At 30.4% G+C, this 72,089-nt stretch overlaps 2 protein-coding genes across 3 annotated transcripts; one reads left to right on the forward strand and one right to left on the reverse strand.

Annotated features, from left to right (window-relative positions):
* Nucleotides 1-26,386: 26,386 nt before the first annotated feature.
* LOC129957125 (cholesterol 7-desaturase nvd-like) lies at nt 26,387-56,916 on the forward strand. 2 transcript variants are annotated; one of them, XM_056069285.1, is made up of 9 exons: nt 26,387-26,461; nt 32,101-32,317; nt 35,364-35,540; nt 39,584-39,767; nt 44,999-45,187; nt 46,414-46,607; nt 49,494-49,733; nt 51,979-52,152; nt 56,665-56,916. In XM_056069285.1, the coding sequence occupies exons 1-9, from the start codon at nt 26,457-26,459 to the stop codon at nt 56,830-56,832; spliced, it is 1,548 nt and encodes a 515-aa protein (XP_055925260.1). In that variant the 5' UTR covers nt 26,387-26,456; the 3' UTR covers nt 56,833-56,916. The 2 variants fall into 2 exon arrangements, with proteins under 2 accessions (XP_055925260.1, XP_055925261.1); XM_056069286.1 differs by lacking the exon at nt 56,665-56,916 and adding an exon at nt 55,405-55,606.
* A 3,133-nt stretch (nt 56,917-60,049) lies between these two features.
* LOC129956590 (flavin-containing monooxygenase 5-like) lies at nt 60,050-66,755 on the reverse strand. The gene is made up of 3 exons (XM_056068519.1): nt 66,132-66,755; nt 62,706-63,496; nt 60,050-60,098 (listed from the first exon to the last, which is right to left on the reverse strand). The coding sequence occupies exons 1-3, from the start codon at nt 66,753-66,755 to the stop codon at nt 60,050-60,052; spliced, it is 1,464 nt and encodes a 487-aa protein (XP_055924494.1).
* Between the last annotated feature and the right edge of the window lie 5,334 nt (nt 66,756-72,089).

The following is a 72,089-nucleotide window of genomic DNA, read 5'->3' on the forward strand; positions in this document are numbered from 1 at the left end:
TAGTTAATCCCTAAGAAACATTTGCACTTTAAACTTACCTAAGAAAAATTGACACCACAAAATAGACACACTTTTCAAGGAAAAAATGATTTAACCTCTTGTCGAGTTGTCGAAATTGTGAAAGCGTTTACAATTTCCCGATTTTTTCTCTCTCTTTTATCTAAAATTTCAAAGATTCAATGTGTTTTAATATAAATTGAGTGTGATAAATTGAAATTAATCTTATTCAATAATTTATTACAGAAGCATGTGTAATAATTGAGAACTAATGGGAATGACCCACCCGAAACATTCTCGCATATTCTCTAATAAAGATATTAAAACACTTTTCGCCCGCATAAAATTGTGAACCTTGGATAAGGGCCGTGTCAGAAAACTTGTGTATTAATTGCTTGCCATTGGCGAACAATAGTTATGAAATATCAATATTTGGCGAGAATTTAGCAATTTACTGAATTGATAGTACGATCTATAGCAATTCTTTTTGCCCACAAACCACTGGCATGAGGTTAATACACAAGAACCAGAAAACTGAAAACTTACTTCAGACGCATTTTTTCTGATCGACTGAAATCAAAATTTTCGATCACATATCAAATCTTCATTTATTTAAGTCACTGCGTTTTTGAATTATTGCTTTTACATTCGTATAAAAGTACAAACTGACAGACAACCATCTCATCAACGGATTTACTTCTTAGATACTAAATCAGAATGCTAATTTTTATGTATTTAGCTCTTATTGTTTTGTAGTTAGTTGCCTTGTTATCTTGTATTCCTATAGCCGGACAGATAGACTTCCTTCTAATGGATTTCGTTCAAAAAATTGTTAGAAATCTACATAGTGAGTCCAATGACCATATACCAAATTTCATCCATCAAGCTCAAAGATTTCTTGAATTATTATATTCATAGACAGACAGACATAATTCCAAAAATTTGTTTTTTGAATTGAGGAAGGTTTGAAAATTGCAAATTCGTCAGTTTAGATATTCGTGGAATTAATAACAAATACATTAGACAAATATTAACATCAGATCTTGGCGTATCATGCTTACGCAAAGTTACCGACTTTTGTACAGCACAGAGCGAGATTTACCATGCCTTTTAAATTTTGTACTGAATGAATAATAATAATAAAAAAGGGTTTACCAGCATAAAAGCAAAGTATTTTCCGATCAATGCATTTTCTAAATAGAGTGCTTATAATCAAAGAATAAAACCATTGATTTTTACATTATTCATTTATATTCGCAAATGAAAATTTTAACAACATAATGAAATATAAATTTTTAGTTCAATTAACAGCATATAACTATCATACTAGTAATTAATAATATTTATTATTGATGAGGATAAATGCGGTGACTGAGTCTCTTTCATTGCAATCAATTTCGATATGTCGGGCTTTATATTTCCTGTCTGAAATTACATACGTTATCATTTTTCAACTCAATCCTGTGAATTCTATCAGATAAAATATCAAATTGAAGTGCATGACTATTATGTTTATGATCAGAATTGTTTCAGCCATAGATGTTAATTGTATTATATGACTACGTTCAGGATTAATTTTTTGACTTTATTTTTGGATATTTGCATAAAAAAGACTAAACAAATTCTAAGAAACTAAAATATAACAATTAAGTGAGAAATTTTTTTAGAAATTAGAAAAAATGGCCTTTTTTTGGCTAAAAAAGGATATAAGTTTCTTTTTCTAGTTTAGAGGTTTATCAAATGATTTGATTACAATTTTGTATATTGCTTAAGAAATATATTATTTATTTCCTGAACTAAAAAACTAAGCTGTATTTCTATCCATGTTTTAAATAATACGAAGTTTTCATTTTTTTAAAAACTTTTTGAAGCACTAAAACAATTATAAAACATATCTAAACGAATACATTACTTATTCTCTAGTTCAGGAAACGCAGAACATATGTAGAAATTAGTTTCCCAAATTTAAACAAAAATATGCATTATAATAAAATTTATCAGATTTTTTATAAGATTCTATAAAATATTAAAATTTAAGAAAATACCGTTTAAAGATGTAAAATTGCATTAAAGCATATGAAATGCAAATATAAAAATTAGTGTAACTTCCCAAAAAAATAGAACGGTTTATAGAACAAAATTCTAACGGTTTTATAAAGAGCAAATATTTAGAATATTAAATTAATAAAATTCATAATTTCGCAAAATCTCGATTTTTCTACGTAGTCACCTACCTTAAGGTGGTAGGAAGGGATTAAATATGGAATACGTATATATATATATATATATATATATATATATATATATATGAATATGAGTGCGATAAATTTTTAAACAAAATATAAGGAGGTGAGCTATTTTAAATTCATTAAAATTTTTTATTAAAAAATATACTACTGAAATTAATGCAATGTATATTAGTCGTATATGTACCATAAATTGAAAGTCCCGCATTGTAAAACCATGATCTGCACTCAGAAGCGCTCCCTTTGCAGATTATGGTTACAAAGCATGTCTCAAAAAGCATTACCATCTTATAAAGTGCGACAAATATTTGAAGTTAACCTAGAAACATTCCCCAGGAAACGTATTGGGTGGCATGCGTCAATGTGATTTATTAAATTATTGTATAAAAAACTATTTGATGTATTTTTGAAGATCTTTCTGGAACGAAATTCTTTCCAAAATGACCTTCATAAACCTACCTTTGCGCCAAGCCTTAATTTACAAGAAAATCCTGCGTCCATTTCGACCAACATTCATCTCGGCACTCGATAAAGCACCCTTGATAAGTTGTTCCCCTCCCCATGAGATCTTACCTGTGTCGCGAATCACCATTCATCAATTCCATGGCTTTGCACCAAATGGTGTTTTTATCTTTATAACCGATGCGCACCTGAGAAAACACTTTTTTTTTGTCAATCTTAATCATCGTTCCTTGGAGCAAGATGTTCAGTGGATGGATCCAATAAGTGGGTATTTTTTTTATTTCCTTTTATTGCTGTCACGGGATGGGACCGATGGTAATGACACCGATAAATATCCCCCAGTTATTCGGTAGCATTTTGGGGCGGGAAGGTAGTAATTAAAAGTAAGTTACGACACCTTCGGATATGGATAGGATAGTGCTTCTTTTTTACTACAGTCTCACTCTTTTAATGAAAAAAAGAAAAGAAAAGAATTGATAACAGATGAAGTTCCGAAGGTCTCACGACTGATTGGTATGCGCGGAGGTGCGCCCTAAATGGGTGTCGGAAAAGTGGATTCCCCGACCGATTTCGAAACTTTGACAAGTTGGATGCTTCACTCTGGGAAAAAGCATCTGATATCTGATTCATAAGTAGTTCTACTCAAAAGCTTGTAGATCCCTTTTTTTTCAGATTAGATCTTGAAATTTTTAATAGAACTTGCTGTAAACATTATTTTGAATCGATGATCTTCAAGCTCTGAGGCGAAACTTTTCGAGGTTATTACTTAATTTTGTATTTCATCTACTGTGCGATGTTTAATTCAACTACAGTTGTTATTTTGCTTCAATGCAAGATTGATTTTATTTCTTTTGAGTTCAGTTTTGTTTAAATGTTTCGATTTCATCCATAATACTAGTTTTTGTCTCTGTTATACTTCTGTACCTACAACATAGCTCAATAGTTTGGATACATTTGCGCATACATATTCCGGGAAACGTTTTCTTTCAGTTTTATAATATTTATTTCATAGATAAATGGATATTTTACCTCTAAGCATCTTCCGAAATTCTTCAAATTTGCATATTTGCATTTCATGTACATTACAGATTTTAAGCCATAGCTTATATATATATATATATATATATATATATATATATATATATATATATATATATATATATATATATATATATATATATATTATAAATAAGTATAAAGTCTATTGACATGCCACAAAGCAAATTATATGACTTATAGCGAATAAATTTGGTAGAAATGATCTTTGAAGGCATTGCCAGAAAATAGATTTTTTTTAATTTTAATTGATTGAAATTAACTGAGATTTCGACATCTTTTAGTGATAATTTCTGAAATTATAATTGTATAGAGATTCTTTTTACTCTGCATTAAAATTTAAGAATGTTTTTTAAACTATACTAATTTAATTTCTGTTGAATTTTTTTTTCTCAATTTTTACAACTTTTAAAATTGTTTTTATTATAATTTTCAATTATACTTTTCCTTTTTACAGTGACATTTAAATCTTTCATTATTTCAGATTATATGAAATATTTATAATAAAAATTCAATTATAAATATCAAGGTAAAAAACATATTATACATTTTTTTCACCTTTGTATTTCGCTTATAAATCAAATTTTTTGCATCAATATTTTTGTTCTTTGTATAAAGAACAATGTTCTTCAGTGCATTTTCGTAGCATATTTCTGTTTTTATTCTTTTTGTGTTTGATGTGCTAGAAACAGATTGCATTTTTGCATTTGCAGATTGCATGCATATATATATTTATATCTTTTAGCTTATTATTGTTGTATTATTATAAAAGATAAGGAATGCTAGATAAAAGAGAAAATAATGAGCCGACGACTAAAATTAAGTAACTCCTATATGGGTTGTTAAAATTCTTTCAATAAACCGGGGAATTTTTATTTTTGTTTATGTCATCTAGTGCAATTTTTTTTTTAGAATAAATTTAGCGCAAAGTTTATTAAAACATCTATGCCAAACTGGTTCATTTCCTATCATTTAACCATGGAAGAAAGCGCAAGTTAAAAAAATCTGAAATAATGAAATGTTTGAATATTATTTTAAGAAATAAAAAGTATAGTTGGAAATTAAAATAAAAATATTTTTAAAAATGGAAAAAATTCGGAAAAAAAAATTCAACGGAAATTAGATTATTATAGTTTAAAAAACATTCTTAAATTTTAATACAGAGTAAAAATAATCTATATACAATTATAATTACAGAAGTTATCTAGAAAAAAATATCGAAATCTCGGTTAACTTTCAACTAACTAAAATTAGAAAAAAAAAATCAATTCTAGGGTCAAATTTCTAGCTTTGAAAGCTCATTTCTACCACAGCTTAAAGTTATAGCATGCAAAATGAGTTGTTTAAAACAATGCCGGTATAAAGGTTTTTCCGAGGAAGTAAAAATATATTCAATGTTACTACTTGGTAGATCCCCATCATAAGTTGATTCGCCAGGAATACTGATAAATACTTATCTAAATCAATTATGCATTAATTTTATTTCATTAAATTCCATTATTTTTACGATGCATAATTTATTCAGAATTCCTCCAAAAGGAATATTTTTAAGCATCATTAGTGATAGACAAAATGCCATATTATTTTAATGACTTTGCAACTGTTATGTGAATTGTTCACATGAATTTTAATAGCGGAGTCAAGTTCATTGACATGACAATGGCTGCCAATTAAAATATAACTGTGTGAGTATTTTATTTTGTAATCATCATATTATCTTCCGTTTGAATTCTTCATTTTTCACTCTTTATACTTTATGCTTATCATCTGCGCGAATATAAGCGGAATCTTTTTTCTTTAGTTTTCAACATTGGAAAAAATAGCAAGCCATTAAATATTTGATAAATAATGAAAACGGTTTGAATTTCAATGCAAAAATATAATACATTGTTGAAAGTTATACAAAAAGAATATTTTTTGTATTTTAAAACGATATCAAGATTATTTTCGTATAATAATATTTTGGCCAATTACTGCTGGGAATTTTAAATTTCTAATTTATCAAAGTTTCAGAGAATCAATTCTAGATACAAATTTTCACCGCCAAATGTATAACTGGGACAAATGTAGGTATAACAATTTGCCTACACATTCATATAACCATATATACATTCATTTATTAATACTTGAGAAAGCGATTAAAGTATGACGAGCTTTTATTTATCAAAGAAATTACTCTAAAAGATTGTAGATTATCCTAAATAAATTCTATAAAAAAACACCGCAATTTTTTTAAAATTATTAATAGTTTTTATAGAATGATGTACGGTTTAGTTAAATAGCGCGAATGGCAACTTAAATATATGTTGGCAACATGGAGTATGAAAACAACCATTTCCAAAAGCATATTTTAAGCTTCATCCACATCAAAAGGAAGTAATTAAATTTTAAACCATTTTTTAAGCAGCAGCAATTATCAAAACAATTTTCAAGAAACATTTTTCAGTATCATTAAGATAGAATAAAGCCTACTCCCTGCGCTTTGGCTTTTTTAAATTTCGTTTACTGAATCAAGAGAACTTGAGTACCGCCATGTTGTTTGCTAACACGATACTACATATTTACAATTGAAATATAATTTTTAATGAAAAAATAACTACTTAATTCATTGTCACGAAACTTACACTAAAAACTTCCTCATGCTTTATAATACTAAAGAATAACATTTGTAAAAATTTTACGGTAATTTAATAATATTATTTTAAATTACTCTGACGATCTGACGTGATAATCTTCAGAGTAATTTAGATTCCGAGCTGCAAAATGATAGTTGTCCTTTCAGTTGTATTTATATTTCATTTATTTATTTATACTTACATTTATAATATTCTTTTCATATTGTATTATTACATTATCCTTTTATTTATCTCTTGTTTATTTTCCACTTTTTTTTTCATTTATATTTATGTTTCTAAATATATTTTTCCTCTGTTAACATGACGGTAACAGGAATAATATAAAATTAGAAAGTAAATATATATGAATGTCATTTATGTAAGAAAATGTCAATTGAAGTTATATAATTTGTCTTGTGTAAGCGGACTCTGTTATCCACTCGTCCACAGTGGCTTTACCGGATTTTTTTCTTCATACTTGCCACCTAAAATCTAGCTACCTGTTATCCTACTTTTACTTGCGACATCGAGCCCTTTTTTCTCGAGCAAGATGTGTAATGGATTCCAAAATATAAAATTCAGGTGTGATATTTATCACGTGACCGAGTGAGATTATCACGTGAGTTGTTTCCGTTAAATTATCAGCCAGGAGCCAAACTACGCATGCTGCTTTTACTCTCTCGTATACGAAGTAAGGAGAAAACATCGTAATCGTTCAAAAATTCAAACTCGAGTTTTTGATGAATCTACCCGTTTCAGATCTCCTTACTTCCGAAAAACACATTATTGAAGTTATGACCGTCTATCTATGACAAAGATAACTCAAAAACGTTTTGAGCCGGATGGATGAAATTTAGTACTTGGTTTTTTATACCAAATTTCCAGATTTCTATCCAGTAAAATTACGGCTTTTCGAATATAAGTTAGCGATATAGTTACAAAACGAAGAGAGCTAGATAGAGAAGATTCAGTGCACAGAATTAACATCTACAGTGTAGACATTTGTCAAATTTTGAGAAACGAAATGACTTAAATATATCCAATATGGTATGTGATTTTGCATCTAAAAGCGCAATTTGGTGTCAAATCTTTATTCCAATAGCTTAGTAAAAACGTGCTTATAACACAAATTTGATTTTCAAATACTATTAACCGCATTACAAGGATTAATCGCCAAAAAAAAAATCACGACGGATCACATGATAGATTAATTAAAAATGCATTTTTTTATTTACATTTTTCGTAGTTTTTTTTGCGATGGGTAGTTTATAATACATTTATGAGAGGATATGCGAGAAAGTTTTAGGGTTACCACTCCTACTGTTTTTTTTTTTTCATGCAGCATATGCTCTAACACGTCAGGAATTTGCACTAATATTCAGCTAATATTTAAATTATATTTCTACGTTATTATTTGCCGGCGTCCTGGCATAGGGGTAGCTCGTCTTCCCCGTGATCTAGGCGTCCTGGGTTCGAGTCCCGGTTCGGGTATAGTTGTTCTTCATCTGTTTTATCTGTGAGATGTATGAATGTGCCCCCCCCCCCGTGTAAAAAGGGGTTGTGCAAGTGAATATGATGCGTGAGTAGCTAAGACGTACTCTTGGCCCTAGTTGGCGCTACTAAAACAAGAGACGCTCCCTTGGCTTAAAATCGATTACTTCGTCAGCGAGCTTGTCCATTGCAAGTGCCATTAGAAACAACAACAACGTTATTATTCGATAGTGAGTGCGAATGTGTATTCATTTCTAATGAGTCTCTTAGGCATAAATTGATTTTCATGGTTTCTTTAACAACATCTGATTTTTATTTAGTTACTTAATAGCTTAATGAACTTTGTTTACAGGTTTCGTATATAAAAAAACATCATACGAAACAAACGAAAAATGTAAAATTCATTAAAATTTCACCAAAGAATATAAATATAAACAAAATCTTATATTAGCTTTATACTGAACAAGAAAAACACGAAATGAAGGTTTGATAAAACGATGAAAACTCTAGGAATTTCATTGCAATAATAAAATGCATTGTTGAAAATTATGAATCAAGATACTTTCAAAAATTTATCAAAATTAATAAAAAAATTGATCTTTTCGCCGACTAAAATATGTATGCACCAAATTTAGTAACTTTAGATTCAACGAGTTGCCTTATCGAGCGCGTCCATTTTGATGCAAATTCACTTTTATTAATAGTAAAGATAGAAAAAAAAAGTTGAAATTGAATGATGATGATGCCTTTGGTAAAAACAAGCATAGGAAGCTGTTTAGAGCAGTATATCAATTCGGCACGAGTTTCTAAGGAGAAGAAAAGATCAAGAAAGAAAATTTTCATATTTTCAAACTTTGAAGTATTGAGATTTTATCTATGACTTGTAGGCTTCTAAGAAGAAGCAAATACAAACTTGCTCCCATACTTAGATTAGAGATTAAATTAGAGATTAGAAGCTATTGAAAAGTGTTGAATATTTGGTAGCAGTGAACGTGATATTTCAAGTACAAACCTTCGTATCTCTTTGAACGAAGAGAACCATTGGGGGGGGGGAGCTGCATTTTTTAGAATCAAGCCAGATATTACTATTAATAGTGAAAATATTTGTTTGTTCCAAATTTTATATCTTTAAAATCGCTTTTTCTCCCGAATCGAATATATTAAGCAAATACCTTTACATAGTATTACACCTATAGTAGCTATGAAATAATATTTAAGACTTAGAAGTAAAAAATCATAGTATGTGGCCTATTCTTTATTATCAGTATTTTTCCATATAACACACTCCCGAGTATCCGGTTCGCGACCATCCGGCATAGTTTTACAAAAACTAAAAACTGTAAGTTTTGACTTTTACTTAGGGTTACCTTTTCATATCTGTGTATCATTTACCAGTGAAAAGAAAAATCAGTTTTAGTCAATTTTCTTAAGAATCACGCCCACGATTTAAGTTAATGTTTTGTTTGTTTCCTACATTTAAGTTAGGCATTACAGAATCTATGTTAAAATGCGAAAAGTTTATATCCTTTAACTTGCTATTTATTTTTAAAAAGATCTTGCAAAGCGCAGTGCAGTATATGAACAAATATAAGCTATCAGTACAGAGCCCTCTGTTTTAACTCGACACGTTACTCGCAATTGCTGCTATGATTCATCGGGCCGAGGCCACGCTCACATTTTACGTAGCTTGAAATAAAGGGAGGGCTTAGTATTCAATAAGAAGCGAGAAAATACATATTATAACAATGAGTTGTGATATAAAAACTTTGTCTTCTGGTATTGGTGGGCAAAGAAATGAGTTCACAGAACTCCGGTGTTTCTCTCTTTAGACTTGTTGTACTTTAAGGTGCTACCTGGCAACAGTCAGATAATGGTTTGGAGAGAAAGTGGAACTTGAGATAACTCATCCGGTTTTCGCGAAGGAAAGAGATAAGACGCGAAGGAACGGGCAACGAGCAGCGTCGTGATGTTTCGGAGTTCCGCGATGTGACAAAGTGGTCACGAGCACCTCCACATCATAATTTGGAATAGATACTTTAATTTGTTAGTTTAGGGAAATTTAAATTTAATTGAACTAGTTTAGACGAGCGCAGTAAAGCTCTAACGTCATGAAATTTGGTAATTAATTTTATTTATACATATTTTTACAATATTTGATCTAATTTATTTAATTAAAATAATAAAAAGATTATTTATGGGGTAAATAGATAATTTTAATGGATTTACGTTGCACGTGCCTTTTTCTATGGGGACTGATTTTAACTGGGCTGAATAAAATTACAGAAAATTTCTACGCGTGTAGCACATCGTAGCTATCTAGGGCCTAAACAGTAATAATTTTGAGAATTTTAAGCCACAAGGAAAGAGATAAGAAATGGTTTAGTCTAGTATATATCTGAATGGCCATGCAGTTGTATACATCAAAGATACCAAACTCGTATCCAAGCTAGGACAAAGTAAACAAGAGCTGAATAAAAAAAAAATTATTTCATTTTGCAAGAAACGTTTGGTTGATTTCGATCGCAATGATTTATTTCAAGAAGAATATTACTAATTGCTGACCTGTCAGGCGATTTGTTTCTTTTCGTGTATGAATAATTTCGGTAATTTCGTTTAACAAGCAGCATCATTATTCTCGAATTTCTAAATTTTACAAAAAGAAATAAAAAACTTCGTTGCATTGCAAACAGTGAAAAGTTCTCCCATGTTTTTCAGATCAAGTGTGAATATGCGATATCTTATACTCACTGGTATGAGAAAAAAAATCAGAAATATTCGTTATTGTTTGCGAAAAATTATTTTCTTCTTTTTAAGGTATTTTGAAAATCGAGGTTGGTGATGCTGGTTATTAAACGACGAAATTGTTGTCTGCATCGAAAAGTGCATTCAAACATGAAAATAACTCCACAATACAGTCTTTGAGCATTTTCAAGTCAGGCAGGTGAATATTCAGAAAGTCTCTGCCCTATCTAAAATTCACCTAATAGTTAATCTTGACTCTCTGTTGTTCACCCTAAATGAGTGAACAACAGAGAGTCAAGATTAACTTGAGTTTGTTTGCGTACGGACAGTTATAAATCTCTACACCGATGTTCAAAATCGAGGCAAATGAAGAACACTTTTCTTCTAAGGATTTAAAATTGTCAGATTCCTATTTTTAATGACAAATAAATTTATTTAAGTTTTTTTGTTGTTGGAAATACTATAATTTGGAATAAATAACATATAATTACGAATTAATTGACGGAATTTTTATTGAAAATTTTATTACGTATTATTATTTTTGTGGTTCATAAATATTTGACAACGTTGCTCTGAACCATCAGAAACGGACTGCAGCCGGCTCAGTAAAATAGAAATGAGCTTTTCACTCATTTAATGGTATCTTTCGATACGGCTATCGAGATTATTTTATTCTCATGGTCAATAAATCCATGTTTGGTGAGTTTTTGTCTTTTTTTGCAGTGAAAAAAATCCTATGAATGAATTGAGAAGTAAATTCCGCGAATATGAACTCCATCGATACATATTATGGATTAGGAAATACCGTGGCTTATTTTCTTTAGAAGGAAGTTCAGCATCTAGAATCTCGGAGAGGATGCCAGTTACTCATTGATTTAATATTTCTAAGTTTCCGGCATTGCTTTCTGTCGTGGAAATCGCATCCTGTTTTTGCTTCCATCTTCACTGTGAGAGATTTGACTTATCCTCAAGATTTTTGATGAAATTGAAGGAAATGATTCCTCTGAAACTTTCTTGAATACTCCTTAATAAAAGAGTCACCCCCCACCCTCATAACGAAATTTTCGATTTTGGTCAAGATCATGAGTATGTAGATTTCTATTGCATTTAGGATCGGAGACCGAAGCTAGGTGAAAAGTTGACAGTATTAGAGAACATATGCAGTATCTCTCTTTCGATTTTGTGTGTAACGCCATGATATGGATTGTTTTGTGCTGCAAGTTATAATGCAGAAATCTGAGTATGCCTTTTGACATCTTTTACCAACCTAAAATTTCATATGAATCTACAGTTTTGGTAACAAGGCAACATAAAAATTTATCTTATCTTAGTTTATGAATGATCGCGTTCACATAATGTAAATATATAATCTAATAAATCCAACCTGTTGATGGATTTGATTCAAACTTTGATATTTATTTTCAAATCTGATGATAAAACTATGTAGAATTTTCTTTTCAGTTATCATGTTAATAACCGCATGGACAGACAAACTTCATCAAATGGATTTCTTCCAAATTTGTTTAAAATCTATAAATTCGTTGAAAGGCGAAATTTCATCAGTCTATCTCAAAATGCTTTTAAGTTATCTTTCCTACAAAATCTCATCATTCTAAAAATGCATATTTCGGATTCGTGGAGATCTGAAACCTAAAGATTCGTCACCATTTCGAGATCGAATATTTACACCTGTTATTTTTATGTAGTTCGTAAAGAGAAAGTTTTAAAAAAAACATTACTGCAAGTCGAAAATATCGATAGATTTCTTTTTTATTCTGATTAATGACAATGCAATGCTCGTATTTACAGTAGATCTTCCGTAGAATCTGGTCTTTTATTCAGGCTCCGACTTCGATAAAGAAACGACAAATTTACGCGCATATTGTGATGTTTTTATTTTCGAATAGGCTTATAGAATTTGCGTTTTTTTTGTTGTTGTAATGTAATGCGAAAGTTGTTGAATTATGATGATACTATTATTCGCATAATTAGAAAGCTCTTCCGATTTTCAATAGTTAAGGAGATAAAGTAAAGCGAAAATTCATCAATTCCTTCTCCCACCATTCACCCTCCTTTTAGCAGGAAAACCAATCAACGAACTCATCAAAGACATTCACCACGTATTCCCAGTGGAGTAAATCTATCTATCCGCCCCCTTCTCTCTCTTTACACACACACACGCACACGCACACACACACACACACACACACACACACACACACACACACACACACACACACACACACACACACACACACACACACACACGTTCTCTTATTTCTTGATCCAATTCCACCTATTTTATTTAATTAATGGGACACGAGCTCTGTAAAAATGCTTAAATCGGCTATTCTCACGTTCAAAGTGAAGGGATAAAAATCTGTCATTCTAAGCAAATTCTTCTAAGAGTTACCTTAATTCCTTTTCCTAAATCGACAGGTGTAAAGAAATCCCTATCAGAATGTCATAGTATATAATCGCTCCTCTGTCGCTTCTTTCTTGTACATATTGTGCCTCTCGGAATGGAATAAAGCGAAGTTTAAAATTTCGAAGGGTCTTCTGTCTTCGGCCACGAAACTGCTTAAAAAATATTAGTGTATATATATATATATATATATATATATAGAGAGAGAGAGAGGGAGAGATCGGTGAAAAACTGCAGAAATTTTCCCGAAGTTTTGTCATAAGAACGCTTTCCGCCCGTTATCTTGTTAATAAGTTTTTTTTGTTTGGATTTAAAAGACTTGGAATGTGTAGTCAGAAATGTAAAAATCTTGGATGAGTTCGCAAACGGCACATCTCACTCGAAGGGGGGGGGGAAATGGTGGGGGTTGAAATGTTCATTTCACTATAACTTTTTTAATATTAGAGATAGAAAAATGAATCAAATTAATCGAATTAATGCCTCATTAAGGTAAACAATTTTTGTATTTAAAGTCTTTCGATAGCCATAATTGTTTAGAACTGAGGACTATTTAGTGTAAAATCAAAGGTTAAAAAGTGAAACGTGATTTTTAATCCCTTTTTGATTGTTTTTAACATCCATAATTTATATTGTCAGTTTTGAAAAAAAAATGAAATAAAAATTTTGCCTCTATTTTAATTTTGTACGTTAAAATTATTTAAATGCACGTGGAGTAAAAATTAAAAGCTGGAATGAAACTAATTAAATAAAAATAAAGCAGGAGAAAGATTTTATGGCAACATTATGTAAAAATGTTCAGCATAAAAATATTCAGAAGTTACGTGTATTTTTGTTCTTTTGAATATAGTTAGTCATGATTTTCTTGGAAGCGTGAGTCTGAGTTGGATGAGTATTTTTTTTTTCTCCTCTAAAATAGGAGAATCGTGTACCGTTTACCAGTCAGAGCGGAAAAAAATTGTAGCCAAATTTATCAAAATTTGCCCAATTAACTCATATAATAAGAAATTAAGAAAAATGCTTAATTCATTTGTTAATTTATCGTATAGAAAATTACAAATTAATTATTACCATATGCCGAATTATTCTATATGGCCATTTCTTCTTTTAAAATAAATTGTATTTTCTTTGTGAAAATATTCATAAAAGTAAAATATCACGCATGCACTCACTAATTATTTGTTCTCATTAAAAATTGGGGATTCGTTTGAAATTTGTCAGGTCTTTATTTCTTGGGCAGTAGTTAAATGTGATTAAGTATTGTCGTAAAAGTTTAATGCATACTTTTCTATAAAAAAAACTTATCAGGAAAATGAGTATTATAGTGATCAATCGGATGTCAATTATCTCGTCAAAACATAAATATTATGCAATATTCATAATATGAAGGGTAATTTCTTTATATAAATATCTGCATGTTTTGTACAATAAATTTGCATTTTGTAACTTGAATGCAATTTTTAAACTAACGTTGTTGTTCCGGAGCTTTTGTTCATTTTTCAGTCTTTAACGCAAGTATGGTTAGTTGTGTTAACCGCATAACTGCGATTAATCGCCAAAAAGTTTCCGAATGTGTCATGTTAGTATATTGATTACCAATGATATGCTATTGAACAGCCTAAATTTCGCCATTGATATGCAGTGAAATAGCAAGTACTGAAGCACATTTAAAAAATACTGATGATATCCTTTTATCCTTTGCTAACAAAGTTAATAATTATAATAAAAATATTCAAAAGAGCAACAGTTAAGATCTTAATTCCATCGTTAATTAAGACAAGCAGGTAATTTTTCAATACAATATAATTGAAAAATTAAAAGATAAATTTGTACTTTCTATTATAAAACGATATTCCTTGCATTTAATTGAAAGAAGAAAAATTGAAAACGATAGTTAATTTCTCCTGATATGTTTAAAATGCAAAGATAAACTCTTAATTCTTGCCAAACGATAAAACCTTTAAAATCTTTAAAGCAGAGTATAACAACATAAACTTTGTAACAAGTCCCAATTTGTGTATTACTTTTATAATATTTGTTATCGTTATCTATATACTTATAATAAAGCTCAATGTGTATATGTGCGTGTGTGTGTGTGTTGGTGCTCTACAGGCCAGGTCATTTGACATACAGTTACCAAATTTGGTACATGCATACCTTAGAGGTCGGGAATGTGCACCTGGGGTCCCTTTTTTTGAAATTTTAATTATTAATTAAAAACTAACTTTCCCGCCAAAAAAATCTTCCATTTTTCCCACCGCCAAATGAGTAAGGCTTCAGGTTTTTTTTCTCCCAACAGTATTGAGGCTAGGGTTAACATTTTTCGGCGGATTATTTCAAACGATTCTGTTTATTTTCTTAATGTTTTATGCATTTAAAATTAAACATTGTTAATTAATCCATGTTTCAGATTCATTCTGAAGTACTTTTGAATTAAAATAGCGCAGAATAAAGGAAATTAAAAATGTATAATCTGCATAGCGTTACCCCAACTGGCGTAGAAAAATTCATGCATTTGCGTTACTGTAACTGGCGAAGAAAATTCACGCATGCGCATTGTGTTCTGATTGTTGCCATGACAACCATTATCAACGGATGATTTAAATTATCTTTAGGTTAGTTGCATGCTTTTGTAAGTAAATTGTATTTATGTTAGTTGAATATTTTTTGTATATGCTTATAGTTTTAAGTACATCGTTTTTTAAGTAGTTTTTTAAACCTGTTTTCGACCGATTATTTTAAACAATTCATTTTATTTTCTTAGTGTTTGATGCATTTAAAATTAAACATTGTTAATGAATCGATCTGTTCATGATGAATCTGAGAAAATTTTGTTGACAAATTCTTAAGATATTACATAAATTAAGAAAGATATTCTTTAGTGCCCATAAAGTTTAAACGCTCAGTGACTCTATTATTAGTAATCATATTATCAAAAAAAAAGGCTTTGTTTCAGTAAAAAATATTATTATATTAATTGCAGATTAATCATTTACACTTTAATTTAAACCATAAATTTTACGAGGGGTAACAGAAAATTAGAGAGATACATATCACTTTATGACTGAAGGCCTTTATAATATTATGAGTAAATTATATGACTATCAAAATTTGAAGTTTTAAAACATTTTGCTGAAGAATCTATTAAAGTTGGAATTGCGTAAAATATTTAATGGTACGACCGGAGTTTAACTCTCTGCTTGGCGCAATTTTTAAAAATCGAAAACAACGGCCTTGCGAAATGTTCAAAAGTAAAGGAGCAGATGTTCAATTATAGTGCATAATAAAGATTGCCAGCTTTGGCGCGTTATCGCAACTTGGCGAAGAAGGGGGTTAAACTCCGGTTCAACCTATTTAATTATTAAAATTTGAACGAACATTAAGATTGGCGAACCGGCTGGTCGCCAAAGGCGGCTAGTTTTGTAATAAATACTGAATTGTACTATAGCAATAAAATCATTATTTGCGGTTACTTCAAAATGTGATATTTCATTGTTTATGTCTAAGGCAAATTCATTGTTTTTGTCTGTTGAAAAAAATATGAAAATAATAACTTAAATTATAAGGAATTTACCTTTACCTTCCAGCTTGCCGAATAGAATTTTTTTAAATTCAGCCTGTAGTTCCTCTAAATCTTATTAATTTAAAGCAATGAAATTGCCTATTTATTTAATCCTAAAATAGGATATCGAAAGCTTTATAAGTCTGTCGGATTTGATCGCAGAAGATTAAAACGTTATTATTATTATTTTTTAAAAAAATTAGAGTTTCCAGAATATTTTACTGATTATGGTTCATAGCACCAATGAATTGTTTCATAATATTTTATCTTCATAATTTTATCAAGTATCAAATCCCTTTGAAAGTAAAATTGAAACCTGAACTGTACCATGATCCAGAGAAACTTATGACTCATCGTACAGAAATCGCATACCTTCGAGGAATTGCATACATTAAAAAAAATATTCTGTTGCCCAAATGCATCGGCGAACGATTTTATTTTCTCCATAATTAAAAAAGACAACCGTTAAAGCATTAATCCAAGTATGGATATTTGCATTAATTTATCTTTACGTGATTAAGTGACTTGATCGTCAAAGAGTTCATGTTAGTCTATTGTGATGACCATGATATTAAATGCTTCGAATATTGCGATTTATATACAAGTACCGAAATATATATATATATATTAAAAAAACCACCGATAATATATTTTCTGTTACTCCAATCAATAGTTATAATTGACATTTTCGAGAGTGCAACATATAAGATCTTAATTCCTCTATTATTTAAGAAAAGCAATCCTCCAATATAAGTGAAAAGACAACAAATAAATAAGCAATTTCTATCGTAAAAAATTAAACTTTGTATTTAATTAAAAGAAGAACAATTGAAAATGACAGCTAATTTTTTTATATTTAAATGCTTTAAATACGTTTAAGCTTTTAATTTTTGTTCGACTGATACAAACTTTCGGCATTTGCTTAAAAGCCAAAGCTTTTTAATTCATTTAACCTTTGTAACAAGTCAACATATTATTTTTATAATATTTGTCACTTTAAGATTATTTGCTTTGCAATAAATACTAAATTATGCATTAGCAATAAAAACGTTATCATGACTTTTTCAATATGTTAGTATTTTATTGTTTTAATCTAAGGATCGGCAATAATTTGGAAACATTAACTTGGATAATAAGAAATCTACATTTGCTCCTAAATTGCCGAGATGCATTTTTTTTAGCCATTACCCGACTGAATTTTAATATTCAATAACCAGCTAATAGTATCTTAATATGTTTCCTTATTTCAGTAAAAATATTTTTAATACCTTAAAATTTTTCTTTACAAAAAATTGCTATTTTAGAATTAAATTTCGTATTTTAACAAAGATAGCAGTTTTTGATATTTGCATCTACTATATACAGTACTGTGTAAATTAATTGGGACAAACATGAAAATTTTCACAAATGTTGTTTAATCAGTATAGGTTAACTTACATGCACAGTATAGCAATCTCATACAAAATATGTCCTCCTCTAGCTTAAATGAGATCTTATACGCGGTTTGGTATGGATTCCACTAAATTAGAACATAAATTTTTGATCTCTTCATCATGAAACCAAACTTTTATAGCATTCTCAATCATTGTTTTCTTTCTTGAGCAATCCATTTTACTCACACGTCTCTTTACAATGCTCCACAAATTTTTGATGGGATTTACATCAGGAGAATTACCAGGGCAATCCCAATCCATTATTTTCTGTTTTTGAAAAAAAATTGTTGTTAGTTTAAAAGTATGGCATGAAACAAGATCTTGTTGAAAGATACCAACAATACCAGCAAACGTTTGCATCATAGGCACAATTTTACTTTCTATTATAGAAATGTATTGTTTACAGTTTATCATCCCTTCAACTGGTACTAAGCTGCCAGGTCCTTTAGAAGTAAAATAACCGCAAAACATCTGTTTCTGAGGGTGCTTAACTGTTTGAATAAGATGTTGTTCCCTGATGGGTTCTACACTACTTCGCCTAACAAATCTTGGTCGAAACCCTAGCACAAGAAAATGCGTTTCGTCGCTGAATACAACCTTCTTCCAATCTTCTGCAGTCCAGGATTGATATTTCCTGTCCCAATCCAAATGTTTTTTCTTCATTGCAGGTGTAAATAATTGTTTTTCGATTGGTTTTCTTCCAACTCTACCAGCTTCACTAAACCTTCGTCGAACTGTCGTTGAATCCACGCTCACACCAGTAGCTAATTATTCTCTCTGAAGATCTCTACTTGTTTTGTAAGGATGCATTGTACTATTTCGTACAAGAAATTTGTCTGTTCGAAGTGTGGTCTTGCGTTTGCGTCCACATTTACTCTTTTATTTTGGAGGCACTTTCTTTTTGGAGACAAAATTCTTTTGTTGATTAATAATCCTAGAAGCACTGGATTTTCCCACTCCACTGCTACAGCAATATCCCTCACAGTCATAGAAGTATGCTGACTAAGAGTAACATTTCTAGTCCTTTTCCTGAGAGTTATATCCATTTTTTTAATACATGTCAGAAGGAGACAATTCGCACAAGCGATCACTTCTTACAACAACTGAAGGGAAAAATTTTCGGCATGGCATGATCACGTGGTCAAAGTGGTTTAGACTAGTCAAGGGCAGCCGCACGTTGTAAAAAAATGCTGTTAAAATCGGTTTGATACAGAAAATCCCCGAAAAAGGAACAATTTTCTTAAAAAATATGTTTGTCCCAATTAATTCGCACAGTACTGTATATCATTGGGAAATTAGGCAATTTAATTGTAAAATAACATGCATTCATTTCCAAATTTTTACTGCTATTTTATGATGCGAAGCCCTATTTTATGATGTCCTATTTTATGATGAATCAAGTCACTTCTGCTGTGTGCGTGACTTTCATTTCATTTTGCATTTAAATATACAGCTGTATAACCGAAATCATATTTGACTTAGAAAATCTGATAGCACAGCTGATATGTAAATTTGCAAGATCAAGCAGAATATATCTATCTTATATGAAATCAGTTATAAGTCATCAGTCATACCGGTAAGTCTCAACTGTCGTAGATCTTTATCCATAGCTATTTAATCTTTCCTATATAGCTATTTAATCCATAGCTATTTAATCATAGGCATTTAATCTTTCCTTATTCTGATACTTTTCATATGAAATCGACTAGACCGTGTGTTCTAACATCCAATTTAATGAACACTACTGTTTTTATTGTGCCGAAAATTTTAATTGAAATAAGATTTATTGGAATAGTTAATAAGAAATTAATGGTATTTATTTGAGTTTCTGGGTGTGATGTTAAACTCTACAATACAACGTTCAATCATTTGGTTACATGTTTTCATTTTTATTTATAAGCTTCACATGACTGTTTCAAAGGGCAATCCTTTTTTAAATGCATTTTGATAAGCATTTGTGAAAAAGGCCGATATATGGCAAGAGCGGTACTAGAATTAGATTTAAACTGGGAACAGAAAATATCGCGATGACTGAATGTTGTATGAATAGTTCTACCATTAAAAATACTATCAATATATGTATTGCTGTAAAAACATATATTTGTAAAAAATGTCTTTTCTTTTTGTTGTGGAATCGTTATAATGTGATTTGCATCACTAGGATATTATTTAATTCCTAATTTAACTATTTGGAACATTTTATTTTTATTTAAATTTAACAAAAAAGAATTTTAAATAATTATCCTGAATTATATGCGGCAATTCATTTTTTTTTGGTAAAACATAAAAAGTAATGTATTCTAGGGCTAAAATTAACCTACTGTTTTACACATTATTTTTTTATGAAAGGGAAAGTGTTATTATTATTATTATTGCTTGAAAGCTTGAAAATCGTTTATAATATTATGATTCTTTGTCTAAGGCATTTAAACTATGGAGCCCAATCCTCATGAGGGTTCCATAACGTTCACTAAATTTCGTGATAACTAACTGATAGAATTCAGACAACTACGAGTCTCTGCATCATTATTCAGCAGCGTTTTATTTCTTGGTAGGAAATTTTAAAAAATAGTAAAAAAAAAAAAAAAATGCGTTCGAACTGAAAATATTTCTTTTCAAACATAAAGTCTAATTATATATAACACCTAATGCTGATTTTAAAACTTAATTCTATTCAAATACATAAATTCATCAAACAAACAAGGTTACTTTGCTCCGCTTAATAAAGGCATTCGGACTAAATTTGAACGATCGGACCACGCGACAGCATTGGCGGGGACTGAGGTTGAATATTAAGGGTCATCACCGACCACGGTACAGCCCTTTTCGTAGGAAGTACTTCCCGTCATCGATAGGAGGTAGCCGACCCCCACCATTTCTATACCCACTCCAGTGGTTAGAACCAACTTCCAAGCAGGACGCTTCTCATTCTTCTCATACTAGGTGCACCCCTTGGGGAAACATCAATTCAGTAAAGTTAAAATCATCACAATCACAGGATATTCCACTATATCATTTAGCATTACTTAACTATATAATTTATTATTTTTAGATGTCACATCGCATCCTTTTTTTCTTGAGTTAGATGAGGAATGGATACAAAAATTATATTAACAGCGTATTGCTTCTCTTTAGTTGCTAAATTCAGAATCAAATAATTCTTTCTTATTTATAAATATGCACCTTTGATGACAGTTGCTTTATCAAAGGCATCGTGATTGTGTTTAATTTCAAACGAAATGCTTAAGCATAGTTTGATATTCACAATTTCTTAAGATTTTTTTTTTTTTTACTTAGTTGCTTAATATTTTAAATGGATTTGTTTACAGATTTTGCAAAAGAATTGACGAAATTAAAGAAGAAAGTGTTAATTCATTATGATATTAGTAAAGAATATGACAATACAAATATCATTTCTTCTAACTATGGAAGAGAACCATGCGGTTACATGTCTTATGATGAATAAAATGTTTTTATTTCATTGTAAAAAAAGAAATGCATTGCTAAAGATAATGGATTAACATATCTTAATTCTTTTTAATTAATGAAAAAATTGGTAGATAAATAAATTGAAATAATTTGAAAGAAAATATTTTGAATTTTAGAGTATTATAAAATTGCTTTTTGTGCTTTGAAATATTATAATGGAAATATATTAAAATTTATTTGTGTTTCAATCGATGAATTTTGTGTTCTGACTTTGATAGTTTTCGTTTCTGTTTATTGTAAATGCAAATATTTTATTTACCCTAGAAGATTTAATGTTATGTTTAAAACAACGACTGCAAATAGTTTTGACCAGTGTATTGGTTCGACAACAAATTACTTTATCAGAAAAATGAAAGAAAAATCTAAAAAAAAAAAAAAAATGCTTTGTTTAAAAGCTTTCAAATCTGCAGAATTTGTTCATGTCTCGGATTTCATTTCGGATTTTCGGATTTTCAGAAGAGAACAACTATGTTTTGAAAGAAACCACGTGTCATTTTTCATAACAAATTATGCAGAATACCTAAAAGTTCCGAACTAATTTTTTTTTTAATTTCAGAATCCGAAATATTAATTAATTGCCTGGACAAAATCCCCCCAACAGCAATAACAACAAAAAAAATCAAGTAACATTTAAGATTTGCAGCTCCCCTCCCCCCCAAAAAAAATCTGCAATATTAGTTTTATTTTTTTATTATAAGTATTTTCTAATGGCTACTGGCATAGACATTTTTAAGGAAATTATTCGAAGTAGATGTTATTATCCTACACTACGTTCACACGCCCACATTTTTACAGATGAACAGAAGTTCTACTCTGGTCTACCCTTTGAAAGATTTGTTCTAAAACTTGATACTTGTCTACAATTCTGATGATAAAATTGTGTACCAAATTTTAATTCTTCACAGTTTTAAAAAAAATTTAAAACTTTTTTTCTTTTTTAAAAAAAAATTATTATGTCCACATGCATATGAACCGATATGCATAATTTAAATGAATTCTAACCATTTGATGAAAAAAATGATAAGTCAGCCATCTGACTCTCCTACCCGCCACGAAGGCAAAAGGATTTAAACCATAAAACTAAATGACTGGACCGCCGCAGCTGCAACAGTGACGGGAACTGTGGTTGAGTCTTAAGGGCCATCACCGGCCACGGTACAACCCTCCCCGAAGGAAGTACGTCCCGTCATCGATGGGAGGAGTCAGATCCCCCACCTATTTGTGTACTCACCAGGGCGGCGAAATCCAACCACCATGCCGGAAGCCTCTCATCCTCATTTCGAGGTGCCCCTCCCGGAGGTATAGGAAAAAATGATTTAAAAAATTTTATGAACAATTTTTGATTGAGTTATTGTATTCACAAATAAGGAGATATATTTCTGAAAATGCGTTCTTTGAATTCATCAAAAGTGTGAGACATTGTTATTCATCAAAGCCCCAAGATCTAATTCTTGGGAGATCACAATAATCGCATTAGAGGTTATATTTCCTTGACATAACTAGCAAACTAAGCTCTAGCATTTTTTGCTAAACATTCATACAAATAGAATGATAAAAGAAATGTAGGGAGATGTTAAATATGATTGATAACTGATAACATTAAAATTAAACAACAAAAAAAAACTGTTTTTTGTAATCAAGCTTCAAAGCATAAAAGAATAATTTTCATGCTTCATTCGTGGCGGCTCTTCAATTTATTTATCTAGAAATTGCAATTTCCCTAAAAAAAAAGATGCTTTACTAAGTAACCTAAGATTTTTAATTTCAAATCCACATATGAAGTTAGTTGTTGTATTTTAAGTATATTTAATCACCAGTAAATGGTATACAGCCCTCGTAGTTTTGTTAATTGAAAATTATATGATTATTGAAATGAAAATTCAATTGGTAAAAAATTTAGAGCCTTCAAACTGAGAAAGTGAAAATTCTTTTATATTGAAAGGCTATATATGGATTCGTGTATATGAACTTAAATTGACACCCCACCCCACCTTCAAATTGTTGCACCGTACCAATGGGAAGACGTTTGTACCCTGACATAAGGTTTAATGTGCATTATGTCCATATATACATCTTATTTCCTTATGGAATCAGGTTTCGAATCAAAATCTCTCCGACACCGAAAACATTCCTTTTTTACTCAGAAAAGCAAAACTCGAAAGAAAAGGAGTTGATACAGTCAAACCAATAGTAGGAATTCTCAGAGTTTTTTTTTTGGGGGGGGGAAGGAGGAGGGGATAATCAAGCACAAAAAAAGAGAGGAACTTTTCTCTCCAAAAATATTTATAAACAATTGCCCAGTCTTATAACATCAAATAAAAGCTTAAGAAAAGATGATTACAAAAGACTCAAAAGTTTTTAAAATTTAAATCTGTGGTCTGAAAGAAACATTGACTCATTTTTTACAGAAGGGCAAACGGAAATTAAAATGTTAAAACGATTTTTAATTCCAACCTAACTTTTTCCGCCCCAAATAATTTTTTACTAAAGAAAGGCATACTTAAGTGGCTGTTGTAATATAACACGTCCTTTGGAATAGATTCAAATAATTTTATACACATAAATATTAGTCAAAATCTATAAAAAGTGTTTTAAATAAAAGAAACTTAGATAAATATATGAAACTGTAAGGACAATATCTAACATTAATGAAAAATTAGGATTCATAATTATCAAATTCTATATACAGATCCAATTTATCAGATATTCCATGAATTTTCTAAAAGTATTGAGTAATTATAAATTAATGACCTAATACCTAAATAAAACCTCTTGATAATAAAAAGGCATTTATTCGAAAAAATCTTCTTGATAAAAAAAATGTTAATATCTCATAATGGATACTGTGACAAAATTGTGAATTTTAGCACTCCTTTTCTTTATAGTGACTTAGAAAGGCAAATCACCATGTTGTGTTAGCATAATAATAATAATGATAATAAAATGTGGTTCATTACCTTAAATACCATGTGAAAATTATTAATTCAATGGTATTCTGCTTATCTAATATTATTCATTAAGATATTTTGATGAATTTTCTAGTACTGAAAATTTTTCTGCTAAACGTGTAGAATATTTTAAGATTTACTCTTTACGAAATTACAGTTTGATTCGTTGTGGCATCTATAAATCTCACTTATTTACTAAAAAATTCAATATTTTAGCTTTTTCTTTAAAAAAAAATTGTATCAAAGCGTAATGATCTGCATTATCAGAAGAAAAAGAGTTATTTTATTTAATAATGCTTTATTCATTTATATATTTAACACTTTCGTACTTTGTATAGTGTCTCTCAATTCTTACTTGCAATTAAGACAAATGTAATTTTGGGTACATGTGCGCATGCGTGACTGTTTTGCCTAGAGCTATCAAACGTCCGCATATATACTTTGAAGAGTGGAAATATACCTATTAGAGCGACATTTTTTGAAAATTTTAATTTAAAATTTCGCAACATTTTGGCGTTTTTTCGCGATAACTTCCAAAAAATATTGTATGAATAGAATAATTTCTACATTATCTTAAAACTAAAAAAAATCTTTTCAATGATATTAATTTTCTTGTTGCAATATTTTTGTTACTCTTAATCGATATTTAAAAAAAAAGTATTTTAATGTATTTCCAAAAAGAATACGAATACATGTAAGAATTTTGAAGGAATATAAAACGTATCACTAACAAAAATATAAAAACATAAAAATTCTACAAGAACATCAAATTTATTGATAAAAGTCATTATTAAAGTTGCAGTTATTTTTTTATTTATTTTATAACCTGAATTATTATTGACATTAATATAAAACGTAATGAAGCGTGCAAAATAATGAAATTAAACTTCTATCCTTAATGCAAATCCTTATCGACAAATGAAATTTCAGAAAAACAAGTATTACATATACTTAATTAAAAGAAGAATCTGTAAAAAGATTTAAATTGATATTTAAATGCTATTAATATGGAGAAAATACGAAATTTTATATAGTTTTAGGTTATATTGTTAAAAAGCTAAAAAGAGCAGAATATATCTTTTTCCCGAATTTTAAAGGAACTTATAGAACATAAGAAAAATGCATAATAAAAGAATGAATGGCGTAATGCTTCTAAAATAATATGTAGTATATATCATTTAAAAATTGTAGTTTAAAGTTATTTTGCTGAAGAGGCTATTAAGACTAAGTAACATTAAAGATTTAAATAAAAAATTTCTGCGACTATTAATTCCGACGAATCAGCTGGTTACCGAAGGCGACTAGCTCAAAACAATAACACTTTTTACACGCTTGAACACTTTCCATTTCTTTTAAATTTCCCTCCAGAGACAAGAGTGACATTGCCAGCGGAGAAGACTTGAATCCTCTCCGGTTATCTGATTTATTACCTTTAAGTGCTTTTAACGACTAGAGCATTTAGAGGTCAATTGCGTATGATTCAACATAATAATTATTCTATGTAATCGGAACCAAAACCGTCTTGTATATCAAAGAGGCCGGTTCCAATGAATTTGATACCGATGGAGATTCTTGAAAAAAGTAAAGGAAAAAAGTCATTATGAAATTTCGAAACTTTAGCACTGATGTTTCAAAACTATTACAGTTTTCTTTTCTTTCGGCCCTATTGAAGGGAGTGCCATTGACCTTGTTGTTGACATGACCTTCGGCAGGGCCACATACCCAAATGTTAGAAATACTGGAGTTTGGGTTTAATAGTGTCACATTCCTTTTCTCGAGAAGATACCTTCTGATTGGTCTGAAGAGGATGATTGCGCAATGCTTTCTCATCTCCCATTCGATAGTTTTCATTACTTTTTCTAGCCAATCACAGAACTAGGTAATTGTAACTAATCTGATAGCCGCTTCTCTTTCATTTGTGCAGGCGATTATCACCTGTTCGGTCCAAAGCTTCTTCCTCCAGCAAAAGGGTCTCAGTCCTTAGTATAAAAACATGAGGTGAGTTATACTTTCTTTCTGATGTAGAAATTTTTCAATTTTTTTTGTAAGAATTCTTTTGAGTTTCGTGACTTCTAAAAGGCATATTTTCTTTGTGTTTTTCCATTCAAACTTTTCTTTTCCTTACAGCACTAACATATTTATTTTCCCATGAAAACTTTTTCAAAAATTTTTGAAATGAAATTTTGTGTTGTTAACTGATATTTTAAATTTTTATATTTCATAAATGTTTTATTGGTTTTGGAAGCGATACACGTTTCTGTTCCAGATTCCAATGGCGCATGAAACTATTTAAGAATAAGAAATATAAAAGAATAAGAAAGGTACATTTTGAAGGTACAAAGATATACAAGTTACATTTTGAAGGTACAAAGATATACAAGTTACATTTTTATAAAAGTACATTTTTATGCACTTTTTTGGCATTTTGTGTCATATAGTAAGGACTTTAAAAAAACTTTTTGCTAAATTATTGTATCTAGTAGGAAAGAACAATAACTGAAATAAAAAAATTGGAAAGACAACGAAAAATTCTTGATTTATATTTCTGAAATGCAAACTCGTTTACGCTTTTTTTCTCCTTGTCTCATCGAAGTTTGCATATCCCATCCAACACTTTTCTTGCTGTATACATTTTATTCACCTGAGTAATTTTCATTATGAATTTCTGATATCAATATACTTGATACTTGACAATACGACGATACTTGATAATGAATGTATAAAAGAGGTTTTAAAATTAATAAAAGAATATTTTAAAATGTTTGAACAAAACTTTGTAAATGAACAAAAGTTAAATTATCTATGACTTAATTTATAATTTTTTTTCACAATTACAAACAAAAAAAAAATCTAAAAAGTACAAAATGTTGATATTATAAGGAAATATTATAATGAATGACTTGTTCCGTCAACTATAACCAAAATTTACAGCTGAATTCTCTTTACTTTCAATTAAAAGTTAAGCAAATAAATAGATTAAAGCAAATAAATAGATAACAGAAAATAATATATTGATAAATGCATAATTTACAGGTAAAAGCAGAGCTTAAAACTTTATGAAGAGAGCAGGATTGTGTTTATGTTTGAAGAATGGCAGCGGCGTGTAGTTACGGAGTAGCGGATTGTGTAATTTTTAAGCATCTTCGCATCGAGACTTGGAAAACAATTTTTTTTTTCAAAAAGAAAAGATTTTTGGTTTAACTTTAGAGGAATAACTCAATTTTGTTAAAATTTTTAAACTAATTAAGATTAAGATAGTTCTAATTTTTTTAATACATAAGAAGTGTAACATGATTGCCGTTACTGGATTATTGGCCATTGGTTGTTTGATTTTAGATTTGTCTTGGATATTAGATTCTGGAGGTTTGAAGAGTTCTGGATTTTGAGATTTTTTAACTGATTAGATTGTATAGAACAGTGGCTATGAAATTAAAACAAATGAATAGGAATCAAAAGTAAATATGTAATCGAAAAAACATTTTCTAATTGAAAAAACAATGCATCCTAAACGGATAAAAAATAAGAGAATAAAATATTGTTTTATTAATAAAACGTTTAGGATGCATTGTATTTTATATTTTATATAATAAGATACAAAATACAATGAATTGTATTTTCCTATTTTTTATAATAAAAATTAATCATAAAGATTAATAAAATATGAAATATTATGGAAAAAGTAAAAAAAATATATATATTTAATTATTCAATTGCATTCATAATTTACATTTTAATAAAATGGAATGAAATAAAAATGTAAATAAAATTGAATGACTTGTTCAATCTTATGCAATCCACATCCCTTAAAGGAATTCGAACGAAATTTGATGCATATGCTTTTTAACAATTAGAAAGGTTGGTTGCACTTTTAAAAAGTTTCTATGCTCTTCTAAAGGGGTGGATGTAATAAGATTTTGTTTTTCATCAAAACATTGAAACATATCATTCCACATTTTCTTTTTTTTACATAATCGGAACATTAAAAAAATTAGCTTTTTAGTGATATCAGTTCTAATTCTTTATAATTATATGATTCTTATCAATCATAATTCTTTCTTCTATTTTTAATCAATTTATCAAAGTTAATTTAGATAAAATTCGTATCAATTTCATTTTTTTTGCTGAAATATTGAATCGATTTCACTGCTTAATCGTATTTATTATCCGCGCGCGTTTGTCAATGTTAAAATTACTTTCTTCATACTTTGGAATTTTTGTTTTTATCTCGTGGAAAAAAAGTAAAACTTTTAATAGATTCGATCAAAAATTTACCATGAAACAGTGATTTTTAAATTTGTGGCAAACTCTTTAATTGCTTTACTTAATTTTGTCTCATGCTCTAGAACATTCAAAATTTAACTGCACTCAGTTGGTCTATTTGAAGTATTCTCAGAAAATTAGAAAATAAAAAAATCAATAAAAAATTATTCGTAACGAAACACAACGAAATTATTCGTGACATTCTCACCCAGTTTCATCAGTTCATTAAAAGCCGTACCATTCCATCTCCCTTTCATCTATTCGCCTAAAAATAGAGAATTTAGTCATCGAATTAGAAATAGAAATTTAGATATAGAAATTTAGGCATGAATAGAATCCTCTATTCATGTTTACAAATTATTCACTTAGAGTTACGAAATTTTTTATGCCTATGTATTAAAATATAAATGCGTCAAAATTCTTTTAAAAAACTCTTTCAATAAAATATTATTTTTAAAAAATTAATTTTTTTTAAATTTTAAAATATTTCAGGTGACTAAATTTTTAATTTTTTCTCACTATTTTTACATTATTACCCAATAAAAATTTATTTAGAATAAAACCGTGTATAATTTTATAATTCCAATTAAATGCTAAATTTTAAAAAATATATATGCAAACTTACTGAATTTTTATAAGAATTTAATATTTTTTCGAAATTAAAATGGAATTTTAACAATTTGAAAAAACTTGAAACATAAAATGCATATCCGATTTTCTTTTAATGTTTAACCGAAATCTTTATTATCAATTCTATTTAATTTCTACAAAAAGTAAGACTCTGCAACATTTCAAAGATGTTTAAATCTAATTACAATATCATTTTGAAGAAAGTTACTAAAATGTTTTTTTTCTCTAAGCCTTTAAAATCTTAATTTTATTGAGAAATATATTTTATAATCCTACTTTAATTGTTTATAAACATATATTTTGGTAAGAAAATGGCAATAAAAATAAAATTTCATGTTTCTCTCCATTTTTGACTATTTAAAGTTCACTGTTCCTTAAACTGATGAATTTGAAAGGCGAAAGCCAAACGATTTTAAAAAATTCAAGCAAAGGATTTTTTTTTTTATCAAAATGAGGTACCAATAGAAATAGTTTTTTTTAAATCAGGCAATAAAATAATCTCTTTTTAAAAATTCATTAAAATATATTTTTTCATTATTTGAGACCACCAACTTTCAAAGGAATTTTTATTCTTTGAATAGTTATTTGATACATAATTTTAGATACTCATAAGTTTCATGTAATAAGTATATATATATTGGAGATTTATTGAGTTTATTAACCAATAAATTGCGGAATTTATTTTTTAAAGTTCCCCAAATCCTTCTTTTTAAAGACAAGCGATGGCGCGTATACAAGTCGAACGCAGAGCAAATGGTTACACAGCACATTTTGCAAAAAAATCATAATAAAGCGAATAGGATTTCATTTTATTTAGATAAAGAATTATGCATCAACTGTGCCAAAATGAGGATTTGGATTGATAAGTATCCAAGCTGAATGCACTTAACTGGTGAAGAAATATCTTAAGTGATCTTCTATCGAGACGTGCCATCATAGTGAGTGCTATCGAAGGAGAATAGTATTCACTATTAATGTTTAGTTTAAGTCGTATATGCTACCATTTAATAAAAACTGTGCATGCGTTTAGCAAGAAATATTCGAGGCAAGTTGATTATAAAAAGAATACTTTGAATTCTTTTGGATATAATATGTTGGATAGAATCTACCTTCCAGAAAGAAAGAAATTATTGTTTTTCAAATGTAAATGGATTTTTTTTGTTGTTTTAGATTCGTACAGATTTTTTCATTTAATATTTTAGCTTTTAGCGCTCTGTTATCTCTTGCTGAGCTTGTGGATTGATATTGTACACTTGCAGATGAATTTAAACCATACTCTCTCCCCAATGTTTGTACCCCAATAAGTATTTTAAACTAACTTTTTTTCAGATTTTTGAAGAAGAAAAAAATTGAACTTAATATTTTATTCTGCATTAAATTAACGGGAATAGTCACCTCGGAACTTTCTTGCAGACATCCTAATAAAATTACTAACATAAAAATAATGTACCTTGGGCAAAGCTATGAAAGCCGTTAGTTTTTTAAATTTCAGATTTTTATTTTCAGAGCCGAGCTCATGGACGTTTAGAGCTTCATAGTAGAGTGAAGAAAATACAAGTATGCATTTTGGACTAACTGAAACTAAAATTGGCTAGAGATACAATTTTAGTAACAAGATTATATGTTGAGTTTCATTTATTTAACCTTTGCGCTTTCGAGTTGTTGCGTTTACATGCATATGATATGCGGACACCCCTCCAACCCTTCGACAAATTTAGTTCGAAATCCGATACGCACCTACACCCTACATATCAAAACTTTGCATTAAATTTTACCAATCTGGTTCTTTCCGTTTTGTAGATATCGCACTGATTTGCAAGTGAAACAAATAGATTTTTTTTTGTGTGTGTGGCTTTCGCTTAAGATTGAAAAGAAATAAAAAATTTTGGTACACATACTAAATTCTATCCATCAAGCTCAAAGCATTTTTCGGTTATCTTATTCCAAACATGAGTTTTTGAGACTCTGGAATGTTTGAAACGTAGAGATTCGCCTAAATTTTGAGGTTGATTTCAATATTTTACTTTTATATACTTCATATAGGAGGAAATAAAAATGGAAGCATAGTTGTGATGTAATAAATAAATAAAATGCCATGCAATATTTCTTCTGAACTTGATTTTTTACGATACATTTTTGTAGTATTTAATTAAAATATCACTTTTATAAGGGAAAAAAAGCTCGCTGGTCAGAGAAATCGACAGAACTATATTTGCATTTGCAAAATCTCCCCGGGGGGCACCTCAAAATGAGGATGAGATGCTTCTGGCTTGGTGGTTGGATCTCGCCAGCCTGGAGGGTTCACGAAAAGGTGGGGGTCTGACCCTGGTCCTGCCATTGATGACCAGGCGAGAGAAGAGTTGCATCGTGGCCGGTGATGGCCCTTAGAACTCAACCACAATTCCAGCCAATGTTGCTGTTGCGGCGATCCGATCATTCAGTATTTATTATCCGCTGCCTTCAGGCGGGTCGGAGAGTCAGTGATATGACTTTGCCTTTGTAAAAACATCGATTTTGATTCATTTGAATGATTAATACTCGTATATAGGAAAGTGGATATTTTATTGACTTATAAAACAATGGAAATTACAATGAAATATTAAAGTAAGAGGTTTATTTCAGTCTCCTATGTAAAGGTTAATTTTTGTTAAATATATAATTAAAAAAAATTCTGACTTTTCAAGAATTTTTGAAGCAAAAATTTTATTATTTTTAGTGTCTTAAAGTGTTTGATTTTTCTCTTTCAGTGACGAAATGGCGATTTGTCTCAGTGACGTTCTGAACGACTCCTGCTTTCCAAGGACGTTGGGATCCGAAGCGCAGCCGTCTTACATCCCTGACATCTCGGACGTTGGGGTCTTCGAGGGCTTCCTAGGTCTCATAGCTGTCTTTTTTGCGCTCTGGTTCATAAAAATCGCCCTGGTGACTTGGTTCAAAAAGTACAAACTTCAGTATCTACTGAGGGTGAGTCATCGATCTTTGTGGATTTTCCTTAGCGAGGTGTTGGTTCACTTCTCTTCTTGGGTAAGTGGAAACTCTGTCCTCTTTTCTCCTAGGAGGCTCTCCCCCATTTCGCAGGGTCCTGAAGGAGCGGTGGGGGTATAACACTGGTGGAGGTAAGTTTCCTGCTAGCACCTTTTCATTTCAATATGAGGACTGGAAATGAAGAATTCTAGATTCTACGCTGAACCACTCAAGTCAAGGGTCCGGAACTTTGTTTCGACAAGATTGTTTCCCTTATGAAACAGTTTATTTGATTCACAGTTAAATTATTTTATTTATTTTCCAAACCTAATGTGGAAATATAAGGATGAAATTGTAGTTTATATATCTTACGTGTTGATTTACAACCCTAAAATGTAACCTTAAATCATACTCGTGGGGTGTTTTTCCCACAATTTTTTCGCCAACTCACAATATGGCACTTTTTGTATTCAGCGTGGTCTTATCGTGAAGAAAACCGGGTATGTAATTTGATAAAAATATCCAGTTTAGGTTCATGAAACCATATAGCAAACTTTCATTTTGTTTGCTTTGGGGCCATTGATTCACATGCAATAAACGGACAAAGTTTTCGCACAAGCATTTTGTGTAAAATTTGATATATTTTTACAATTTTGATGCAAACATCGCACCGATATTTCATGTGTCTAATTAGTTGGAGTTAGTATTTTATTCGCAGAAGACATAATGAAGAAGTTCGTCTCCGTGTTAGGAAAATTCATCAAGATTTCCGTATGAAATTTTGGACGAATTCTATATTCCCTCTTTGAAAATTCATGAACATAAAGAAATAGCATTTGAATACCTATATAAAAGAATAATTATGGTTTTCATAAAAAAAATTGTAACTAATTACTAGAGAATAATGGAATAGAAATAATATATGCATCTAAAATGCTTATCTGAAATGAAAATATATTTTATTCTACTTCAAACCCTGTGAAAATTGTACATTAGTCTGCAACTTGACAAGGCGAAACGGACAAGAGGGCACAGTAAGTTATAATGATCAAGTGACATATAATGGGTGACCTGAAGCACACATTTTTCTAAGTTATTGACTCTCTTACCCTGCCAATGTGCAGAATTCTCAATATCACATTGTCTATTGTTTATAATTATTTTTGAGATCTACTGTTGGTTTATGCCAAAGTCAGATACAGCGGAATTATACATCCGCTGTATCTTGTAAATTTTGTGCAATCGCGCATTCCGTCAAAACATCATGCTTTTTTGTATACAAATTCTCTAAACTTGGAAAAATATTTCTTGTCAGTATCATAAAAGCACCGGTAAGAATTAACATTCCTTCCCTTTTGTTTCAATGAATCGATAAAAGTTTTTATTCGAATGAATCAATCTTGAGGTAAGTAATTCTTTTTCATGACAAATAAATATCGCGTTTAATAAATCAAAATTTATATGTAAATACAGGTTCAATCATTTTGACTTACTGTGATTTTTGCAGAATTCGATAAACCATTGAACAATCTCAGATTCGGTTCGGGAAAGACAACGTGATGATAGTTTCGAGGTAACACTTGTGAGCGGGAATCGGAAACACACACACACAGAAAAGGCCAAAATGATGGTCAGATAAGCAAACCGATGAACTCAAGAACAATGTTTGCCAACATTTCTTTTAGGTTTTATCGTCGTAATTTAAATTTCCGACAGCATGCAGAGAACATGGAACATTTTACGAGTGTTGAATTAGCTGGTCTCGTTGTAGGAATGTTTACTAAGTGCCGGGCATTTTCGAAAGGGTTCACTTATCCATGTGCCGCACTCTTAATTGTGCATGGGAAGAGCTTTGAATAGTTATTTGGAAACTAACAAGCTTCTGCACTTACGCCCAAATGTGTAAAAAGCAGGCAAATAATTTCCTAACGTTCTTGGTTTGTTGCTTCTGCTTCTTCTGAGATTCTCTCACTCATATGGTGAAAGCTTCATTATTTTATGTCTTTACCATACAGTCCTGTGTGTTTCAAGCCTATTTTGCTTTTTATGCTTCTAACACTTTGTATGCAGAGTTTCGTATAATCCTGTTTAAAAAACATTTAATGAAATAGTAATAAAAATAATAGTAGAATACTTCCAATCCAACAAATCATGAAAAGACTTGCTGTACCACAATATAAATTTACGTCAACTTTTAGCATTTAAAGCTTGGAGCACCACGCTTTGCTTTTTATCGGGAAAAATTTAAGTTCATATCCGAACCCCGTGAAAGAATATAATGGGCGTAGTTTTAAATGCATGTTAAGTTTCTTGAAAGTCAAACCAGAATGCGATGATAAGTTGTAGAAATCTGTATAATAGAGCTTAGATTTTCTCTCAAACATCTGCTTACGATTCTCAACTAAAGAATTTCTCCCTGTCAACCAAACTTTGAAGTGACAAAAGATTCATTTTACATAGAGTTCTTATAATTCAGTGTACAAATTATTGGAACAGGCAGAAATGAAAAAAAAAATCTTAATAGCACAGAAAGGAAAGGTCGAAAATGATAACCCATATGAGTTGGAGTATACACGAAAATGAGTGACTCATTTTGGGTGAAAACTCTGATTGTTGTTTGTGTACAAGATTTTAAATTTTAATAATCAGAAGTAAAATCCGTTTACAGTGATGTGAATTACATCCTCCGGTTGGCGTTTCAATCCGTGCTTTCCTGTCTGATTTTGATTAGATTTCCTGCCTTATCCTTGCAGTTTGTGAATTGCATTTTCAATATTCTTGCATAAAATCGCTATATTCCTTAGAAATGAAATGTAGATATGAAACCTTGCCCGTTAGGGCATTAAAATAAAGTTTTTCATTCAAGAAATGATATTTTTTATTATTTTTAAATCGCAGTTAGGTAATATAAATGCTCTACCAAAAGGTAGGTTTCAGAGGTTTCTGACTTGCGACTCAAAGCTACTCTTGCTTAGGACATTTTTTTACTGGAAAAGTCCAAAAGACGAAACCTTTTCTACAGGAAGTTTTTCTGTTTTTCTTGCAGGGGAGCTTACTGGTGTTCCTAGTTGTCGATATCCTGAACTTTCTGCATGGCTATGGAATCGTGTTCCACGAGAAATACGATTCTTACTCCGACACATTGTGGTATCTATCGGGGACTCTGTCTGGGGTCATGTTAGTGGTGAGATACTTTTGGAAGCTGCCTTTAAATATCAAAAAGGTAAGCATGTCCTTTCTACCACGGACATAACATCGGAGGATAATGAAATCCCAATAAAAATTCAAATAAAGAAAACCGGAATATGCAAATAAGTAAAGCAAGAGAAAACAATTTTAAAGTTAAAATTACAGTGAAGATTTATTTTTAATCCTTTAACATGTTCTATTCCAATGACTGACAGTCGACTTGGCTGTGGTGAAGAGAGGACCACCAATGACCGCTGAGCTAAGATTTATAAACTTGCTTAATTTGAACAGATGTCCAATACTTATAAATTCTTCATTATTATCATCGTCACAGTGATGAAGTGAAAAAAGTAAGGCAATATAAAGCATATAAATATAATTCTATTTATACATAAAATGTAGGCCGATTGTTCTCGCGCATGTGTCGTATTGAAGCACTTCAAACAAAGAAAAAGTGAACCAACACATTCTTTACAATATGTCACGACTTTTTGTACAGTATTTTGCAGTTGTTTTCCTTAGTTGCTTTGAATTTTTTATAATACATTTTCCGAATATTTTGTACAGTTACAGCCTTTTTCTGCATTGCTTTTAAGTCGCATCATGTTTTCTTAATAAGCGTTTTTTTGGAAAAATGCAATGACATTTTGTTAGCACGTCTGCTGGAAGAATCACCGATGACCGGTACTCAACTTGACTGCGGCGCCACGGGGGTTCCTATCAAATAAACTCCTTAAATTATGATTATCCATCGGATCATATCTGTCTTAAATAATATTTCAATATTATATGAGCGGCATAATAAGAAAACTCATCGCGGTGCCACAGGTAAACGCTGTAAAACTCGCGCGACATTCATTATGTTAAGGTATGTGAGTATGTACACAATTTTTTGAAATATGTTCGAAAATAGTTATATTTTAAAATATTTGTATAAAAAAGACCGAAAAGCATCTTTGAAACCAAAATATACATCTCAAGTAACAAAAGTGTAAAGCAAAAATCTTTTGGCTTAGAGGTTTATCAGACGATTTGCTTAAAATTTGCACATAGATTAAGAAATATATTGTCTAGTTTCTGAACTAATAAATAAGTTTTTTTTAATACATTCTTTAAATATTGAAGTTCGTTTAATAAATGATATGAAATTTTTAATTTTTTCACATTGTGAAGCCCTATTAAATAATCCTAAATGGATAGATTACTTATTCCCTAGTTCAGGAACGGCAATGAGAAATTACCATACCAAATTTGAACAAAAAATATGCATTAGATTTTAATTTATGAGTTTTTGGTAACAAATTCTATCAAGGATTAGAATTTGTGAAAATAGCATTAAAACGTGTGTAAAAGCAAGTATAAAAATGAGTGTAACTCACCAAAAAGTAGAAACGAAATTCTAGTAGTTTTATAAAGAAACCTGTTCAAACATTAAGAATATTAAATGAAAAATAACATAATCTTTAAAAAAAAATCGACTTCTTAATGTAGTTACTACCTTAATGCCCAGCATATTCATTTGAGTGTCAAGACTAAATAGATTTCATTTCATTCTTCCTTGTTTACTTTGTCTCGTAAATCAACATGTTATTTGGAAACCCTTCAATATGTTTTAACTAGTATATATCTACTATTTAACATTTTTTGCCGGATGTGATTTATCTTCGAGGTAACGCAGGGAAATTCAAAATAATATTCATTTTTAATATCTACTATATTTCTTGCTATTTATCAGCTTTAGGACTGAAATTTTAGGTACAGCTTTCATAATTCTGATGCTTTTAATATGTTTCAGTAGAATATTATCCTTTAATTGGTGACTAAATGGGTTAATATAAAACTAAGTAAAGTGAAAGAAAACGAGCTATATCTTAATTTTACCCAAAATTTTATCTGAATGGGGGGATTAATCTGTTTAACAATTATTATGAAGGATATATAGGAAGGAAGGAAGGACCAACAGGATATTTAAAATTTCACGCCTCTATTTAATAACTTCATTTATATATCCCGTTAGTGCAATAATGTGTAAACAACTCGTGAAATGCGTCTTTTGATTTTAAAATGCCTTTTAAGAATAAAGATTCATTTTTCATTAGAAGTAGTAGTCGTATATTATTAAATATACACACTTTTCTGTCTTTCCTAGAAGTAGGACATTTGACTTACTATTGAAGTTTAGTTGCAATAAATGCTCGCCGCTAATATAATATTGAATATGCTACTTTGGGTTAAAAAATTGTATCAAAAATTAAAATCATACATTTTTATGAAGATCATTATTCAACTTATGACGTCGAAAAAGAAAAGCATACATGTTATTTCTAGTTCGTTGGCAGCTTGTAGAGCCCTCTGGCGGATATAGTCTGACTTGTTGGTGCAATCTGGCTTTGTCCATGATTAAAATCCTTTCATGCGAAATATTTTTTGTGAAGACTATTTTTGTTTGAAATACTATAATATACAAAAAATTTTATAATCTAATTGCTTTTTAAAATTAAAATTAAAATATCGATTGAAGCAGAATTTTAAAAACCACCGATAACTCATTTTCTCCAGAAGATATTAAATGTTGAAATAGATAGGCCGAATCTAACATGTCATTTTGAATGATTCATCGTTTTCACATTCTTGCTAGATAATGATAATTAGAAAAGTCATAATAATTATTAATAAAAAAACTTTTACATTAATTTTTTTGGAATTTTAACAAACGGATAACTATATTTTCAAAATTCCTAAATACTAAAAAGAATGATCTTATCCACATATATATAATTATGTATCTAATTACTTTTCGAGGTATAAAGGTGTAATGTTTGTTATATCAGTTGACTCATTGACTTAATCTTGCTTTTTTATGTCTGTTAACTACTTTACTCTTTTACGCTTTGATGAAGTTGCTATGCACGTAGTTACACACGTTCTGCTAATTAATTTACAACGTAAGTGATTAAAACTAATAAAAACATTCTTCAGTGAAGTATTTAAATAAAACATTTTCCTTCATTATACCATATTTTTTTAATGAAATTTAAAAAAAAATTATTGTAGAGTTAGTTTATGGTTTAAAAGACAAAATTTGGGTTAATTTCGAATTAAATGATTATTTGATTAAGTTTTGAACTATGCTCTTGAGCATCCGGCCAAATGTGGTGAAAGAACATGTAAAACACAACAACAACAACAACAAAAAAAAAAAAAACACCGGATAGGCCGGAATTCTATGAATTCATTTTTTTTGCCCACCTATACCAGAAGACAAAATTTGTATACCAAAACTCACTGTTATAATACATATTTTCTAATTTCTTATTGAATACTAAGCCCTCCATTTATCTCAAGGCACGTAGAATATGAATGCGGCCCGATGAATCATAGAAGCAGTTGCCGGTAACGTGTCGAGTTGAATTAGAAGGTTCTGAACTGGTAGTTTATATATGTTTATATACTGCACTGTACGTTTTAAGAATCGATTAAAGAAAAAGTAAGTTAAACGATATGAACTGTTCACATTTTAACATAAATTCGGTAGTGCCCAACTTAAATGCAGGAAATATAAACAAAACATTTATGTAAATCGTAGGACTAATTCTTAAGAAAATGGAACTTAAACCGATTTTTTTTTATTTTTCACTGATTAATGATGAACGCTTCTCTTTTCCTGTCACAACTTGTGCTTGCGCACGTCCCGTAGGAGGATCGTAACAGACGCCCGCCTCCAATGCCTCGGTAACGTTACCAATGTAATGCTTTGCCTTCCTCAATTAATTACGATAAAAGAAAACAAGACTGAATAGTACGGAAGCCGGATAGTCACGAACCGAATACTCGGAAGTGTATTGTACTTGGGGGAGAAATGGGAGTACTCTTTCTGTTGTTTTAGAAAATAAACGTTCAAAATGTGATTGAATTCAAACAGGAGGTTACGGGGAACATACACACATATATACATACATAATCACAATGATTTTAATTTATATTAAGATTAGGAAAATGTCAAGTGATGGAATGGAGAGTATTTTGTTCTGAACAATGCCTATTGCACACAAATTCTTTTGATGTCTTTCCTTACAGACCCTTTATGAAGTTGGCTTTGATCACCGCAAAAGACAAGAAGCCATTGCCAGGTACAGAATGAGAAAGGGATTTGAGACGCTCGATCCTGCATCTATGCCTCCCGTCTTTCCTAACGGTTGGATAGCTGTTGTGGAATCGAGCGAGGTGTGCCCTGGGGAGGTAGTGGCAGCAACTACACTCGGTAAGATTCCGTGCTTTCTCTTCAAACTCTGTTCCTACTTTCTGCCGATAGTCCTAATAGTGGCTTTAGTTCAGTTTAGAAATGATCGGTTATTCTTAAGTTGCAATGCACATTAAATCAGCGGGAGCCAAATGCCCTACCACTGATGTGGTGTGGAAGTTTGGATAGCAAGGTACCAGCTCATGTGCCATCCTTGTCGTCTGGCAAGCGGTTCAAAATGACGAGGTCAGTCCAAAAAAAGTCCTAGTGCTTTTTAAAACGGGAAGTAAATATAATTAAACTTTTCTTGAGTTGCAGTATATTAACCTTTTCATTACTAATTTATCTCAACATGGCAACAACTTCTATATTGGAAGGCCGGATTCGAGCCAGTTTCTACTGTAAACGAGGAGTGCAGGTTGGAAAGCATGTTATCATTAAGGGCATTTTTGAGGCAATTTTCATTTATTCTTATTTGACAGTGATGAATTACTTTTACCTGAGGATACTTTTAAAAGATTACGGAAAGAAACAGACACCGACTTTTATGAAGTTTTTGAATATGAAATAAAGTTAACTTTCAAAATAAGAAATGTTATTATAAAACAACCTTTTATTCAAAAAAAGGTTATATTATTTATTAACTGTATTATTAACTTGTTATATAGTAATATAAATAACTTATTATCTAAAAGTTATATTATTTATTATTAACTTTGATAACTAAGTTATTTCTCAATTAACTTGAAGGAGAAAAATAATAAATAGAAAAAAATACCATACCAAAATTTAAATTTTTGAGAAATTCATTTACCTTAAGTTTATTTTGCTGAAAATTTTATATTCCAGACGTATTATTTATAAGGATAATAAGTAATACTTCTTGTTAGCTGTGCTAATTTTTACTCCAAGAAATAAAATATTTATTTTAAATTTAATTTACAATTTTTAGGCGATTAGGCTTTATTGAAGGATTAAAATACTGAAAATAAAAAAAAATAATCTGGTAAGTTTAATTAAATTTATTAATAAAATAGCAGACTCTAGAATTACATGGTTTTTTAATTCTAATTATCACGCGTTAATTAATATTTTCGTAACCGGATTAAATTTAATTTGCAATTTTTAGGAGATTAGGCTTTATTTTAGGATTCAAATACTGAAAATAAAAAATAATCTGGTAAGATTAATTAAATTTATTAATAAAATAGCAGACTCTAGAATTGCATGGTTTTTTAATTCTGATTATCATGCGTTAATTAATATTTTCGTAACCGGATTAAATTTAATTTGCAACTTTTAGGAGATTAGGCTTTATTGAAGGATTCAAATACTGAAAATAAAAAATAATCTGGTAAGATTAATTAAATTTATTAATAAAATAATTGACTCTAGAATTGCATAGTTTTTTATTTCTGATTATCATGCGTTAATTAATATTTCGTAACCGGATTAAATTTAATTTGCAATTTTTAGGAGATTAGGCTTTATTGAAGGATTCAAATACTGAAAATAAAAAATAATCCGGTAAGATTAATTAAATTTATTAATAAAATAATTGACTCTAGAATTGCATGGTTTTTTAATTCTGATTATCATGCGTTAATTAATATTTCGTAACCGGATTAAATTTAATTTGCAACTTTTAGGAAATTAGGCTTTATTGAAGGATTCAAATACTGAAAATAAAAAATAATCCGGTAAGATTAATTAAATTTATTAATAAAATAATTGACTCTAGAATTGCATAGTTTTTTAATTCTGATTATCATGCGTTAATTAATATTTCGTAACCGGATTAAATTTAATTTGCAATTTTTAGGAGATTAGGCTTTATTGAAGGATTCAAATACTGAAAATAAAAAATAATCCGGTAAGATTAATTAAATTTATTAATAAAATAATTGACTCTAGAATTGCATGGTTTTTTAATTCTGATTATCATGCGTTAATTAATATTTCGTAACCGGATTAAATTTAATTTGCAATTTTTAGGAGATTAGGCTTTATTGAAGGATTCAAATACTGAAAATAAAAAATAATCCGGTAAGATTAATTAAATTTATTAATAAAATAATTGACTCTAGAATTGCATGGTTTTTTAATTCTGATTATCATGCGTTAATTAATATTTTCGTAACCGGATTAAATTTAATTTGCAACTTTTAGGAGATTAGGCTTTATTGAAGGATTCAAATACTGAAAATAAAAAATAATCCGGTAAGATTAATTAAATTTATTAATAAAATAATTGACTCTAGAATTGCATAGTTTTTTAATTCTGATTATCATGCGTTAATTAATATTTCGTAACCGGATTAAATTTAATTTGCAATTTTTAGGAGATTAGGCTTTATTGAAGGATTCAAATACTGAAAATAAAAAATAATCTGGTAAGATTAATTAAATTTATTAATAAAATAGCAGACTTTATGTTATGTTCCTGCTTTATGTTATAGTTTTCAAATAACATAAACTAGAAAGAAAAATGTAAAAAATAATACTATCGAATTCTTATATAGTTTCAATTAAATACGCAATTAGTCATAAAAATTATCCAATATTTCCAAAAATCACCCGAAAATAATATCCTCTTTATTACAAAATTTACAAATCCTCTTTTTAACTTTGAAGGTGAGTAATATTTGGAACTATTTAATTAGGTATAATGATACAGCTAAACGTTTTCTTCTTAGCACCAAGCTTGCTATCTTGAAAGCCAATTATTTCTTTCGAAAATGACTAACTGACTGGGTGATTATTAGTGCTTCAAGGATATATTTTTGCCTCTTTCCACTGAATTAGTTTAAATTGTATAACCTTTCTTTCAGCGATCATCTATTTAAACTCCGAAATTCTCCCCTCGCCCCCAAATCCCAGTGATTATTGGCATGATAATTATTCAATTATTGGGTGGATATGGGACCATCAAAGTTTCAAATATTTCGTACATTTCAGTTGTCAAGGTGATTTATTTTACAGAACATCAGTGTCTTTCGCTTCTCTGCAAAGAAAACGTCGGCGGCTGAAAGAGTATCTCTTCATCAAGCCCTCTAACCTTCATAGCCAGTGAACCCTTGCCCTGTCTTAGTTCATGGAAACAATGATTTTCTCCTTGTCCTTGACATTCCATCATAATATGAACCTCAATAGATACCCTTGATCCTGACCTTGGTGGCTATTGACCACTTCTCTTCAAAACTGAAAAAAAAAATCCTTATAATAACTTTGAGAAAAACTCAGCCTTATGACTTAACAAAACAATTTCACTTTTGGATTTTGATCGAAAAAATTTATTTTTCAATCAATTTGCCTCATTTGAGGATGTGGGGGGGATGCAATTCCTGAATCAATTCATCATAATGATTACAAAGCAATCCTGCTTCCAAACATTCATTGAATAGCTATGATGGCCATAGACCACACTTGGTGAAAACCGCTATGTAAATATTAAATTTCATCCATTAAACTTAATAAAAGAATTTCATCTTCGGACTTGGCATTTGATGATTCAGTCATTTTTCCCCATTCTAGCCGCTGATGCATTGTCATCATAGTGATTACAGTATACAATGCTTTTACCGTTTATTACACATCTTAAGTTTAGCGATTCTTGAAGATTCAAAATTTTTATTCCTGTCTATTGGCGAAAGGGAATAAACAGTTATCTTAAGATGTTTAAAAATACTTACTACCATATTCACCGACAATTTTTTCCTCTTAGCTTTCCACGTTCTTACAACTTGAACTACTTTTGATTGAAACGATTTTAAGTGAATCCTTTTTATAGACAAAACTGTGATGTCACTCAGGTTAATGGCTTATTGCAGTCGGTATATAACGAAAAATTTTGTAGCTGAGGGTAGTAGTCTTTCATTCATGGAATATTAAAAACACTGTCCACTTCTGTAATTTATCGATTTATGAAACAATCCGGATAAAGAAAATGGCTTAACGAACGTTATGTGATAAGATTTAAAGAAACATCTTCGAGTTTCTATCGCATTTCGAATGCTTTTAGAGTCTTAGCTATAAGCATATTATAATTTGTATTCGCGTAACAAGCAATTTGGAGAAACTTCGGATAATTCTTTTATTGGGAACGAAGAATGATTATCATATTCATGCATAAAGCTTTTTCCTTTTTGTTATTTAAATCTGCAAATCAAAGAAGCAATTTAAATCTTTTTAAATTTCCTCAGGGTATTTTTCTTTCACGTTTTTACAAGAATTAAAATGATGGTTCATCTCATTAAGAGGTTAAATTCATATTCAGTCTCGTTTAAATAAGTTAAAAGGAAATTAGGCATGAAAATATCTATTAAATTAAAACAATTTAGCAAAATTCAGTAAAAATGCGTAAATGTAGCATTGTGAGCCTTGGCGAATTTTTTGGCGACAAATCCCAGTCATCCGGTAAATAATACCTGAAAGTCGAATTTGTGTTTTAGACTCGTTTTCTTCTAATCGATTCAAACCAAAATTTGGTACAGATCTACATTTATAGCCATAAAATGTCATACCAAATGTGATGTACTTAAGTCTATGTGTTATCCTGTTTACATGTGTTCTGAGATACAGACAGACATACAGGTAACTCTTTGTTGGATTTGCTTCAATATTTAATAGGTTTCTTCACTATAGATGCTAAATTTGTGTATAGAATTGTAAACACCTTACTCTCTTTGTTTTGCAGCTATCGAGTTCAAAATTTGAATGAAATTTACAAATTTGTGTAATCATCGCATACCAAATTTCACCCAACTAGTTTAAAGCGTTTTTGAATTATCTTCGTCACAGACAGACAGATGGAGAGACAGACATAATGACAAAAATGTGTTTTTCGAACAGAGGGAGATCTAAAAACGTGGAGATTCGTCAAAATCTCGAGTTGGAATTTTCTGATGATTACAATATTTTCTATATACTTCGTATAGGAGAAAATAAAAAATATCTGCCCTATCGATTTTAAATTTTAAAATATTCCTATACCAGATGGTGAGAGTCCATAGAGGATTCAATAGACTCCATTATCAGAAAAATTTCCAATTCTTTTTTGTGACTGAGAGAATATTTATTCTTTTCTATATTTCAGAAAATATCCATTTCATAATTAAGAACATATCTATTCTTCAAATGATTGGGAAATTATCCTTCTTTTTTGTTACTGATAGAATATTCAGTTTTCCAATGATTGGCAGAATATCCATTGTTTTTTTTGGCTCACAAAGAATACTCTTTTCTTTTCCCAGGATACCGTTTCTGTGTATTCCGGAGCCGGGACAACAACTCTGCTTTTGTTCTGGATGCCTACTGCCCTCATCTGGGAGCAGATCTGACAGGTGGCATTGTACGTGGCAACACCATCGAGTGCCCTTTCCATGGATGGTGTGCCAGCGGAATTGATGGAAGTTGCACGAGGGGACGCGATAGTGAAAACAGTGAGTTTCAATACCGGAAGGTATCTTTTCTCATAATACTGAGAGCATTTAGGATTTTGTAATAAAAGTTTTGATAAAAGTGTTTTAGGAATAAACATGTATAAACGTGCTTAAAAGAATAAAACGTTTTTAACGAAAATACATAGTGAAGAGTATAATGCATTGAGAGCAATATTCTAAGCAAAATGGAATATATATATATATATATATATATATGCTCTTAGACTGTTTAAAATTTATAATATTAATCGGTATACTATACTATAATATGTATAATATTAGTCTGTATGCTTATCGTATAGTGTTTCAGTGTCTGGTACTTTATTTTGTCATCTCACTTTTTTATTAAAAAAATATTTTATACTGATAAGGGGAGAACACGAATTGAAAAATTATGGTCAAGAAGCGATTTAAGGTAATTTTAAAATAATTTTAGGAGGTTCATTTATTTAAATATTAAAGCGGAATTTAGCCTACCAATTCCAAGAAAAGAGCCTTTAAACATTTGGTAGAACTTTTGTACTAGTAAGTTGACACTATTTCAGCGATTATACTAAGGGATTATTGCATCGTAACCAGAAGTTTAAGACTCAATACTGAATGCCTTTTTAAAAAATTCTTTTTTTTGAACATTTTTAAATTAACAATTTAGAAATAGTTTTAATTTATATGTTACTTTTTACTCAAAAAGATAACTTTATTCTTCTAATACATGAATCCTAACTATAACTGAAATTTTAAATGGTCAAATTATAAAAATAACTTCATTGGTAATAAGTAATTTAAATTATTTTTAAATCATTAAAAGCTTTAATTTTTTTATTTTAATAGTGAGAATTATTTATTACAACTCTACAAAAACATTAAAAAAAATAGCAGCTGATAATTTATTAAATATACTTCAATGAGCGGAAAGAGATAAGATAACGCAAATTTTAAATTATTTCTTGCTTAGGCAAATAGTTCAAAATTTTAACGATCGCTTACATTTGAATGGAAGCAAAGGAAATAAGGCTTTTAATTATTGATTTCACTCGGAAAAAATCTTCAGATGTAGTATTGTCGTCAGGAACACACAATTGTGCATAGTTTCAGAATTCTACCACCACAAAGTCTTGAATGAAGAGTGAAAAATTGCACGATTCATAATTATTCCGTGGAGTTGAATAAAAGCGTCGTAATTTGCCACTCAAGTTTGAGCTTAAATCAATCTTATCCTCGACCAGAGCCTCCTGTACCGGAAACTGTAAAAGTGAAAAAATGGACTTCGGACGAAGCGAACGGGATGATCTACGTCTGGCACCACGCCGAAAAGGACAAACAAGAACCCTACTGGGAGATGCCGAGGGTGGAAGAAGTCTGCAACGGGGATTGGGTGTTCAGGGGAAGAACGGAGCACGAAGTGCACTGCCACATACAGGTGGGTGTTGTATTTTTAAAAAATCAAAATTCAAAGTCAATTCCATTTTTTCTTTATAGGTTTATTTGCGTACTAAGTATTTCTTACAATACTTTTTTTAAAAAGGATTCCTGAAAAACCATCGTAAGAGGTTTATTATCTAAAAAATGTTTTCTACTTTATTAATAATATATATATATATATATATATACATACACACACACACACACACACACACACATATATATATATAATGAAGAGGTGGGTAGACATTTTCAGGGTATAAACTACTTCTAATTTTTTAAGGTGTTATGGTCCATCCCGTGGCGTAGGTCTACAATATTTATTATAATTTAATAATAAGTACGGAATATGTACTTTCTTACATAACTACAAACATAATAATAATTACCATAAATATAATAATATAAAATGATGCCTTTGATAACAAAAAATTCAAAATACATTAAAAAATAAAACATTTTTATCTGAAGTTAGTTCTCGTCGTTATAGTTAATAGAAAACTTTGGCTACATGCTGTTCACCAAAATCTCGGTATATACATAATTGCTAACTGCTAATCTTGCACCGGATTCTAAGTGGTCGTTTGTGAGACGGGAACGATATGCTGTCTTAATTATATTCATCGTTGGAAATGCAGATTTACACAGGCAGGTAGAAACAAAGGCCGATGTTAAATAATATGCAACTTTTAAAAAATTACAATACGTTCATTAGATTCCAAAAGTTATTCTTATGTTTTGAATAACGTGCTTTTAAAATTATGCCATTTTGAAGGAGAAAAATTTCATTTTCCTCAAGTAATAAAGAGAATATAATGTTCCATAAATATGTTTCTTTTAGTATGCGAATCTTAGGTCTTAGTTAAGGAGTCATCCCAAAATATCTTGGTGATCTTTAATTTTTGCGATGGCTCTATGTTTTCGGATGACTCCTTAACTTACCGGTCGATCGCGATCGACTTAATGTCTACCCCTGATATTATGTGTCAGATATAGATATATTTTAAGATATATACTTCAAAATTCTTCTTAATTACGGATAATGGATAGTAATAATCTTTTTAATAATGGATATTTCGTAATTATTGAACATTTTTTGTGCCTTTAGTTGGAATTATAAAGCATAAATTAATGAACATTTCAACAATATCATTCTATAAATAATTAATTCTTTTAAGATAGCATATAATATTCTTTTTGTCTCTGAATCGTAAAAAGGGTTTGATATTTTATAATTATAAATATTCATAAAATTAAAGATTTTAATGCATATCCTTGATATATATTTCTCTGTGACGGGGTACTGGCATAGGGGTAGAATGTCTTCTCCGTGATCTGGGCGTCCCGGGTTCGATTCCCGTTTTGGGTATGGTTCTTCTTCCTCTGTGTTCTATCTGTGAGGTGTGTGAATGTACCTACATGTAAAAAGGGATTGTGCAAACGAATGTGGGGCATGTAAGTAGTTAAATCGTACTCTTCGCCCTAGCTGACGCTACTGAAAAAACAAGAGACGCTCACTTGGTTTAAATCACTGACAGATAACTGTCAGCGGACTTGCAAAGTGCCATAAGTCATAAAAGCATTATTATATGTGTAATTATAACAACATTATTATATGTGAATATGTTTCTGTTTAAAGGTAAATTTTCTCATAAATAAAAGTATATTACAAACCTTGTTCATTCTATTCACCAATTTTTCAGAAACATGTTATGATTCTTTTCGGTTCACTGCAGGATCTCAGATTAATTTGCTTTCACCTTATATAATCATGTATTTCTGCTAGTAATAAGAATTTGTAAATACATTTATTTCTAAGAATAGATTTTAATTATTTCAAATTGTATGAGCTGCTAATATTAGTTTTACTTCAATTATTCAAAATTAAATCATCTAATCTCTAAAATTATTTTTTTATAACAGGGGATATATATGCAAATTTTAGAAATTAAAAGTATACCCTTCGGAGATGTTCAAAAATCAAAATTGAATTTATCTCCCCCCTTCCCCCTTCCCTGTTTTGATAAGAAGTATTTCATAAAATTTATTCGGCATAATGTTAATAACACCCAAATAGTCTCCAAAGACGGCGATTATTAATAAGATAAATTTTCTCGTGTCAATCAACTTTGATGAATACACCTTATCACAAAATGATGCTATATTATTTTTACCACATTATTTTAAATTAAACTTCTGTGTTTATTTATACTTCAGAGAGGCAAAATTATTGGCGACGGAACTTGGCGATTTTTCTGCAGTTCGGAGAATTTGTTTCGTAAACTAAAAAGAGTATGCCTTTATTTCGTTCATTCCGAATCATGAAAGACTTTTTATTTGACCTGATTCTTCATTTTCGGCGTTCTCTATCATTGGTTACGGCCTCGATCATCAATACGGCTCTCTTTGTGTTTCAAAGGGTAGCGACATAAAACGAACATAGAACCTAATTCGAACTACGATTTGATGCAGACATTCAATTTTAGCGGAATGACTATTTGTCAAATTTCATATATTTGTCATGTATCAAATAAACGAGAATGAATGTCAACACTTGGCGGAATTTTTCAAAGAATTGAAGCAGTTCTTACAATTGCTTTACTCTTTCACGTGTAACAAGGAGAAAACAGTAATGTTTTTTTTTTCTGAAAAAGATTAATTAATGAGCAAACAAAGAGAAACAGGCAAGTCCATACTAAATGACACAGATGCATGTTTGGATGACATGCATTACTGCATTCATCCTTTAGCTGTGGAATCATTCGAACTGGCTCCATTGAAGATTCAGTGACTCATAAGTTTGTTATACTTTTAAGCTAGTTTGACTTTTGGATAATATGTAACCTATTGCAATCATTTAACATGTTGTCATCTCCTTTTATAGGAAATCCCCGAAAACGGCGCCGACATTAACCACTTGAAACAACTCCACTCTGCCTCCGTGTTTATGGGGGGCAACTGGATGGACACCAACTCTTGGTTCAATTTCGTGACTCACCACTGGCAACCCGAATGGACGAGGGATGAAAACGTTCCCCACATTGCTAGAATCAAACTGAAGCAGACCACGTCCTTTCTAGGCTACCACATTCCTTTCAGCAGACTCGATATAGACATTGAACAGGTGAATGAGTCCGGGTGATTTTTTTAATTCGATTAATGCTGCTTGAAATCCTACTCTTCCTCGTTGGCGTATTTAAGTACTTTGCGGCCCAAAGTAGCGCACATTATGAGGCATCTCTTTTAATAAACTGGTCAATTCATTTCATAATTCAGCACATTCTTACGGTATTCACAAGGCCGCGGTGGCCTGTTAGTAAGGTTCCGGCTTGTGAGCCGTAGGGTGTCAGGTTCGAGGCCCGATTCCACCGAAGAACCGTCGTGTAAGAGGGTCTGTTGCACGTTAAATCCGTCATGCCAAACGTCCTCCCGCTGGTGTCGTGTGGAGAGAGGGCTGCCAACTCAGGTGTCGTCCTCATCATCTGACCGCGGTTCAAAATTACGAGGTCTGTCCCAAAAATAGCCCTAGTGTTGCTTTACAATGGGACGTTAATATAACCTAGCTAGCTAACTAACTACTGTATTCACAATTAATTTTAGGTTAATTTTTTATTTTAATATATTTTTGAAAATTTATTCGTCTTTTATTTATCTATTATGGTTTCCAAATTGCCCTGCGTCCATATTTATATACATTATTATTGGAGTAGATATTTTATGTTTGTGAATATTCTAATAATTAAGTGAATCTGATGAAACCTATAATGGCTAAACCTAATTAATGGCAACCAAGGAACAAAATTTTTTTGATAGAATAATTTGCATTCCCCCACAGCCTAGCAACACTAAGTAGTTGCCTCATTTTGTTTTGTTAGAAATTGTCTTTCCTTGCGAATAATATAAATTCGAAACAAGGATAAATAAATAATTTTCACCATATTGAAACACGCAAGAGAATACCCAAGAGTACAAAATTTAAACACTTTAAGCACTTTTAGACGTGAGTAAAAATTTATTTCAAAATTTAATTTTTGGAAACTTAAAACAAATAATGTTAAATAAAGCTGTTTAGTAAAACAATGAATTGAATAGCCATGATATGAGTTTTACCAAAAGCATTTTCATCTGAATACTGACAAATATGTTAGTTTCTTTACCTTCAGCTTTTGTAGCTGAAATTATTTTTTACTTTCTAAGCGTGTTTCCTCGGATGTCTGACGGCGCATTTCATTTGTCGATTTGTAAATTTAAAAAAAAAAAATTATGTGCTAAGTACACTGGAATCTATTGAACTCATTCCATTATAAGAAGCTTTGTAATTGTTGTAATAGTGAGCTATTTTTCTCTTTACAGTTTCAGTTTTTGTAGAATTTATTTGTAACTGATAATTTATATCTTATACAAGCTACTTAAAAAATTTGTACTGATTGCAAGTATACTGAAATAATTCGGAAGATTCTATTTTTTTTCTTTCTGATGATTTTAAATGGCATTAACAAGTTTCAACAACAAAAATAGTTTTAAAAATTTCGATCACGTACGAAGAGCAACTTTAGGATGACTTTTTACTCAAACCTCTTTACAAATAACTGAAAAGATAATAGGCGAGAAACTACATCGTATAAAAAAATTTGATATGAAAAAAAAAAAATTTCAGTTGGTTCCGGACCCCTAAAAGAACGTAGTTCAAAAGTTCTTCTTCGTTCACAGTTCGTATAAAATGAAATAATATCATTATTAAAAGGAATTGTACATGATGGTGCAAAATGAATCGCTTTTGAGATGTTCATACAAAAAAAGTTAAGGATTGAAGCAAAAGCAGAAACCAAATTCCTCCTTTGCCGTAAAACTGAATAAATAAAAAGAGTTTTTCGTGGAATACAGATCATTATGAAAAATTTATTACATAATCAAACTGTTTTAGCAGAGTATCCTGCTTTTAATTGGATTATTTTAAAGAGAGTTTAATTTCCCAACGACTTGCATTTGTCCATAGGTTATCTGATCCTAAATGCAGTAATTTGACGGCAGGAATTCAAATGTTTAAATTCAACTCTTTTGAGTAAGAAAGTTTTCCACTTTCCGCCATATTAACCGTGGTGCATTTCACTCATATTATGAGACATTATAGTATCTCATTAAGGTGAAATTTCCTTATAATAGGTGCCTATACTGTTATGTTTCTGAAATGTCATGTGACCAGGGAGAAGTAATTTCAAAAATGAATTCATTTGGTTCAGGAAAAACGGCTCATGTGAATCATGTAGTTTCGGAGAATTGCATAATCTTCTGTGCTTTGTACAAGTGGAAGTAAAAAAAAAACAACTGCTGCAGTTTAACGTAATCAAAGCTTTTTGTTTTATTTGCAGATCGGACCTGCTACCGTTCATCTTCATATCAAGTCCTGGTTCGGACGTGCCATTTTGCTCCAACATATCATTCCTGAGGGGCCCCTCGCCATGAGAGTCATCCACCAGCTGTACACTGAACCTTCTGTCAGACCGTTCCCTGCAGAACTCCTTATAAGAGCCGAAGCCATTATGGTGAGTTTACATAATAGATAAAAACCAGAGGCTCTTAATCAATGACCGTGATCAAAAATATAGGTAATGATACTGCAAAATTCGAAATTTCAATATATTGGGCAATATTTATCGCGTCTTCAAATTAATTGTTTTAAGATAAATGAAATTAAGAGGGACCTTCCAAGAGAAAGTTTCTTGGGAGGAATGTGGCAGATGAAGAGCCGGCCTTCATTTTTCACACTCTGCTGTCTTCCACTTAACACCAGTGTCTCGCCATTTCAACGGATATGATACCATCTCCGTGAACGATTTGTCAACGTCGATGGATACCTGAAACACTAATTCCAAACTCCCATCCATAGAGCACGATAAACACGCATTTCCATTTTCGTCCACATACTGAGTACTTATCATATTGATTTGCACTTAACTCGGACATTCAGTGAATTTTTTTTATCTGTCTCCTTCGACACTCAGCCCATGCGTCATTGCTCCTCTGTTGCTGTTCTTTCCGTCATGAATTCATGAAAGGTTCTTTCTTTGTCTTGTGGCAATGTTTTTACTAACCTTGTTCTGCATTTTGTTTTTTGATTTGTGAATGAATGTGATTGAATTTAGTTTAAGAATGTCCCACTTTGAGCACATTTTGATATGAGCTCCACTATATGTTCGCGATCCCTGAACATATAGTGGACACCATTTTAAAAATTTCTAGTAAATACCGAAAAACCGGTATTTAAACTTGTGAATACCGGTATTACAAAATTGCACAAATGGCTCAAAATACCGGTATTCGGTATCCCGGTATACCGGTATTGCAATCCCTAATTATAGCAGTTAATCGCATAGGTACTCTTTTCTCATAAACGGAGCGTGATTTTTCAATATCTGAGATCAAAAGTTTATTGCGAAAATTTTTTAAGACATTTTATACAAATTTAAAAGCTTTTCTTAGGAGACCGACTATCTTAAAAAATAGCATAATTGGAGTTTTTTTCTTGTCTTTTTGCTTTAAAGAAAGGTGCTAAAAAAGAAAAAAAATCCGAAATTGCTTCAACTTTTTTGTTATATTTGATTGGAATTTCAAGTAGCTATGTAGCTAGTCAATATACTCGCTTGATAATGTAGTTCTTTTTAAGAAAATCAGTTAGAAAGAATTTATCATATTATTTATCGCTATTAAAATCAAAAATTATCACTACAATGATATCGATCATATGATTTCTTTTTATCTATACTTATAATAAAGCTCAATGTGTGTGTGTGTGTGTGTTGGCGCTCTACAGGCCAGACCATTCAACCTACAGCTACCAAATTTGGCACGTGTATACCTTGGAGGCCGGGAATGTGCACCTGGGGGTTATTTTTTAGAATTTTTAATTAGAATTTTATTTATTTAAAAATTAAGCGAAATTTTGGCGTGTTTCTGCTATAACTTCCGAAAATATTACCGCACAAAAGAGATTTTTACATGAAGTTAAAGATCAAAAATTTATCTTTTAAATGATACCAATGTTTTAACCTTAAAATTAAATTTCTATTTTTAATGAATTTTTAAATAAATATTTTAACTATATTTTTCAACAATTTTTTTTGTACAAAATAAAAATAAAAATAAAATTTAAGCTGCACGAGCACGTTTCGCATTCATGGGAAAAAAATTAGCTTTTTTCAAAGTGTTGCCATCACATTGATTAAAACTCCAACTAAAAATAAATTAAATCTTTTTGGAAATGAAATCTGCAGAAGTATAATTTTCGGCATGTCTCTGTAGGAAATGAAACAAATATGAAATATTTTTTTAAAAAATAAATTGAAGAAAAATTATTTTATGATCTTTTACACTCTCTATATTATTAATCCAATAAATCAGTTTTATTTTAAGGCAAGTTTTGTTTAATATGAACAGGATATCCATTCAAATCAGGGCCACACAGCTAATTTGTAAACCTTCAGTAAGACACAGATCTGCTAAAATGGTCTAAATGGAAAATGATTATATTTTATGTAACTTGATTCAATAAATGCTCTAATAAATAACGAATTTTTGATTTTACATAAAACTTCTGCTGTGGAAATCACGAATAACAAAATGTTCTTGAAACACTAATATTTTAAATAAAAAGAGTTAATTTCCAATCAACTAAATCAATCACTTAAACTGACTGATTTATGAAAATTTATATATCACTATTCAATAAAAAAAGGATAATTTTAGATTTTTCATCGATCGTTTCAAAGAAAATACGCCAATCAGCGCGCAGGTTTCTCAAGATTAATTGGCCTAAGATTATGAAAATGTTGTTTTTCTAAATTTTTAACATTCAAAACTTCATAAATAAGTTTTAGTTGATCATGGAAAATAGAAACATTCATTCATTTATTTATTTAAAATTTAAAATTGTCCAGAATATTTCTTAGAATATGATACCTTACTGCATTAGACATAATTTTTGAAATATATTTATAGGCCGGAACAAAATATTTTTATGGATTTCGTGTCAATCCTTTTGAAAGCAAAACTAAAAACTGAATTTTATGCTGAATCTGAGAAATTTTTGCTGAATTATTGTTTGAGATATTACATAAATTATGAAAAATATTTTGTAGTTCACATAAGACTTAAATATTGAGCGATTCTGTTTGCAATACTCATATTCAATAATAATAACAATAAATAAATAAATAACAATAAAAATGATAAATAAAATAAAAAGCTTGGTTTCATTAAAAAAATATCTTTATACTAATTACAATTTCAGCATTTCCACTTTAAATTAAGGTTGAAGTTTTAGCGGAAATGACAACACATTAGGAAAATATATATAGTAAATTGAACGAAACGATCTAAACAACAGTATAAGTTTGGTATGACTATCAAAATTTGAAGATTAAAAATGTTTTGTTTGAGAATCTATTAAGAGACCAGTTACTTAAAATATTTAATTGAAAATTGTAGCCAGCGGTAATACTGGCGAACCGGCTGGTCGCCAAAGGCGGCTAGTACAAAATAAAAAAAAATACTCGCCACAGCTAATTTTATTTTAATCATTGCTAATAAGTTTTTTTTTTTTTTTTGAAAATTTAACGAGCTTTTTAATTTTTATATTTGCTTTTACTTACTCCAACAACATTATTTTAAAAATCCATCGATACGCTGAAAAATTGAAAGCTATTATAGCTTTTCGTGTTAAGTTTTAAAGCTGTTAACTCATCCAAAAGATATAATTTCTTTTTTCAAGAAAACTAACAGCTTTCATCCTTTTGCAGCTGGAGCGAGATATCGCTGTCTGGAATAACAAGAAGTTCTTAAAAAACCCTCAACTGTTAAAGGATGAAAGCATGATACGAAAGTACCGAAGGTGGTACTTGCAGTTCTATTCCGAAAACAGCCCGACTTTGATCAGTCTGAGAGACTCTGTAGTAGACTATTAACTCGACCGCTCCATGTACTTTTTTTGTAAATAAATGTTTCTTGTATCCGTTATGGCTCTGTTTTATTTAAAACGCCACAGCAGGTGTCGGTGCATAAAATAAAAACCAATACCAAAAGAATTTGCTAGTTTAGAAACAGAAAGATAGGTAAAACATCTTTTAAGATTTAAAAAAATGCAGTTGTGATATTTCTTTAAGATTGAAAACAATGACAACTGCCTAGAGAAAATATAATTAAAAAAGGAGATTATAAAAAAAAACATTTAAAAAATTAAAATGTGCTTGTGCAAATATCAGCTTTTAGAGAATGGAACAGAATCATTTAGGTGCATATTTCGATAAAGGTATTTCACGTTATGTTGTTTCAATAAATGAAATTGTTGATATTTGCATGATCAAAAAGTTATTCATGAATACGGAGATATTTCAAATACTGAAGGTTTACGAGGAAAATAAAGTGTGAAATGAGTTTTTCAGTCATTTACATTCTTATCATTCAGTTATGCGAAAGTTTAATTCCTTTAAACTTTTTAGTGCCGGACGATGATATATTGTTTTTTGCAATACTTGTGAAAAATGCCAACACGATATATCGTTACGTAAGCTAGGGCACTTTACTTTTCAAAAAATATTGAAAAACAATTAAAATTAATTTATTCTTTCTTTATTTCGTAATATTTTTCTTTTTGAGTTTTGCAAACATTTACAATTCATTTTCTTATGAACTTCATCCCAAACCCTAGACAATTCATCAAATTGGTCTGATATTAAAAGTGCTAAACAAAATAATCATAAAATGGACTACTTCTGCAATTATGTAAAAGAAAGCTTTAGAGAATTACAGCTCCCAAATGACTAATTATGTTCAAAGTATTTTAGTCGTGTATTTTCAACAAAAGACTATAAAACAATTCGATTTTGAAATAAATAAATGCCCCCCTGCAACTGTCAAAGTCAAACTCTGCATAGTTTTAATGATTATAACTTTGTCAGTGATTTCACAATATATCAATTTTCTAATTGGCGCTGCTAACTAGATAAATCCCCTATCAGAGTATCTCCACACATGAAAACTAACAGCCTTCTGTGTTTCAGTTCGAGCGGTACATCGCCCTGATGGAACTCAAACAGTGCATCAAACAGCGGCTCCAGGTGACCGAGAACTGTCCTATCCGCAAATACCAAAGATGGTACTTCTCCGAGTTTTTCTCTCAGAACAGCCCGACGCTGTTGAGCCTGAGAGACAGGACGCTGGAGTTTTGATGATCTGATCCATGCTCGTCTTCTTGTGTTCTCTTCTGTGTCTTCTTGTGTTAGTTATGGCCTTACCTCATTCAAGATACAAGAAGGGTGTTTCTGTCAAAGATTTAGAATGTACTCTATTCCCGTGTACCTTTTTTGTAAGAATAGAAAAAATTACTATTATTTCTAGTTGCCTTTATTGATCAAATTATGCTTTCGTGCTGCTGTTTTTTTCTTTAGAAAATCTGTTTATAAAAATAATTGGGTAAATATGACTAATGAAAATTGCCCCTTAAGTGTTTGGTTGCTTTTCCTTAAATGAATCGTTTTCAAATTATCTATTTTATTTTCTAATATAAGTACAGAAAGTCATTTGTAGATTTAAGATAATTAGTAAACCAAATTAAGCAGTCCCCCCCAGCACCGGTCTGAGTTCTCTAATTTATAATTTCGACGATATCGTGAGAAAGCTCATGAATCCTTAATTAAAACCGCAAAATAGCTATCCTCACCCTCACATATGATCCAGAGTCATTAGTCATAGTCAGGGATTGCAAAACCGGACCAAAATTTGAATACCGGTATTCGGTATTTTTTAGATCTTAATACCAGGATACCGGTTTTAATATCGGTATTAGAAATTTTAGAAAAAGAAAGAAAACACAGGCGTTTCTTTGTTTTATTTGCCAGTTTTGTTAGAGAGTGTAAATATCACAAAAAATAATTTGTAACTTATAAATTAAAACAGTATATAATCACAAAAAAGTAAAGGAAAATCTTATTTTTTTAAATCACAAAAAAAAAGTGTAAATATCATTATTCAGTTTGTGGTACTATTATAAATTTTTGAAATGTGATCTTAAAAAAACATAATGCATCAATTGTACTGTCATTAAGACAGAGAAGTTATTTTGTGCTAAAATTACCAGTTGTCGAAAACACTCTTTCGGCATCTACGCTAGTTGGTAGTACTGTTAGATATGCGCGATATACTTTTTCCAAGTATTTACCTCTAAATCTCTCATGTTCAAATAAATCGATTTCTCGTCGGATGCTTTTGGATATAGCTGATTTTTGTATTGTATTTTGATTCGTTGAATTTTTTTTTATTTATCGTTAATTCTAACTTTTGTTCAAGAGACGATTCCTTTCACTATCGACAGTAGTGTCATCATAATCTTTGATAACTGAACCGAATTCTTCTGAATGTGGATAGATTTGTGGGTAAAAAATTTTTAAGAAAATTTACTATAAACAATCAAATTTGAATTGGTTATTTTCTTTCCTTCTTTTTCATTTTCATTTTTAAAATCATTATAATTATGTAAATACCGTAAGACATTTTCTATTTCGGTATGCCTTTCTTCTGTGCGAGTTTTCAGTGTAATATTTAATTCTTCAGATAGTGGCGTGTGCTGTTCTTTCAGTGACTGCAACACGAAATGTATTGTTGCATTAGCTGTTAATAAATTATCATTTCTCCGACATAATACCTCAATAGTCAGTTTTATTGGAAGTAGAGCTGATACTGTTCTGGATATTAAGTCGAATTCACTATCTGAAAAATTTTTACAGGTTTAAGTCGATTATTGCTTTTTGGATTGGATTTCTCAATTTCAAAAATCGTTCCATCATTAGGAGTAAACTGCTCCAACGTGTTTTAGAATGTAATATTAACATATATTCTGCTTCATTTTCAGTTAGTATATATTTTAGTAATATGTCATTTTTTATAGGGGGACGTTTAAATATCTTAACGGTTTTTCGAACTTTATAAATTATAGGAAGCAATTCTTGACGGGTTAATATTTCATCCTCACTATCAATATCTTTTTCAACAATTACATTTTCATTATCTCCATTGTCAATATCACTCTCACTATTATTCTCTTCAAAGTTGGAATCCGAAGTTTCTATATGCACAGTATTTGGATTCTTCCGTTCTTTATTTTTTTGGTACAATACATCTATTACTCCTAATTGAATTCCATGAGCATAGCACAATTGCTGATTTGCACCAATCAACTTTCCAACTTTTTTCATAACTGTTGCTCCATCAGTCGTTATGGATACAATATCTTCTTTCAGGGATAATCCATGTTTCGCTGATTTAGATTTAAACAATTAATTAAGCTAATTAATTCATTCATTAGCTAATTAATTTCATCCGTTATGGAGACATAAAAACAAAAACGTATACTCTTTTGCTATGTTGGCGATCCCTGAACATATAGTGGAGACCATTTAAAAAATTTTAAATACCGAAAAACCGGTATTTAAACTTGTGAATACCGGTATTACAAAATTGCACGAATGGCTCAAAATACCGGTATTCGGTATTGCAATCCCTAGTCACAGTAAACTACGATCGCGCAAAAACAACTTTTGGGAATTATGGTTGAGCTCATCATCGCCCACGGTAAAACCCTTCGCATAGGAAGTATGGCCCCTTTACAGTAGCTGTAGAGATAACGAAACTAAAATATTACTTTATCCACCAGAAATACCAGAATCAAATTCTACACCCGAAGATTCCCGTCCTTATCTTATTATCCCTTGATGTGGGTGTTATAAATTGGAATGCGCACTCCACCGAACTCTAGTTTCATTAGAAATCTCAAAACTACTGTCTAATTGTACATTCTCTTTGGGAAGAAAAATTGCGACAAGACCCACTTAAATATATCAGATAGGTCGCCAGTTATCTACCGCCACCGAGAAAAATTTCAGTATAAAACTCTGGCCCTGACCTATCCTCAGTATCTCGTCTAATGTCACAATTTTTATCCACAAATGAATGTCACCAATTAGCGCACATAATTTACCAGTCGTAATGTTCCATGTTTATTATGCTGTTGCCATTTAAAATTATACTTTTTAAAGTGTGATAAAATTTACTCTATCAAAATTGGCTAAGATTAAATTAAAGCTATATTGATATGGTGGGCAGAAAGCTTTTCGCCAAAGATAGTTAATTTAAGCTAAAAAAAATGACGAGGAAAGAAATTTTTCTTTTCTCTTGAATAAAAAGAATGCATTTTCCTGACATTCTAAGTTATGATAATCCAGTTAATTTTATTAAAATTATTTCTTAATATAAGCCTAGAATTTATCTAGACGGCATTTTCTGAAATGCTTTTGCATTCCCTTAAAATTTATTACCTTGCAGTAACTCATCTATTTCAAAGACGCCATGGAAGCGTTCTGTACTAAACTAAACGGAATTAAGTAAATGGACTTATTCTATTGAATGCAGTTGAATGCCTGCTCCCAGTTTGTCTCGAATCCTGCAAACAAAAGCACAAATTGAATATATCTCTAGTTTTTTTTAGTTCTTTTCCCTCTTTTATGTGAGTAAGCATTAGATATCGGATACAATAGTTTTGTTATCGAGTTTTTTATTTTCGTTCCAAAAACAATTTTTAGTCGCCTTGGACTAAAAGGCGAGAATTCTTGCACACACATCAGTTTATTTACACATTCAAGATGAGGACGGCACATAAATAAAAATACAGAAAATACAGAAAAATATGCCTGCAGTCTAGTGTGGCCATGGATATAAAATTCTATCTACAACTATGTTGCCATTTACAAAGAGACAAATTTGATGGCATCAGAAACAAAACTGGCTGCCAGAAACATTAGTATAATATAAGAAAATACACTGGGACGATAATAAATAAAAGTAAATTTACAAAGTAAAGTAAGTTGTGTAATATAATAAAAGTAAATTACTTTTATTATATTACACAAAATATAATAAAAGTAAATATTATTAAAATACAAATGTTATAAAAAACATATTCAAACAGTTTTAAAAGTTCCAAACAGCGTTTCTGTTAGTAATCAGAATATTGGCATAAAATTAATAAATCAAATATTTTATTCACTGGTGTCGCCATCTATTATGAATATGATTAAAGTTAACTCACCATGATAAAATCTTGTTTTCATCTTATCTGAAGAAATGTATCATCACTCATTGAACCACATTTACGAATTTAATTCCTAATTGAAACATTTTCATGACGGAATAAGAAAAACAGTGCAGTTTCATTTATTAAATTGTATTTTTTAACAGGATGTAATTATTTCTTTTGTGTAGATTATTTCAATTTTATTTTAGATAACAAAAAAAGTAAAATTTCTAGAAGCAAAATATAATTTTTAACATTTACAGATAAGGATTAAAATTTCTGACTAGAAGATTTGCTCCAAGTTACCTAGCAACGACATATGTATGTAAGCAACGGGTAAAAACGTAATTAAAATTTAGTTCGGATTATTGAAGAGGTACTTTTGTTGTCTAATTGCAACTTCAGGGGACAAAGCTAATTGAAATAAATTATTAAAAACAAATGCAATGTTTCGAAATAATGAAACAGTTTATCAAGTAAGACGGATTTTCAGAAAAAAGTTTATTAAAAAAATTTAACATATTCTTTATTTTCAAGTGTTGCTTTCCTTAGATTTATTCCATTTGACAACAGCAATTATCATCTGGCGTTTCAACCTAAATGGTAAATGATGGACAATGCATCAAAATTTTAGGCTATAATATTACATTTATTCATTCATCTCTATAATGCTTCCAGTCAAAAATACAGCTTCCGGACAAAGTAATAGATTTATATAAAAATAAATTCGGGTACAAATTCGGTATCAACAAAATGATTCAAAAGCCCATGGAAAAACTTTAAGGGTAGGTAAGGTAAAATGCATTTTCAAATAGAATATTTAGCAGAGAAAGAGAGAACTACTATAGAAACAGGAACTTTATCAGTACACAAACTAATAATATACAATATGGGTTAAGTAAAACTCAAATTCCCAACAACACAATTTCATGAAAAAAATACCATGAATTATAAACGGCATGCAGCATGACAAATACGATAATGGAAATCAAAAAAGTGAAGAGAAAGAAATGAATATTTTCCCAAAAATTACCTCTTTTTGTCAACTTTTAATTAATTAAAATTAATCTACTGATAATTATTCCCTGTGGCAGAAGCTCCATTAATATATCGGCCAAAATTTTATAAATTAAAGCATTAATTAATGAATCTAAATATTTTTTTATTATACAAATTCCCCGATCAGATTTGATCGCGCTTTTGATGAATTCTGAAATCAACGAAAGAGAATGTTTCGTATTTTTGGGAAAGTGGGTCTAAAGTTTCTGTCTATTGAACCGCCCTTGCTTAGTTCGAATGCGCTTTAACCTTATAGAGTGGAAAAAGAAATAGACAGCGTAAAATAATTAATAAGCAAAAGTTTCTACACATTTTGGCATTTCAGTTCTAAAACAAAAAGAGAGTAAGGTAAATTTCATTGTTGTTTACGAAAGAAAATGCAAAAGAAAGAACAAAATTAAATACGACAGTAGAAAGAATGTTGTTTTTTTTAAATTAAAACAAATTTCGTCCACCTAAAATTTTAAAATTCTTCAAAAACAAAGATAGTATAATTATACACCAGTAAACGTTTTATTTAGAAAAAGAGAAAATTTTTATATCAATTATTTATTGTTCAATAAATTGTTTGCTTTCTTTATGCTTAAAACTGTATGCAATGCCAGCATTTTTGATAATTTTTTTATCATGAAAAGCAAAAGGAAGAATTTTTTATTAATTATAAGCATTTTTGAAAGTAAATAAGATTTATTTATACGTTTAAACGGGATTTTGTTTAAAATATAGATAAGTTCGAAAAGCAGCAAAAGCTCTATGACATGAACAAACAGGGAAAGAGTGCTTATCAATCTAAAGAGCGCGAAAAAATTGTAATGAGAACGACAGATCTCACTAGACAGTGGCTTTGTTACCCGCGATGGGAAGTTCAATATTGTTTCCCTCGCTTTTGGCCAGGAATGAGGTCCGTTGAGTCTGTACTGGTAAGGTAATCCGGGTCCCACTAGGCATGCAAAAAATAATTTTGGATCGGTCAACAACAACTTCCGCATATTAGGAGTTGCGCCGTATTCTCGGGTAATGTCGTCCATGAAATGAATAAAATCGACCTCAACAGTGTGCCTCGCAGAATCAACAAATCTCACATCCATGGCCTTTCTTCTTCGAGAAATTTCCTTTTTCATCTCCTTGCGATCAGGCAAGACGACTTTTCCATTCATCAACTGCGCAAACCACCGACTTTGGGCCTCTTCGATGGGGAAGTGGGAGCCAAACACTTGCACTAGACCGATAACTGCAAGAGTTGGATGCTGCAGATCGGGTGAAAAGGTTAGTTTATACAGCTCTAACTCATTGTTGGTCGAATTCAGGATCGATTCTTTCATGAAAGGAAACTGCATGTTGTATCCCGTTGCAAATATAACAGCATCTACTGGAGTCACAGAAGATTCACCTCGGAACGTGGCACCATTCTTTGAAAAGGATTCGACATCCCCTTTGATGATGATTCTTCCCTCCAGTATTTTAGTCGGTAAACTGTCATTGATTGTTGGGTGTTGACTCAGAACGTGACACTTCGGTTTCAGTCCGTAAAAAGAATGATCGAACTTATTTTCCAAAAATAATTTTTCCACAAACCAGCTCGAGATTCTCCAGCCGAAAAGCTTGTGAGCAAAGCTGAAAACGCGGTTGTTCAGTAACACATCGCACGGTAATCCGAAAGGTCCACATCGTGCGAAGATCCATGATCCTGTTCTAGTGCTAAGGTAAACCTAAAATTTAAAAAAAATCAAATAGAAAAAGAATTATCTTAAATTAATAAATCTGGGGAAGCTGTTTTTCAATTTATTCAAAAATACTGCATCTTCTAGATTCTCTCTCTCTCTCTTTTTTTTTGAAACATCAGATATTGTTTAAACATTTATAATACAAACAAAATAACTAATTTTCTCTAGAACATTTATATGTTTGAATTATTCGGTATATTCAGAGCAGGCCATCTGGGGGGGGATGCAATGCACGGAGGCTCAGCGACTGTGGGGGCCCCAACGTGATGAAGAACTAAAATAATGTTCTGAATAATAATAGCGATATGGAAAGAAGAGAGGAAGAAATTTAACTGAAACAATCGACGGGTTTTAGAAATATACGAAGTTTACAGATATATTACTGTCTGGTGCGAGTGTGCAACATTTTATAAACACAAAATAAGCAGATTTCAGGTCATTTACCTCATCTTCTAGGTTAGATTGCATCTTTTACTTTGATAATTCATACCATCAAATTCTTAATATTGTTAGATTTAATCATGTCCATGCCAAAGTAATATCCTTCTAGTGTCAAAAAAAGCAGAAAAGGAAAAAGAATAAAAGCTAAATTCCAAGATGTCAGTCACAAGTAGAGCTGTTTTCTTGTCTATGAAGTGATTCTGGAAATGATATTGCTTCGACTTCAGAAGTTACAATTCAAGCTCCAATTTGAGAAGAAATTTCCACTCAAGCCGCACAATCTTGCAATGAAAACGTAGAAACACGCTTAATTGCACTTGCTACACTAAGGATAAAAAAAAATTGCAAAAAATTGTAATTTTCCTGAAATAATTAATAGCAAAAACAAATTCAAGTAATAAATAAACACTCAATAGTAATATTCTGTTTATAATATTTTAACAAACAATTTAGGGCTCCAAATGATTTCTTGCCCCCATGCCCCTTTATGGAAAAGGCCGGCTCAGGGTATATTCAGTTTTTTTTTAATTCGTAGTTTGGGGTGAAGGTGAAAAATTGTTAAATCAAATTTTGAAAACTTCCCTGCCCGTTGGATGTTTTTCTAGGTGTTTTACTGCCACTAATATGGCTTTAGGACAAAAAAGAGTTCAGAAAAATTTTGTTGAAAAAATTATGTAGCGATAATTATTGGAAATATACATTATTTGGAGAAAAATTATTTAGTGACAGCATCTCTGATGTAATTTTCTAATGAAATGAATGAGAAATTTTAATAATAGACACTTTTCTTGAAAAATATTAAAAACTGAAGCAAAAATTCCAGCATCAGACATTCTACTTTAGTTATTTTCTGAAATTTTTTGAGATGATTATTCGAACATTTTTCTTTGAAGTAACTTACATTCATTGACTTTTAATTAATTGTTGAATTGATGAGGTTGCCCAATTTCGGTGAGCCGTTGGGGGGTATTTTTCCTTTTTCACTAGTTTGTGAAGGTTGTCATATTAAGAAATCAAAAACAATAAAAATTATTTTTATAGAGTTATATTTTTATTTTTAGCGCCTTTTCATTTTCAGTCATTTTAATCAGTCATTTTCAGTAATCATCTTTAATTTTTAGCGTCTCTAATTCAAGCACAAACGAAAAGCAATAAACACGTCAATCAGTATTATTGTTTTTTATTTCAATTTCATTGCTTTACTTAGATTATAAAGCTTTTAACTACTAAGACATTCTTCATGACTTGGGCAAAGCTCTGCTCTTAGCTATATCAAAACGTCAAACAATGGGTGTGATCTCCCTAAAACTTTCTCGCAGACTTTCTAATAAACTAATCATACCAAAAAACGCCTTACATGAAACAGGTGTACAAGAGTTGCGAAATAATATTGACATTTTGAGTGAATTTAGCAATCGTGTTATCTTTAGTGAGATATCTGGAGATTAATCCCTGGCATGCGGTTAATAGTATCCAAAAATGGAATTTAGTTTTCAGACGCGTTTTTCTCAACCGATTGAAACAAACAAACAAAAAAAAAGACTCAAAACTACAGCCACAAAATCCCATACCAAATTTGATATAATTAATCATTGCTTTTTTGAATTGTCGCGTTTACATGTTTCTGAAAGAACAGGCCGATAGACGACCAGCCGCTTGTTAGATTTGGCTCATAATTTGACGGTTGTCTACACTATAAATATTAAGTATGTGTACAAAATTTTTTCTCTCTAGCTCTCTTCGTTTTGTAATTATCATGTTAACTTATATATTGGGACACCCTTACTTCCACAGAACAGGTTTTACTCAAAATTTGATAGAAATCTGTAAGTTTGGTGTGCAGAAAGTACACCAAATTTTTAGCTCAAAGCGTTTTTCAGTTATCTTTGTCACAGACAGGCACACAGACAGACGGACATTTTCTAAAAATGTGCTTTTCAAACTCGTGAAAGTATAAAATGTGGAGATTCGACAAAATCTCGAGTTCGAATTTTTTGATAATTGCTATGCTTTCACTGTACCACGTATACAAGAAAGTGATAAAATATACATCTCTCTATTAAATTACTGTTTCAAATACTAAATTGGAATAAATTTAACAAGCAACTGTCAGAATAATTTTTATATTCCAGAATCAAACTTATTTCCAACAACGTTTTACTCATTTATTTTTGCTTACCTGTTTGGCGACGTTGCTTAGCTCCACTGCAGCATCCACTCCAGAATTCCCGATGCCAACAACAAGAACATTAAGATCTTTGAAATCGTCTGGAACTTTTAAGGATTGGGAATGGATTACGGGTCCCAAGAAATCGCTCTGCCCTGGAAATTGCGGCATCCTCGGACATGCGTGGTGTCCATTGCACAGCATGACACCATCAAAGATTTGCTCGAATTCTTTTTCGTCTGGAAGGATTTTGAACACTACTTTCCACCGGCCTGTTTCTTCATAATCACTAGACTTAGATACGCAGACAACGTCGTGGTTATAACGTATGTGGGGAAGTAACTCAAAATTCTCGGCATACATGAGGAAGTATTGCTGAACTTGCGAGTTGTGCATGTAGTTCGGAAAATGACTCGGAGGTGGAAAGTCGCTGAATGCACTCATCTCTTTGTGAGAGTTGATGACGGTGGATTTCATGACTGTAGCGCCTTCGTTCTGGCCACCTGCATAGTTCCACAACCCGCCAATTCGATTGGTTTTCTCGTAACACACCACATCAATCCCTTCTTCTTTGCAAACTTTGATTGCAGAAATCCCGCTGCTTCCTGCTCCAATTACAGCAACAGTTTTCTTCATTTGTATGGTATCAAATTTTAATGTGAAATTATCCAATGGTTTATCTTTTAGAAAGAATCTGGAAAAAAAATGGCTTCAAATTTTTTACTGAAATGAAAACTTTTCATTGATTATCATTATCGTTTTTATTTTATTAGATGTAAATTATTCTATTAAATTAACATTAAACAAACACATCGTTACTTTATCATTTAAGGTTGTTTCACATTTTTGATATTTTGATGAAAATGCTCTACATTCAACTTTCATGGTTTCTCTAAAAGAACTGTAATATACAACCAAAGTTTTATACTACTTCCTCTAGGCAAAATACTAGACGAAGATGAATTCTTTATCATCTAAGTTATTATTTTCAAATTCCTTTCAATCCTTAGTACAAAAACTATAAAATAATACATACTAAAGCATCCGGAGATAATCAATTTATTGCTATTACATTACAAAATGAATAATACTGAGGTAACCCACATTAAACAAGTGGAAGTGGTCTTCCAAAAACTTTTTCGCATTCTCTCTAATAAACTTGTCATGCCAGAGAACGCCTTACATGGCATTGGCGTACAATAGTTACGAAATATTAATTTCTCCCTTGAGTTTAACATTTTTACTGACCCTAGAGTGTCAACCTTGGCAAGTTATTTGGCGATTAATCCCTGGGAGGCGTTAATAGTATCCGAAAATCAAATTTGTGTATTAGACACGTTTTTCTAAGCCAATTGAAACAAAAATTTGTCGCCCTTGTAATCACAAAACTGCATTTGAAGTCACAACATCCCATACAAAATTTGGATTATTTAAATCATTGCGTTTTTGACTGTTCGCGTTTGCATGTTTCTGAAAGTACAAACCGACAGACAGTCAACCCGTAGTTGCATTGGGTACAAAATGTGACAGGTGCCTTCACTATAGATTTTAAATTTGTGTACAGAATTTTATCCGACTAGATCTCTTTATTTTGCAGTTATAGTGTTAACTGATATTCAAACAGCCGGACAGACGAACTTTCTCTGAACAGATTTTACTCAAAATTTGTTAGAAACCTGCAAATTTGATGTAATACCATGCTATTATCCAAATTTCAAAAACCATGTACAATTTCCAAACGTCTAGCTCAAAGTCTTTTTCAGTTATCTTTGTCACAGACAGACAGACGGGCATTTTTAAAAATGTGTTTTTCGAACTCAGAGTTAAAACGTGGAGATTGGTAAAAATCTCGAGTGCGAATTTCTTAATAATTACTATACTTTCTCTATTCTATATGTTCGAGAAAGTAAAATATAAATGGGAAGTTACACAATTCATATTATTGAAAATCCTTGAAGCTTTTAATCAAATGGCAAAAGATTGCATCAGCCTCCAAGAACAAAAATGTTTTCATTTGTATTTTAAATATCACATGCAATTTACAAATTATCATTTGCTGAAAAATTGTAATTTTTCTTTTTTTTTTCTATTAAATACAGAGAATAACGTTTTATGACACAAATAATTTATCGTCTGATTTTTCACTTATGCTAAGGTGGTGATTTATCTAGGTGTCGGAATTAATATTGGGATTCAGTTTCCAACCGTTGAATTTTTAAATATTTCAATTATAACTATTAATTAGAATAAAAGGGAATATGTCATCAGTTTTTTTAACATTTTGTATTGTGACTACAAAATACAAAAATATACATAAATATACAATACAAAAAATATACATAAGTATACAAAAAAATACAAATATACAAAAATATACATATATCAAACTGAAGAATCCCCAAATTAAATAAAATTTCAATAAACGAGGCTTATGTGGGGACTACTGTATCATTACTCACTATGTAATCTGCCCGGCAAGAATTTAATATTTTTTCCAAGTTTAAAAGAGTTACTTCTACTTGTTCCCTCAATTTTTTTTGCTTTGTTCTTTTTTGTATAAAATAAAACTACTCTTGTGCTTGTTAAAATGAAGTAGCGTTTCTTGAAATTCTGAACATTTAAATGGAGGAATCATTCCATAACCCACATTTCCAAAATTCATTTAAATAGCAAAATTATATTGATGCAGCAAAACATACAAAATTATGCAGAAAATTATTCTACATGTATTAAATATTACAAAATAGAATTTAAATTTTGAGAAGCAACTATTTTATGCCTGGGTAAGGTAGCTGATATCCATTTTATAAATTGGTTGGATAAGACACAAATCATTTTCATGGTAAGCAATCGCTTTGAATTGCAAAATATTAAATCTTTCCTACAGTATTTAATCATATTTCAACAAGCAGTTTACCAAATTTATACTTGCCAAATTTCAAGTTTTTTGTTCAGACGATTTTTCATTTTTATGCATTTTGTTAAGGAAAAAAATGCAATTTCAGAAAATACTTTAATTCATTTTAAAAGGTGGAGTAAAATTAAAAAAAAAACACGCTCACATCCTTGCTTCAAGATAAATATTGCAATAAAAGGCATTTAAAAGAATTAAAACAATCATAACTTTTAAAATTTATTAAAACGGATCATTTTTACATGAAGTTGTCAATAAATATTTCTTTCTTTATTTTGTAGTTTAACTTTCTTCGCGCTTTAAACTTCAGTTCATGTGCATTTAAGCAATTTCAAACTAATAACAGGAAATGTATGTAGAAATTTTACTAATTTATTATTTTTTCAAAAGTGTCAGTATGGATCAAGTTAAAAATAAACAAAACTAGGAATTGAAAAATCTCTCTTTAGCCCCCAACTTCACTTACTGAAAAACTTTTAATACAAAAGCTCTTCCTTTTAATGACACTAATTCGCCTAATTTGATTTATTTTTATATCCTTAATTATAAGGAAGTAATGGGGAAACGAGAATTTCAAACCCAACACTCTTCCCATTTTCAATCCCTTTCAGTTGGATGGTCAATCTACTTATTTTCTTTACTAGTCTTCTTAGGCCTTACTTTAGTTTAGTTATTTGAATGGTTTTTAATTTTTGAGAGCATGATCGATGAAAGTCATCACATATCTAAATTGTATTATGAAAACCATTGCATCTAGAGTCTTCCTGCAAAGAAACTGCCTAAATTTATTGTAATTTGTTATTTAAAACAAAACCAGAGGGAGTGGTTTTCTCAAAGCAATCTCGCATACTCTGTCTGAAACTTGTCATGCCAGAAACTGGCTAACATGGTATTGGTGCACAATAGTTGTGAAATATTAACTTTTGGTGTGAATTTAGCATTTTTATTGAATCTGTCATATCATCCTTGGCGAGTTATTTGGCGATTAATCCCTGGCATGCGTTGATAGTATCCAAAAACTGAATTTGTGATTTAGATAAGTTTTTCTCAACCAATTGAAATAAAAATTTGACACAAAACTTCATTTCTAGTCTTAAAATCCCACACCATATTCGATATATTTAAGTCATTTAATTTTTAAATTGTCAAGTTTACTTGTTTTTGAAAGTACATCTAGACAGACTGTCAAACCGTAATTAGATTTAGCTCAAAATTTGACAAGTGTTTACACTATAGATGCTACATTTCCGTACCGAATTTTATCTATCTAGCTCCCTTCGTTTTGTAGTCATTAACTTATATTTGAACAGCTGGGCAGACAGACGTCTCCTGAGCAGATTTTACTCAAAATTTGAAAGAAATCTGCAAATTTTGTATAAAGAACATATGAAAAATTTGAAGCGTCTAGATAAAGCATTTTTGAGTTATCTTTGTCACAAACAGACAGGCATTTTCCAAAAAATGTGTTTTTCGAATTCAGGGTGTTCTAAAATCTAGAGATTCGTCAAAATCTCGAGGTCGAATTTTTTGACGATAACTTCTCTATACTATGCATGCGAAATTTTTTTTTTTAAAGTTATGAATAGTTCATTCATAAAATTCTTTTTATAAAAACCATTTTTCGCACAAATGCATATACAGGATTATTATAATTGAATTTTGTCTTTTTCATAAAGCTCCAAACATTTAATGAAAATGATGCGTTCTGTTAATACCGAAAAAATTAATAAATGATTTCAGTTATCGTCAATAGATGGCAACGTGCTGACATTCAAGACGATTTTCTCTAATATGTTAAATAAATCGAGAAAAAATGTTATTAATTCTTCTAAAATTAAATTTGCTAATTCGGAAGTTTTAGAAATGGATCTATGGCTCCAAAAATAGAGAAAAAAAAGAAGAGGATAATATTACATCAAGCAATATGTCTCACTAAACAAAAATCAAAACATTTCGTTCTGCTGTAACAAATAACGGAAAATAACGACTGATATAAAAAATTTTAAAAAATTTTTTCACAAAGCTTCACCTGCGTTATTTTATTAAAATAGATAAAATAATTCTATGAGAATCATAAGCCGATAATTCTGTCTTTTCTTTCAAATGTAATAATTTTTTTTCAAAATATGGAGTTTTAATGATTTTCAGAAACAATAAAAGTTGTTCAGTTGCTTCACTAATTAAAACAATCTGGAAAAATTAATCTTAATCTTAAATTTTTGTGCATCGCCATCTATTGACAATAAATATAACTTTTTTTATTTTAAGAGAATAAAATAAATGTCACAGATTGTATAATATATAACATTCTGACGCGAAATTTTTAAACGAAGTTTTATTCAGTTTTATGAAATATTTTCATAGTACTCAACTCGTTTCATAGTACGCACTATAGCAATTTGGCACCAGCAGCGAAAATTAGACACTAAATACGGATGACCAAATTTCATTTACCTAAGTTGCTTCATTATTGAATTAAGGCATTTAGAGATGTATGCAATTGCACAGATCGACAGAAACCCACCCAATAAGAGAATTTGTTAAAATTTTCACACAAATCTTTATTTTAGATGCTGAAAATGTAGAGGAAATCATAGGCACGAATTTTTATTTAAACATTTTAATTGAAATTAAATATAACCAATATCTTCTTCTAACTATCCCGTTGCAAAGATGAATATTTTTAAATGAAGAGATAATATAAATGGAGTGCAAAACGGTATTATTCGATTACTTCTCACGCTTTCTATTTAAAAATTTACAAATCTGTTCGAAAACCATCGAAATTCTTCTGATAAAAAAATATTTACCTTTCATCTGCTTCTTCAAGATTTCAGAAACTGAAAAAATTGATGAGTTCTTTACACTGTAAGAAATTTAGTGCTAATTACTAAGGACAAAAATAAGACGAAAAAATATAAAACTCTTTCAAGGAAGCAATTAACGACCAAGGTGATTTTTCATGATTGAATAACCTAACGATTAAGTCAATTACAAGTAATTTAATAGCAACCGCTTAGTGAAGTGATTCAGTTATTTTTTATATTCAGTTTTTT

Source organism: Argiope bruennichi, chromosome 11, assembly GCF_947563725.1.
Source record: "Argiope bruennichi chromosome 11, qqArgBrue1.1, whole genome shotgun sequence".
NCBI lineage: Eukaryota > Metazoa > Arthropoda > Arachnida > Araneae > Araneidae > Argiope > Argiope bruennichi.

Coding starts and splice junctions, on each gene's coding strand:
- LOC129957125 (XM_056069285.1), top strand. Junction 39,768..44,998: donor AGTGGCAGCAACTACACTCG/GTAAGATTCCGT, acceptor TTCTTTTCCCAG/GATACCGTTTCTGTGTATTC. Junction 49,734..51,978: donor TCGATATAGACATTGAACAG/GTGAATGAGTCC, acceptor TTTTATTTGCAG/ATCGGACCTGCTACCGTTCA.
- LOC129956590 (XM_056068519.1), bottom strand. CDS start 66,755: ATGAAGAAAACTGTTGCTGTAATTGGAGCAGGAAGCAGCGGGATTTCT. Junction 63,497..66,131: donor TAAGCAACGTCGCCAAACAG/GTAAGCAAAAAT, acceptor TTTAAATTTTAG/GTTTACCTTAGCACTAGAAC. Junction 60,099..62,705: donor GGACCCGGATTACCTTACCA/GTACAGACTCAA, acceptor TTTTGTTTGCAG/GATTCGAGACAAACTGGGAG.